The 55,275-nt window shown below is 38.7% G+C and overlaps 1 protein-coding gene and 1 non-coding gene across 5 annotated transcripts; one reads left to right on the forward strand and one right to left on the reverse strand.

Annotated features, from left to right (window-relative positions):
• Positions 1-3,629: 3,629 nt before the first annotated feature.
• Positions 3,630-52,326, forward strand: LOC114556018 (phospholipid-transporting ATPase ID). 4 transcript variants are annotated; one of them, XM_028578837.1, is made up of 28 exons: positions 3,630-3,755; positions 19,215-19,302; positions 22,262-22,320; positions 24,825-24,938; positions 28,133-28,231; positions 32,965-33,026; positions 36,325-36,397; positions 36,572-36,642; positions 36,883-36,965; positions 37,725-37,883; positions 38,727-38,815; positions 39,399-39,592; positions 39,711-39,919; positions 40,893-40,936; positions 42,294-42,459; positions 42,628-42,816; positions 43,029-43,144; positions 44,721-44,885; positions 44,987-45,098; positions 45,887-45,992; positions 46,123-46,258; positions 46,410-46,593; positions 47,290-47,513; positions 48,929-49,012; positions 49,144-49,389; positions 49,498-49,636; positions 50,342-50,472; positions 50,628-52,326. In XM_028578837.1, exons 2-28 carry the CDS (start codon positions 19,260-19,262, stop codon positions 50,955-50,957), a joined length of 3,627 nt encoding a protein of 1,208 aa, XP_028434638.1. In that variant the 5' UTR covers positions 3,630-3,755; positions 19,215-19,259; the 3' UTR covers positions 50,958-52,326. The 4 variants fall into 4 exon arrangements, with proteins under 4 accessions (XP_028434638.1, XP_028434639.1, XP_028434640.1 ...); XM_028578838.1 differs by lacking the exon at positions 3,630-3,755 and adding an exon at positions 5,886-5,998; XM_028578839.1 differs by lacking the exon at positions 3,630-3,755 and adding an exon at positions 6,097-6,193.
• On the reverse strand, positions 18,645-18,727 carry trnas-gcu (transfer RNA serine (anticodon GCU)). Its single transcript has one exon. It is a non-coding gene; the product is annotated as a tRNA-Ser (tRNA).
• Positions 52,327-55,275: the final 2,949 nt, after the last annotated feature.

Genomic DNA, 55,275 nt, shown 5'->3' on the forward strand with positions numbered 1-55,275 from the left:
CTACTCATCCTGCTCCATCATCTGCCTTCAGATGTCAGTCTGACTTTCCTCTCCCTGCTGGATTGTTCCTTACCACTGAGTATGCTTTTTCACCAGCCTTCGAGAGTTGGATCTAGTCTAGTTTCTTGTTGTTGTTGTACTTCCTGTCTGCTCCGCTCCCTGACGGCACTAACTGGAAGATCTCTGTTCTCAGAAATAACCTCAGAGTCCTCTGCTGCCGATAGCCACGCACTGGAACAGCAAGTCTGCAGCCGCACTGAGGAACACAACCCAGCACCCCCACTGCCAGTCCAGCCATCTTCAGACCCAGCACCCCCACTGCCAGTCCAGCCATCTTCGGACCCAGCACCCCCACTGCCAGTCCAGCCATCTTCGGACCCAGCACCCCCACTGCCAGTCCAGCCATATTCGGACCCAGCACCCCCACTGCCAGTCCAGACATCTTTAGACCCAGCACCCCCACTGCCAGTCCAGCCATCTTCAGACCCAGCACCCCACTGCCAGTCCAGCCATCTTCAGACCCAGCACCCCCACTGCCAGTCCAGCCATTTTCAGACCCAGCACCCCCACTGCCTGTCCAGCTATCTTCAGACCCAGCACCCCCACTGCCAGTCCAGCCATCTTCGGACCCAGCACCCCCACTGCCAGTCCAGCCATCTTCAGACCAGCACCCCCACTGCCAGTCCAGCCATCTTCAGACCCAGCACCCCCCACTGCCAGTCCAGCCATCTTCAGACCCTGCACCCACACTGCCAGTCCAGCCATCTTCAGATCCAGCACCCCAACTTCCAGCCCACACTCACAGCTTCAATAAAATAAGATTCTTTACCACCTACTCCAGTCTACACCTGAGTTCTGATCCTCCTTCCTGACAGCTCAATGTGTTTACAACAATACATCATATTTTATAAAATGATCATGTTCTGTATGAAAATTCTTAATCTGGGAGTAACTAATAACTAAAGCTGTAGTTGAGTAAAAAAAAAGACAATATGTCACTTTGAAATGCAATGTAATGGAGGAATAAAGTGTCATAAAATGAAAATGCTATGGTGCAACAACTCAAAATTGTACTTTAGTATTTGAGTATATTCAGTCTACCATGGTGAAGAGGAAGATGAAGGAGAAGAAGAAAACAAGGCTGGAGAAGAAGATAAAGAGGTAATTAGTCCTGACATCATCCTTAAAGACATCCAGGTTCTGTATCATCCACCCAGTTCGGCCCTGACTGATCTATAGAGACACACCAGTGTTTTACTCACAGAAAGGTGACAAAAAGTCTGTTTCTAAGGTAAAAGTTAACTGCAACTTTTTAGAAGTAACTATACCAACAACTGGGAATTGTATTCTGTGCTAGAACCATTTTTCGGGACACTAAATATAAATAAGGTCTCTTTGGGAGCTCAGTAGTGAATATGGGATGAAAGAAAGAAAATAAATCAACATTAAACAAATATTAAAGTGATAATCCAAAGACGTGTTATGCATTTTGCATCACCTTGTGGTCACATCATTATTTGGTTCAAGCTCAGTGTTTTTACAGATAAATATGATTCTTCTTCATGTGTATTTGTACTGAGTTGCATCCAGTTAACTCATATAAATAACAGTAACAATGAAGCTGAATCACCTCAGAATTCAAGATTAAAGCAGCATTGTAATGTTGTAGCTAGATGGAACAAATGCTAATGAGTTATTATTATTGGTAGTTTAATCATTAATGCATCATATTTCATAAAAATATATCAAACATTAACCAAAAATGTGTTTTTAGGCATATTGGCGCCACCTTGTGGTCACGTCATTATTTGACGAAACATGGTTCACGTTCATAGACTATATTAACAGTCTATGTTCATGCTCAGTGTTTTCACAAATGAAATCCAGTTAACTCATAGAAATAACAGTAACCATGTAGTTAGATCATCTCACAAACACTGAACATTGTGACTGTTGTTGCAGGGCCATTGTATTAGACTACATTAGCTTTAGCTTGGTGTAGCCTACCTAAGAAACAGAGTAGATTTGGGGGGTTTTAGCACAGTGGTTTCCTCCTCTGGGTCTCCAGGAAACTGAAACCTCAGTCAGGGGGTCAGAAGAGACACTACAGAGGCCTAGAGGAAACCGAACAGAAAGCTAAGAACAGGGGGGAATATCAGTGTAAAGAAACTTAAGTTTTACCTCATTAAAAGTAGCAATACAACAGTAAATACTCTTGCACAAGTCCTGCATTTAAATGGTTACTTTGCATTTAAGTATAAGCAGCATTGTAATGCAGCTGGTCTAGATGGATCACATGCTAATGACCTTTATACATTTGGTAGTTTTTGTATGTAAAACCTCAACTCTCCTGTGCACACACACACACACACACACACACACACACACACACACACACACACACACACACACACACACACACACACACACACACACACACACACACACACACACACACACACTAACTAGTGTTTTGACTTTGATTGACATCTACCTCATCGTTCTGTTGGAAACAGCCATTATTATTATTATTATTATTATTATTATTATTATTAGTTATCATTCTGCATAAAGTTTGGTGAAGTCATCACATTTTACAGAATAAGCTCCACTCAACTTTTGCACACAAAAAAGTGAGATTAGCTTCTAAAGTATATGCATTACCGAATATACAAGTAGAGATGAAACTAGTAGTCAATTCATCAATAAAACCGATTGACAGAAAATGAATTGGCACCTTTTTTGATTATTGTTTAGGTCCTTTTCTAAGCATATATACATGCCATGTCATGATTCCAAGTTTCCAGCTTTTAACAAGGCTATTTTAATGATCTTGATTCATCTTGAATGACTTTGAGGTTTGAACTGGTTGTTGGACACCATAAGGGTAATTGTGCTATTTTACAAACCAAACAATCAATTGATTAATGGAGAAAATAATCAGCAGGTTAGTCCATAATGACATTAATCATTAGTTGCAGTTTGATACAAAATAGTTATAAATGAGCTACTCCTAATCTACAACAGCAAGATTGTGCTTTTACATCAATGCATGAGTAATAATAACGTAACAATATATTATATAGTATAACAGTCACAGGGGACATTCACCTGCATTTTAGGTAGTCTATGTTTATACTTAAGTAACATTTTTCAATGCAGATCTTTTACTTGTGACAGACAAGTATTTCCACAGTAACTAATAGTATTGGTACTTTTTCTCAAGTAAAGGGTCTGAATACTTCCTCCACCGCTACTTCCAAACTGAACTGATCAGTGCAGGTGAAGCTGTGTAAGTTTGTGTGGTTGTTTCCTTTATAAGTTCACCAACTGGGTCATTTAGTTGATCCAAACTTCCTAATTACCCCTTTGCATCACTCATACTTGTGCTAAAAGTTTATTTATTTTTTTAAGTAGGTTCTATGGAAAGTGTTTTAATGCCAATAGTTGAATTTTAACTGAACAGATACAAAAGCAAACGCTGCGCCCAAGGGAGGGGAGTGAAGAGAAAAAGGAGGGTACGGGTGGAGAAAGTGGAGGAGTGGAGAGAGAAAGGAGGGAGGAGTGGAGAAAATAGAGGAGGGGAGAGCACGAGAGAGGGAGTGGATCGGAGAGGCGGGTGGTGGGAAGCCAGGAGGAAAAACATTAGCCCTCAATTCTCTTCACTTATAGGAGATTTCTTGTTTCTTTCCAGGACTGCAGCTGGCGACTCGCAGCCCGGCCGCAGGACGCACCGCACAGAGCTAGGACGCACGGTAAGAAGACGCGCTGCGCACTCGCCTTTTTTTTATTGAACTTGGAGGCGTTAAGGTGAAGTGGGTAGTTGACATGCTGAGACGGATTTTCGAGGGGGGGCAGAGAGATGGAGGAGGAAGAGAGAAAGGCATACAGGCGAACAAGAAGCTGTAGTATATGGGCCAGCGTTGTCTCCTCACTCTCTGCTTTATTGTCTCTCTTTCATTTCTAAGTTCACCAGCCTCTGCTGTCCATCCGGGGAGTCATGGACTTAAAAAGTAACGGAAATAATGAAAGTCTGAGTTAAAGGGGGGAGTAGCATACGTCCGGGTTAGGTAAAAGGAAAAGCCACTGCTACACTTTCTTTAGGCTACTTCTGAACAAAGTTTACACTCACCGTGGATATTTCCACAACAACTACACTTACCTTGGTTTTGTGTTGGGTTAACGGAGCTCTCTTTTGCACAAACTTCTCCGAAACGCCTTACAGGCAATTTTTTTTAACCTAAACTCTCTTTTTTTATATACATTAGTGTTTTGTTGTTTCTGTACAGCAATGTTCTGTTGCCAACACTTGCATTCCATGTTTTGAAAGGAAATGAAGGTTGCAGTCTGTCGTGTGTTACGTCAAGATGACTACACCTTTGTTTGTGGGAGTAGCGATGATGTGAAAACTACAGATACTTAAGTGTGTAGGCCTACCTAAGTAAATTGTGCGGTTTAGCAGTGAGAAATGATGAGTGATTTCTGTAGCATTGTACAGCGGAAGGCGGTGATGTAGACTACTTATTCATATCCTGTAGCCTATCTGTTAGTGATGCAGATCATTTTCTATTCAGGGCTAGACAGTAATGTGTTGATATTAAGTTGTTAACTTCTTATCTGATTGAAAGGAGACATTACAACACACAGTGGTGAAAGACATACTCAGATATTTTACTTAGCCTAAGTAAACATATAGCAATAGGCCTACTCCAGTGTAGAAATACTCTGTTACAAGTGAAAGTCCTGCATTCAAAATGTCACTGGAGTAAAAGTGCAAAAGAATTAGCATCATAAAACACTTAAAGCACAACAACTAAAAGTACTCATTATTTTGTCCATTTATTGGATTATAGCTTAATTATTGATGCACTATTGTGTTTACTGTATCACGTAATGTTGCAGCTAGTAAAGGTGGAGCTCATTTAACTATTGTATGTACTGTGGGGTAGCTAAATCTGTAAAATACATCATCATTTAATAGTTGATTCATATTTTGTATTTATTATCTTAATCCGCCGAGTAGCTAGTAAATAAAGCTATCAAAATAAAGTAGTAGTGGAGTAGAAGTTTAAAGTAACAGAAAATGGAAATACTCAAGTAAAGTACAAGTGCCTCGACAGTGTACTTAAGTACAGTAAATGAGTAAATTTACTTAGTTACTTTGCACAGCTGAAAACACAGGGGTCTAGCAAATAAATACAGGGGCCCCTTGAATGTCTTTAATACAATACATTTTAATTAACTTTGTTTGATGTGCCTTTATAAAATCATCACTATTTTTGTGTACTGCTATGACATGTTAACATTCTTTACACTGGGGTTAGGTACATCCAAGTGTCTTTGGAGACAGTTTATTTTTAAAGCCACCTGAAACATTAAAACATCTGCTTCTCTTCTTCTAGCTATTACTTTTCATACCTATAGTCATGCTGACATCTCTCAACTGGATATGCTGTAATGCTGTAATTTATGCAGAGAAAAGGAAACACATCTGTTTTTAAGCCTACATGCAGTTTAACAATCTGATTATATTCGGTTTAAGGCAATACCCCGGTTTCTTAAGCGCCATGTAAACACAATACCCCGGCTAAAATTGGAGTTCTCATATCCCGGTTAACAGACCTAGATAACTCCTTTAGTAACCGGGCTATTTGTGAATTATACAGTACTTAACCAGGGTAAACTCAGGTTGGGACGTGGGACTACGGATGGAAATTAGCCCTTGGCTACAATCCGGCATGTTTACATGCATGTATTTCATGTTTGTTTATTAACATGCACTGTCCCAATCAAATAAATAAAAATAAAAAAGGTTACGCATCAGCGCATGCTCCGTAGGTAATTACTGCCACTCCCCACTCCGCTGCAGTGGTTTTAACAGGATATTGAAGAGAGCCAAAAACTAAAACTTAATTTGTCACTTATTGGGAGCAGTAGGCTGGATGGAGCGGGTTACCTCCAGGATCTGTGAGTTACGACACGCATGGAGATGAGAAGGGTATGTATGGACTTATCTAACTCTGGGGGATACGGTGAATAAGCTAAAGTCCCAATAAGTCGCCGTGTTCCTTTAAACCCACTGAGGACTTTGACATGGATGAAGTTCTATCAGGAAGACCCATTACTGGACGGACGAGGAGAAAAAATATACAAAGGTCAACTGAAAGAAAAAGCGTCACCTAAAGTACCGTAGGTAGAGTTACTCCCGTCATTCATCCCATTCTTTACAAATCATGTAGGCTATACGGGGAAAACTGTCATAACGGGTTATTCACGCAACCGGGTAACGGTCATCGCGAGGTGACAAAATGGCAACTTGATAGATAAGTTTAGGCACCAAAATGAATTGTAGAAGACAAAAAAATGTCTGTTTCCTGGCTTAAAGTCTTGTGTGTTCCCCCTTAACTTTTTCTGGGACACAAACTCTGCTCCCCATGTTGAACACCCTGTGTTTTTGGGCCCGTCCATCCACTCCCTCAACCTCCTCCTTACTCGCATTGTCGCGTTCTTATACTAGGTGCTCCAGTCATTAGTACTACGGCCATTAGCCGTCGCTGCCTTACAGCGGCAGTAAATGCGGGTATCGCATTGCCAGACCTTCCTCCACAGCGCTGTGGAGGAGGGTCTGGCTACGTGCTCTGGTTTATTGGCATTTCTTTAAACCAATCACAATCGTCATTGGTGGAGCTAAGCGCTGGACGGAGCCCAGCGCTCCGTCTGAACTGGATTTACCCTGCAGAGATCTGAGGAGCAGTTAATCATAGTCCTCATAAATTGACCGGAGTTTAAAATTCCAACACAATGAAAGCGGAAGGTACCGGACATCTGGCCGAAAAGAAGAACATCCGGCGGACATTTCGGCGGCACTGGAGCAATCCCGGAAGTGGAACATTGTGGATATAGACTAATGCAGGACTTACAGTAATACATACTGTACCTGGAATACATACAAATTACAGTGAATTACTTTTCGTAGCTACTGTATATGTATGATTGGTTAATGAGAACAGCCAGCTGTACAGCTTACAGTATGACACCCTCTATCCTTAGACCCTTGATGGAAAGACTGGAAGAAACCAGAAAGAGCAACATGAATGTTTTTACATAATTGTTTGCCAATCCATTGAGTAGACTTTGAGATATTGATATTTCACAGGATTAGTGAACATTTAAACCTGGTGGTGGTGATAAAAGAAAAGTCAGGGGATCACCAACGTCAGTAGGATTCATCCTCTGGGGAACATGAATGTTTTTACTAAATGTCATGTGAATCCATCAAGTAATTGTTGAATTATTTTAGTCTGAACCAAAGCTGTGGACCAACACACAAAACAATAGAGAACAAAAAACTGTTGACATAACAAAAAAATAGATTAAAAGTTAAAAAGGAGAAGTATTTTACAAAAGCAACACACAACAAAATGAGGAATTTATGTGGTCATGAATTGGAGCGTGGGAACAAGTTGGAGGAGTAAGATAATGTAAAGGTTGTAGAGGCAGATTGTATGTGTTACGAGCAAAAATAAACTGCATCAGTTTGGTTAATTAGACAGAAAATGAGTGATAAAGTAGAAACTCAGCAACTTCATCTAAACTGAACATTCTGACAAGCTCGTGTAAAGTAAATCCTTGAATCGGATCTCAATCAATAACTTCCAGTGGTGCATAAAATTGAATCTAAATGAATCAAAGTGCAACTTTGAGCTTGAAAGTTGTTCTTTGTTAGACTGATATGCCGCTGTTTCTGAGTCTTTATTGCACATGGAGGAGATTATTAAGCTTAAAAGGTCAATCAAAATGTCAGGGTTTTATCGTGTAAGATGAGAGGAGAAGTGGCTCTGTGTTCCTGAGGGGTCAGGTGAATTATTCAGAGTTTGATTGTTTCAGGTCTTTTGGTGCGGCGCTCGGGGCACGACACCGTATTGTGTCAAAACTGACACAATACAGTGTGTCACACGGCATCTCACTTTTCCATTCTTGCTTTGTCAATGTTCATCATCAGTGGAGAAAGAGGTCTTAACAGGCGACATCTCTATTCATCCACGCATCAGAGTCACAAATCACTTCAGTTTTTAATGTTAACAAAGGCAGAATTCTCTCAACATGCAAGAACTTTTCTCCCAGTGGTAGTATTATTTTTGATTAGGACTTATTTTCTTTTTTTTTTTCCAGACATGAATCAGAGAAAAATGAGAGAGTTTGTGAGCTGTGACTAATCCTGTGATCACAAGTTCACATGATATACTTCCTAATTTACTCACAGTTAGATTTACTGAAAACACTGTCATTAATCAGTAACCCACAGGAACAAGGTCAGTGCATTAACTTCTGTTTGTTTATTCAACCTAGTCGTCGGTTAGATCAAAGCTGATTCTGTTGTCCAGGTCGGAGGCGGTGGAAGAAGCACTCAAAACCTTTTTGCTTAAGTCAAAGTACCAATACAACAATGTAAAAATACTCCATTACGAGTAAAAGTCATGCATTCAAAAGTCCAAAAAGTGAACATACGTGGCCCCTGCGATGGATACATTGTCAGATATTACATTATTATTTTATTGTTACTGATAAATGTAAAAGCAGCATTTTACTGTTGTAGCTACTCGAGGTGGAGCTAGTTTCAACTACTTTACATAAAGTTCAGTTTAGTTTAGTGGTTGCCAGCCTAGGGGTCGAGCCCCTCTCAAAGGTCACGAGATAAATCTGAGAGGTCAGAAGATGATTAATGGGAGAAAAGATAATGAGACAAATCACAAATGATACACAAATCTATTTTTTTTTTCCTTTTTTCTCTAATATTAGCTTTTTATGAAATATTGGATAATTGTACCTCCTTTGGGCCTCTAACAGTATTTACAGGAAATATATTTCTGGAACTGGAACTGCTATCATAGACATCTGAAACCTGTAACAAAAGAAGCCCAACGCACTGCGAGAGGTTTTGTAATTTATTTTATGAGCTTATCACATGTTTGAATGTAAAATATGAATGTGTAACTACAGTTGTCCTATAACTGCAGGATAGTAGGAGTATGAAGTAGCATAAGACAACTCAAGTAAAGTAAATGTTTCTCAAAATTGTAAAATGTATTTAGTTACTTTCCATTACTGCAATTGTTAAAACATTTAATGAAATTAGTATTTTACAGTGGTGGAATTAACAGGTAATTGCTTTGTTTTGTGTTACATTATACTAATTTCTAAGAAAATATGTATAAGCTGCAACTATAGAATCCTAATAACGACTACATGCCTTTTTGCCCTGTATACAGTGAATGTGTTTTTGTCTTTTGTGGTCAAGGTTCATAGCTGAGGCTATAAATTAGTAGAAAAACCACCAAGCCAAAGCAGATATGGTTTGTGTGGTTGAGTGCCACAGTAAACAGTGAAACAGAAGGGACCATTAACCCTCACACAGGAAGTCAAAACCCAAAGTTGTGCCTCGGCTTAGCATCTTCAGTTTTGAGATATTCACTTTTTAAAATTTGGAGAATAAAGAAACTCCAACTGAAAAGAATTAGAGAATTAGAGTGCTTCTTTGCATCTTCTGTACTGTACTTGATCACAATTGTTCCAATTTGTGATCAAGTACAGTCAAATAAGCAGGTATGAGCTAACTTTCTGGGTACAAGTTGCTGTTAACTGACTAAGGATGGGTACCATTTGAAGTTAATAAAAAGATACCTGCAGTTTGGTAATAATGCCAAAACAATCAACATATTTTTCTACAAAACCCCTTTTCCGTTTAACAAAAATTTTGCAAAATACCCATGTTAAATGTGTTTTAAATAGCAGCAGACAAGAACGTTGTCCAAATAAAATAGTGGAAAACTGGTGATTGAATGGCATTTAATGCCACCTTTTGGTACAGTTTTCCATACTAAGTGTAGCCTGAGACACATTTTGGTGAGAGCTTAAAAGTCCTACAACTGTCCGGTATTTGTTTTGGATTTACAGAAGCAAACATGCCTTATATTTTTGTGTAATGGAGCAGAACATAATCTGTCTGCATTCTCTGAATGTATAACAGTGTTGTGTTCACAGATCATACCAATGTGTTTGTATGTTTTAGCCATTTTACATTTGATTTAAAACAAATCTGTTTTTGTGGTGCAATCTTTAATTACATCCCAGATTTAAGAGTCTTCTGCCAAACTGCAATGTTTTCAATGCAAATAACTACCACAATGTTTAGCCTGGCTTGGCTTCCCAACAAAAGCTATGTTCAGAAACCAAAGCAGATTTGGAATCTTGCACCATTTGTAAGATTTTGACCACTGGACTGTTTGCGTGTATTTGCCCCAAACATCCAATGTACCAACTGTACGTTAGCTGTACGCTAATACTTGCTAGCAACATATATCGGACATGTCTGTTTGTGTTCAGCTCAGCTTGTGACTGAACTCAGAACCTTAAACTCTGGTTCTCTCTGTTATTTCCCTCCAGTCTCTCTCTCTATTTTTTTCCTCTCATCTCTGTATGTTTATGAAGCCCAAGAGATATGTGCATTTTCAGCTCGCATGAGCACACATTTGTGTCTATTTTTGCCTTGTTCAGTGGCTTGTATTTAACCGCTTTTAACTGCATTTTTCATTCATCCGTTTCAGACTCATCTGACGGAACAGACACATTTCTAGTATTTTAAGCAATCAAGCTGTCTACGTAGGCTCAGACTGTGTAACAACTAGCATTTCGCTTGCGCTATACATGGGCAAATGTGAACCTAAATGCAGTTTTAAGTCTATGTTCTTCTGTTTTACAAGTGCTACAATGATCTTGTGGCTTCTGTGGGTGACCTACACTCAATATTGTCCCTGAACGCATCCTATGTAGACAGAGATAGAGTACTGAAGCTGCTGCTCTGTTAAAGTGCTGCTAGTGCTAAAACACGGTGTAAGAGGGATGAAACAACAGGTTGACAGTTGGCCATTGGGCAATTTTGAGCCTTTTAAATGTCATCAAATCAGACAACTCAGTAGCAGGTAGCATGCACTCTGCAAAAAGTGGGTTTTCCATAACATCTCCAGCTCCACCACAGATCATAGACCCTGAGCTCAGGGTGCGAGGTTGTGAGTTCCAGTTGATAATGTGGTTGAATTGTGGGTAGGTGACATTCAGAGCATAGGTTTCACTCATTTCTGTACTTTATGTATGACCTAGATACACCGAGTAACAATACATTAATAAAATAAAAGACAACAGTCTAAAAATAGTTTGTTTGCTTTAAATCTCTGCAGCGTCCTGTTGTTTTAACTGTCCTTAATCACTGAGCATCCTTGAGGTGCCTTCAGATGTTGCATTGTTTTTTTTCTCTACAAAACACGCTTTTTGATTTGACAAAATAAGCCAGAACTAAAACAATTTTTTTAATTAACATTTAATCAACAACTATTTTGGTGGCCAATTTATCGTTTAAGTAATGTTTTTTAAGTAGAAACTCAGGAACCGTCTGAGTTGCCTCACAGCCCCGGTTTTAATGGCATACTGTAACGAGCCCTATTATTCACAGAAGTTGCTGTTTGGGTAAATTAACTTGCTATCGCTGCTACTTCCTGCAATTGTCACAGTAATATATTTCTAGGCTGAAATCTGAAGGCAGATATGGTAAAACAACATAGACGCCCAATTTGAAGTGTTTTGCAAAATCAACAGTAGTAGTGTGCAGTTCTCACACGGGAGGGAGGTTTGCTTCTAAAGAACAGTTGGTATTTCAGTGTTGATTCTGTGATATTGTGCAATATTCCCCCTGCTTTCCTTTTAAAAGGTTGCATTGGCCAATGATCTGAAGTATTCAGTAGCAACAGGATGTACTGTGTAAGACAGAGAGAAGCTGACGGGGAAATTCTGAGGACTCAATAAATGAAAGTCCAGGGCCGAAACTAACAACTATTTTCATCATTGATTTACCTGGAGATCATTCACTTGATTAATTCATTTCTTGGTTTGGTCTATAAAATACACTACTCACAAAAAGTTAGGGATAGCTGGCTTTCGGATGAAATTCATGGAAAATGTAAAAAGTTCAAGCTACAGTGGTATAATATCATGAAAGTAGGGCATTTAAGTAGAAGCATGCAATGGGGATTTCCTCATCTCAAAAGAAATATTAAAACAAAAGTGGTGGGTATACCACAACAAAAAATGTCAATGTCAACTTGTCATGTGCCCTTGAGCATCAATTACAGCTTGACAACGACGTCTCATGCTGTCCACAAGTTGAGTTATTGTCTGCTGAGGCATGGCACCCCACTCTTCTTGAAAGGCAGCCCTCGGGACATTGGGGTTCTAGGGTACAGTGTTACAGACCTCAACATGGCTGACTCAACTGATCCCATAGGTTTTCTAGAGGATTCAGGTCTGGAGAAAGTGCAGGCCACTCCCTTTGAGGTACCCCAGTCTCCAGCAGCTGTTCCCTAATGATGCGACCACGAGGAGCTGGAGCATTGTCGTCCATGAAGATGAAATTAGGCCTGTGTTGTTCATGCAGGGGCACAGTGACTGAATTCATGATTTTTTTTTCAGGTAGTATGGGCTTGTCAATGTACCATTAAGAAAGTGTAGGGCAGTTCTGTATTGACTAGACACACCTGCCCACACTGTAACACCACCACCACCACCACCACCAAAGGGCCGTCTGCTGACAAGAGCGGGATGATGCATAGCGCTCTCCTTGACGTCTCCAACATCATTTCTGCTCAACGTGAATCGACTTTCATCAGAGAACAGCACTGAGGCCCACTGGTCCCTCGTCCAGCAAGACGATGACGCCTGTGCCTGGTGGTGTGGTCAGGTACCCGTGCAGGTCGTCTAGCACGCAGACCACGCTGATGTAAACGGTTTGGAATGGTCTGACGTAACACTTGGGTGTCTCTCGCCTCCCTTAAATGCGCCTGGAGTTGAGCAACATTCATCATCCGGTTCTGCAGGGCACTGTTAACGATGAAGCGCTCATCAGTGTGGGATGTGGCCAATGGGCGTCCACTTCTCTACCTTTTTGTGACTCTTCCAGTCTCTCTGTTATTCTGTTGCAACCTGCTGATGACATTCTGTGACTAAGCTCAACGGCCACTTCCGTCTGACAACATCCTGTTTGAAGCCTCGCAATGGCGAGGTGTTGTTGATCAATTGTTAGGCGTCGTCTTGGTCTCATGATATCAAAATGTGAACATCATGATGAGGAGGACTGTTTAAATACCAATTCTAATTGAACCAGGAAATGTATTGGTCAATTCATCGATCAAACACCTGTTGTGAATTTTGCCGTTAAGCTCCTTGTTAGAGAACAGCAAGTTGGGCAGAAAGTACCGAAACATTGAACTGTTGGACATGCACATTCAAAAGTTTAGAGAAGGTCACATTAAGTTCACCTGTAAAGGTTGTAGTGGATTTTAGGTTCATCCTGAAATTTCACCCGAAACCCGAAAATCCCTGACGTTTTGTGAGTAGAGTATCAGAAAACAGTAAAAAAAAAAATTGACATGATCAAACGTCTTCTTTTAAAATAAAAATATATTAAATTTACGATGATGTAAAACATGCAAAATGATCCAGTTCTACCCTTTTGAGAATCATCACTTTAGGCATTATTGCTTCAAAAAAAGGCTTAAATGATCGATTTATTTTAATATCAAAATATTTGCAGATTAATGTTCTGCCGAGCAACTAGCGGTAACTGCAGCTCTGCTTCACTCTATAGGCTTTATTGCTGAGTTGCTCTGAAGAATACAGTGAGGACTGCCAGCTATTATTAGCTATGGCAGATTGATAAGACAAGTACCTGCTGATGGAGATGTACCAGAAAACGTAGGCCTGGTAGATTTTGGAATGCTGAGCGCTCTAAAAACTAAACCAGGTCTTTGTATTTTAGGATTTCATCTAAGATTTAAATAAAAACTTCTCTGCAAGGTTTCTGTAGGTTTCACGAAAGCACTGTTAGAGTTTTTGGATGCTTTATTAAGTAGCTCTTTCAGGCAACTTTCTGTGGTTCCTTTTAATCATGGATGGATTATTGAATGAGCCTACCGGGCTCAGGTTCCGGGGCCTAAAGGGCCAGGGGGCCATCTGAGCCAGAGCCTCTGTTTGAAACACTTGACACTTTTTTGTCGGAAAGTCACAAAGCTTAGTTTAAAGTAGGGCTGTCGTGATTGAGCACAAAGAGACGCAGAATTACCACAAAGAGATGCAAAACCACCACAAAGATGCAAAATGACCCCAAAGATACTCAAAGAGACAAAATATGGCTACAAAAGACACAAAATAACCATAAGGGCCTCAAAACGGCAACAGAAATTAGTACTGTGGTCATTTTTTCTTGCTCTTATGTCGGAGGGGTGGATGGCCTAGCAGTCAATTGTCTCTGAATTTATCCATGCCCTTAATGTTTGTGGTCTGAGAAGCCTTTAAAGTTTAAAACTCTTTGTTTAATCGGAGAACACAAGAAGGCATGAACAGCAACTTTTAGAAACGTTTGCCCCTCGACTCCTCTCTTCTTGTCTTGGAAACACAAAAGCTCCTCTACACACCTTTCTCTCCTCCTCCTCCTCCTCCTCCTCCTCCTTGAAAATAGACCTCATTTATCCAGAGCTCTGTTTGCTATTAGACAAAACACACAGGGACAGAGGAAACATGCTGAAAATGCAGCAGCTGTGCTCATTGGCTTATCTGTTACTGTAGGTTGTTGTGTGATTGGCTGATCTACGGAAACTTGTATGCAACTTTTATGCAACTCCGATCTTTCCCCTGTTGTTTTTAAGTATTTGCGGCCTCTTTCTGTGGGAGGTGTGCGTTAAAACAACGTTATTAATGATGGTGACTCTAATATGCTTGAGGACCAAATACAGCATGTTAGGCCCTTAACATGCATGCTTCCACCAAATAAGCTTAAAACATGTATTATTCCTCACTTTCTGAGTGATATTCGAACCCAAGACAATAATGTTTGTTAAGGCTGCACAATTCTGCCAATTCTCTGAACTTGAATTTGAAATACAATTTGGGGTTTTGAAAAAATAATGGCCATCAAAATGTCCTATAGCCGAAGGTGGTATCTTCAAATTCTTCAAATTCAAAAGTTTTCTTAGACAAACTGTCCAAAACCCCAAAACACAGAGACCATACACAACACAAAAGGGCTCTTTAGCCAGTTGGACACAGGCACCTGTCTACGCACACACTCAGAGGAAAAGGTTGCTTCTTTCAGCTGCAAACAAGAGGTCAGTTTTGATAATAGAGCACTGTTCAGCTTCAGTTTGAGAAACCAGAGATCATTAATCGGACAAGACACCCATTCATCTGCGCGACCTCTGACCTGTTGAGCCAGTTGCAGGTGGCTGTGACACGGGATACTGTTACCCACCTTTGTTTCTCTGGAATAGCATTAATCCCAGTGTTTGCAACCTTCACTTTAAAATGTAAACTGGTGTGTGTGTGTGTGTGTGTGTGTGTGTGTGTGTGTGTGTGTGTGTGTGTGTGTGTGTGTGTGTGAATAAAAACAGAGACAAAGAAGTAGGACATTTTCAAAACATCAGCGGCTTTAATAGATAAAGGTGGTTTAAATGTACCCGATGTACCCACCTATTGAACAGTTTTTAACCTTATGATCTATTTAAACACCACAAACAGCATATCTGGATGGAGTTCAGATATAGAGTTCAGAATACCATGTTTACAGTTTACTGAGATCTTACAGTAAAGGACTAGCTGTGTATTTTTATGTTTTAGCCCATAAACTAGGCTAAATATCACACGTACTTTGTTTTGATGGTTTTGATCCTTTGTTAAATGTTCAAATAACACCAGCATTATCCTTTAACTTACCCTGGTTGTGGTGTTTAAAAAAGTATTCTAACACAGGAGATATTACATGCAGGTAACAAGCAATAACTTTCACTTGAGAGCTGTGTTAGTCCTCCCACCATCCCCATAACGATTTCACCGGAAAACAGTTTTGGTCTCTGTATTGTGTCATCGCTGTAGTAAAGCCTGGAAAGTCTGAGTATCTGCCAAAACCAACAAGAATGTGAAACTCTGAAACAACTCCCCAAAACTCAACAGTGCACACCATTTTGACATTCAAATTTAAAGCCTAGTTAAATCTTCATGATGACTGCAGTGAGTTTTAAAAGTCACTTTCTTCCTTTAAACCAGGCTAGGCTTTCTGTGTCGGGTCACATTAATCTGTGTTTGTCTGTGGAATAAACTGGGTGGGTAATTTAGAGTGAATTAATAGGTGGACTGTTTGCTTAGGCGTCTTTATGGTGGGACTTTGTCAAAGAGTGGATGGTGGGCGGTAACAAGTGTGTGTCTGTGTGTGTGCGTGTGTGTGTGTGTGTGTGTGTGTCTTCAGTATTTATAGTTGTGTTAATAGGTTTGCACATGTAAACTAACACAAGACTCAAAAACACCAGAGGGAACATGTGAACACAGATAAATGCACACAAAAACAATTATGCAGACAAAACACACATGCTTGTCATGCTTGTGTGTGTGTGTGTGTGCGTGTGTGTGTTTGTGTGCGTGTGTGTGTTTTCCTGTTAAAAAACACACATTCTTCAACAAACACATGTAGTTGGTATTTATAGCTCCAGCACTGACGTCACCTTGGCAACAAACGCTCAATACCATCGCTTCCTGTCCGGGAATCCTCAGCATGGGCAGACAAACTTGACAACATTTGCACTTCATTAAGTTCTTTTCTCTGGTGAATTTTGTGAAACAGTTTGTGGTTTTTGTACAATTATCCCTGTTTTTGCACAGCTGCAAAAACACACAAAACACCGGGCGGGCAGAGAAATACGTTAATCCTGCTATGTCTAAAATTATGACAAAACTTTCTAAATTATGACATAACTTTGTCATTATCACGGCATACCAAAGTATTCAGTTTTAACAAAAAAAACTGTTCTCATTATAACAACATATAGCATTATGTTTGCACAGAATCAACATACTCTTGGTTACAGTCAGAGGAGGAAGAACTACTCGGATCCTTAAAAAAGTAAAAGTATTATTACCTTTTCTGAAAAAACTCATTGATTCCATAATTTTACTGAAGTAAAATTACAAAATTATTATCAACTAAAAATAGTACAAAATGTATCAAAAGTTAGAGTACTCAATATGCAGAAAGGTTCCTACTGTTTTTTGTCACTAACGAATACATGTCAGAGCATTTTTATGTTGCAGATCGTCAATGTGGAGCCTATTTGAGATACTTTGTATACTGAATAGTATAGTACTGCATCATATCATATGTGTTTTTGCAGGACTGTAACTGTATGTGTCAATAAAATCTAGTGGAGTAAAAAATACCATATTTGCCTCTGGAATGTAGTGGAGTACAAGTATAGATTAGCAGAAAATGAAAATGATCAGGTATATCAAGTATGTCAAAACTTTACTTAAGTACAGTAGCCTAATTTAGTAAATATACTTAGTTATGCACTAGGAGCAAGAAAGGAGTAAGAAAAGAAGTTACGAGAGCTCGTAAATATTTTGTCCTGGAAGTAAATGAAGAACCAGGGTGTTTTTTTAGTTTTGCTGCTTTGAATGGGATTTATTGTGATATTATATATTTTATATAATTCATTTTTATATTAAGGCTTTTATTTTAATTGGTTTACATACTGTTGTGTAGTTTAAATCCATGAAAGTGCATCATATATAATGAAATGGTAACAGGTTGTTTATGAAAAGCTGGCAGATAAAAGTTGTGCAGTGAAAAGTACAATTTTTGGGGATAGGAGCATAAAGGCCGCAGAAAATGGAAATGAAAGTTACAGTACTTGAGGAAATGCACTGGTTACACTTTAGTTTGCAACCCGGCACTCGCGGGGGTCATGACTCCCAGGTTGGGAACCACTGGCTTGGAACAGTTAATTAGATTCAGCATTTGGGTTTCGGGCCACTGGTAAAGAGTCGTGGTGCGTGGCACACTGCAACAACCTCAGGTGACTACTGATGATTATTGGCTTGGCGTGTCAGGGCTGTAAGAGAAAAAGCCACTAAAATAACAGTGGCATACCAACAGCAACGTTTCGGCTGAGACAGACCACAGGGAGACATGGCTCTTCATTTGAAACTCTTACTGTCAGATAGAGCTGATAGCTGAACAAGTGGATGTATAGCCTGAGAGCGGAGCCTCCCTCTGAGTCACTCTGCCCTACATGGGAAAAACATTTAAAGGTCTGAGGGCTGATGCAAACCTGAAGTAAGAATGTTTGGATTAAAAGGGGGAAGTAGAAGGTGGATAAATCGCTGTGTAGTGGCACAAACGTAAACAGACTCAAAGCTCAAAACTGTTTGAGCTGTTGTGGCTGTTAAACAATGTTGAGTCTTTCCCTACTTTTTTCTTTTTTACTTTTTATTAAATCTTTGTGGCTGTTTGTTCAGCATGTTCCCTGTATACACACACTCATGTCTTGCAGTTACCACACATTCCTCTCTATATGCTCATCCTACTGTCCAGTTCCGATGTTTTTGACGTTTAGCTCAATGAAGTGTAAATGCTCTGAAGTCATTGGTTTCATCTCAGCACATCAATGAGAAAGAGAACATTTCCAAAGAATAAATTTGAACTTATTGTTTCAAAGAGGGTTGTTATAATGGAGAATGTTTGCAAAGATAGCACAATGCTGTGAACAGAAATGCGACAAGGATGGGATTCAAACCCACGCATGCAGAGCACAATGGATTAGCAGTCCATCGCCTTAACCTACTCAGCCACCTCGTCTTGGTGGCTAGCTTTTAAAGGTAACAATTTAGTGAACGCTCACTGTACCTTTAATGAGAAACCAATTAGATACAGTATGTACACCTTCCCTACTTGGTCTGATAGACTTTTCCATTTAGAAATAAAAGTCTTTTTTAAAAACAGCTGTACTGGGAACCTAAAACCTGCTAACCTTAGTTTTAAAAAAAACCTTAGGACTGGGGAATGATTACCTCATAGAGCACATTACGGAAAATGTCCTAATGGCAGCTGGCAGGCATTAAGTCATTTACACTTTAACAGCAATGATGTTTAACCTCTATAGTTTCCAGGAGAAAGCCGATGTTTGACGTAAACAGTCTGGGGTGTGTGTGTGTGTGTGTGTGTGTGTGTGTGTGTGTGTGTGTGTGTGTGTGTGTGTTGATTTCCTGGCGATGAAAATATTAGGTGACTCAGATTTATCCCTTTGTTCAGCCATTATGTAACAGCTGTATCTTCTTCTTCACAGACTGATATGATGGATAGATAGCAGGAAGAAGAGCAGGAAGAGAAGATGACGTTCTTTGGCATGGACTGTTTTAGGAAGAAAGAGAGAGGTAAGACCACATGGATTTCATTCAGCCGAATTAGTTGCCCGGTTGTCATTACAACAAAAGTTATGATGTTATTAAAGTTTTGAATAAAGTGCTCAGAAAAGAATTGAACATTTCCATGACAACTTTATCTGCTGATGAAGCGATATTATTGAAAGCTCCAAACATGCGAAAAAAACTGTTAAAATAAATGTATTAAATAATACTAATTTGCAATGTATCTTGTGTTTCCTGCTACAAGAAGACACAGTAAACATGTTGCTTTTGCAAAGTTAACAGTTAAAAATGCATATAGAAAATTAAAGAACAGGGCTACCTGTATCTCCCAAATCCACACTGCATACTGGCCGGTAAAGTGTTTTCACACTGGAAAAATTACAAAACTAAGTATACTCAAACCAGACACTAGGCTATAATATACTTTAAAAACACCAAATAAGGTTGATGTTTGAGTATGCTGTTCTATTCTTGGAAAACAATATGTGTGTATGTATATATATATATATATATATATATATATATATGTGTGTGTGTGTGTGTGTGTGTGTGTGTGTGTGTGTGTGTGTGTGTGTGTAAAAATCTGCAGACATGAGGCAATGTTTTGATCTAGCATGCTAACATGCTCACAATTACAATGCTAACAATGCTGATGTTTAACAGGTAAAGTGTTTACTTTATTTACCAGCTTAGTTGATTTTCTTTTCATATTTCACAGTTTAATTTCAAAACGTAAAAGCTGGAAATGAGAGTCAGCAGGGTTACAGAAAAAACTACTGGCCCAATTTCAATGAAACTTGGTGGAAGGGTGTAGCATTGGCCATTTTAAAACAAATCCAAATCACGGGGCAGATACACAATTTATTTTTCCACTTTCGTAAAATAGTGAGATAGCGTGAATGTACTACATTAATGTGGTGTCTAAATAATCGAAAAAAATTCCCGCCTGGGAAAGTTCACAATGCATTACTATTTTAAAATAGGGCATGCCTTGGCCTTAAAGGTGCAACATCTAATACTGACAGCTAGTGTTTAAAATAGTTACTGCAGTCAAATTAAAAATACTGGAGAGAATTGTCTCCCCCGCGCCCTCCTCCCCAGACTTGAAGTTGACGTTGGTTGCCAGGCTGAGACCGCAGCATCCACAACAATGTTGTTAGACCATAGACAGTATATAATGGACCAACAGACCCCGTTGCTCTGGACGGAGACCAGTGAAGGCTATTAGAAGCACTTTTCCGGTGATCTCTTGCTTTACTGCGCAGCCTCCAACTGACAGAGACAACGTAAATGTGACGTGAGCAACGTGTCTGAAAGTTGTAAGTCTTCTGGTAGCTGTGACAAGAGAAATCTCAATCATTTCCAATCTTACGGATACGGAGACTGTAGGTGTATGTAAGGAGATAACATAAGCACAGGCTAATTATTGCTAACTAACATGCTAGTTAACATTAGTAATTAAACCTAAACAGCTCATGTAAGTCGAAACTGCCTGCGAGCTTCTCCTGTACTATACGGTAATTCCTCTACTGTGCGACAGTAAGTCACTTGGTTATGACACAATCGTTAGCTTATTTTTACAAAAACGTCTGCTACGGAGCTATAACGTGAGGTACAACGTAATGGAGCCTTTTATACATTATCGTGTTTCTTTAGAAATAAACAATGGACAAATAGAGTCTTTAAACGCTTCAGATGTAAAGTTATTCGCAGTCAAGTGACGTAAAAAAAAAAATGGCGGTCAGTGTAATGCTAACAAGAGGTGATCGCTTTGTAGCAACAAAATGGCGCCATCGGAGGTTCGCGTTCTGAAGCGAAGCTTACCCCCTTGTGTTAGACGCTTGTCTCACATAGCCAGACATTACTCCACAGCACAGCGGAGTAGCTAACGTTAGATGCTGGCTATATTGACAGTCATAAAAGCCTGTGCTCACTTGGAGCTCTGTACCCAACTGACAGACACATTTCTTTGGCTTAGAATTACAGTAGGGACCGCCAAAAAAAACCACTACCTTGTTGTCCTTTTTCCACCCGACCGAAATACTCACTTTATTAGCTTAGAATTACAGAAACAATCGCTAAACACACTGCAAACACAGGGTCTTCTCTTCCAGATTTACAGCCCCCCTCTCTTGGCTTAAAATAACTAACCGTTGTCGGCTACGGCCGCTGAACAGGCTACACGCTGTAAACAGCCGTGGGCCGCTTGCCTGGTCCTCTGGTAATGTTAGCAATTACCAGGGTTAGCATGGCGGCGTTAGCCAGGACCAGTCGGGATCACTTTACCTGTTGTGTCTCAATTGTTTTTGCGAGTAACCAACTCGAGTACTCTAGCTATAAATTCAATATTGTCACACAAATGTTGAGATTACATAAAATGCCCATCCCTAGTAGCTGTGATAAATTAGCCTGAAGCTAATGTTTAGCTACCTGTTCAGGAGGAAATTAGCCAACTTGGCGTCCTTTTGGGCTCTAAGCTGTCTCCATCTTTCAGATACATCTCCAATATTTACCTGGGGTTTGTTACATCTCTGATCACGCAACTGTTAGAAACATGGCATTTTTTTTAGGTCGGGTAGAATCTATCTCTGTTGATCCAGTTCGTTTGTTTGCTGCTTTCATGACTGTACTAACGTTACAGCTTTAGTGCGCTGTGTTTAAGTTTTTACAGGTAACGTTATATCTGGCAACCCGGCCTGGTTGTCAAACTGGGCCGTTGAAAACAACACACAGGCCAAAACACATTGGGGTCATTTTTTTTTTTATTACAGTAGATTTATTACATATTGGACCTTTAATTATTGTTAACATATGTGCCAACATATTGGCACATATGTTGGGGTTAGGGGGTTTGTTTTCTATTTTGCATCTGTACTGTGATGTGCTTTGGATCAAACTTATAGAAACCATGATATCAGTACATAAAAATTCAAGATGATAATTACTGTCTGTCTTTTCAAATCAGAGCTGGAGAGGAAACTCCGCGCCAACGACCGCGAGTACAACCTCTCCTTTAAATATGCGGTAAGTATTAATATGTGGTGTTGTTGGTGACTCTTGCACTCACACAGTTTATCAATGTGAGGTTCTATTGTCCTCTACAAAACATCTAAAATAGAAGGGGATGTACAGTGGATGCAGGGGTGGTGTCACACAACTTTTGTATTCATGAAACAGCAAAATTTCAAAGTGGCTTGTTTGGTGCATATTTTTCCATGTAAAAAAAATATTTCCTGGCTTACGATGGGAGCAGCAGGACGCATAAAACGAAAATGACTGTTGCATTATCTGGACATCTTACAGTGCCAAGGATGCAATAAAGGTTTCCTAAATGCCACATTTGATGTCATCTTACTAATTGATTGCAGGTTTTTTGTAGATTTGGATTAACGTTTATTCCACTTTGTTTAAATTTATTTCATGTGAATACTAGTTTACTAGAGGAGTAACTTAGTATTTGAAGTAATGCAGAAATGCAGGAAGTGTGCATTTAGTTTCCATGCTTATTGTGTTTCCACAACAACGTTAGTGAGTAAATCTACTGAAATGGCCACCACACCATAACAGAGGAGTGTGAGGCGTCAGATGAGAATGCAGAGGTTTAGTCACGTATGTCATGGCTGTATAAAAACCATAATAATCGGTATATATTTTCCAAGTGCAAACCAGTGCAGAATGTATTGATACATTATTGGGGGAGGGTCATGCCTTTTTTCCAAATTGTTTTGGAGGGTCATATCTATTTTGGCTAAAGGTCCCAAAACTCCTCTGCTGGCTCCTTAAATAAATAACGAACAGTCCCTAAACATTTCCCGAGCTTTTAGCCTCCTGATAAGATCCACCTGGCACACAGCCGATGCTTCCCACCAGATTACACTCTCATGAAATTCTCAAGGATTTTTCTTCGCATGACGACAACCTGCAATGCCCAATGAAGGCTTTCATTCTTATTTAATGTTATCTCTGCTGAGTCAAAACACATTTAGACATGCTTTACTCTTTTGTGTCTTTTGTTTGTGGAACTAACCTCTTTAAATTTGCTTGCGGCACCTGTTTACGTCAATGATACATTCATTCATAAAACCCTGGACTTCAATTCCTCAGATGTGTTTCAGCAAGATTTCTGCTCATGTTCAAAACTTTCTGCACATTCAGAACATATTCCACATTGTGTTTTCTATGTTCTATTTTTTCAGAAAATTTGCTTTAAAAAAGTGATGGGGACAAAAGTGACCATTTTCAAAAAGTGGTGTGGACATGTCCCCAGTGTAAATGACACCTATGACCTACTCTATATCCATGATATTCCACTTTCGGGAATGCTCTGTTGCCGCCGGAAATTCCTCCGTATGTCCTTTTCGGCCGGGCATCCGTTACCTTCCGCTTTCTTCTTGTTAGAATTTTAAACTCCGGTCAATTTATGAGGACTATGGTTAACTGCTCCTCAGATCTCTGCAGGGTAAATCCAGACAGCTAGCTAGACTATCTGTCCAATCTGAGTTTTCTGTTGCACAACTAAAACAACTTTTGAATGTACAAGTTCCACCAAAACAAGTTCCTTCCCGAGGCTATTCTGCAGCTACACCGGGGCTCCCATGACAATTGTGATTGGTTTAAAGACATGCCAATAAACCAGAGCACGTTTCTCTCCAATCCCAGAATGCTGTGTGGACTAGCCAGACCCTCCTTTGCAGTGCTGTGGAGGAAGGTCTGGCAATACGAGACTACATATGACCAAAACAGAACTAGAGAGAAGATTAGGGATCCTCAGAATATATCTTTGAAAAAATATCTGGATTATAGCTTTGTTAATCTGTAAAAGTTGATCTACAGGAGAATAAATATTTGAAAGCAATACAGAATGCTTCAAAGCCTTACTGCATTATATTAAATAAAGTTCTTGGGGGAGAAACCTTTGCAGTTGGAACACTTTCGATGTGAACAAGTCAAGTTTAAGAAATGCTTTGCAAATGTTTTATAAGGTGTACACCTTATAAAACATTTTATAAGCTGTTAATATTAACAGTCCATCTGTCTGTTAATATTAACACCCTGAAATGAAATTCTGGCCTTTTGAATATTCAAAGGAACACAAACATAGGCAAATATTTGTTCAAGCCATGAATTTGATTACCCACCGTGCTTCTGTCTTATCATGCCGGATGCATAGAGACCGATTTCCATTATGAAGGTTTTATGAATTCATATAAACACAGTGTGCACTGGCCTAACACAAAGAGTACCAGACTTTATTTTTCTACTGGTCATTGTCTGTTTGTAGCCAGTTTATGTCACCAGCAACCCGGCTGTTGTGTTTTATTTGTTTTTTTTGTTGCGCTATCGTACAATGTTTTGCCTAAGATTTGGCTGATCACTACTCACTTCTACGCACTCTTCTCACTAAAATGTAAAGCTTAAAATATCTTGAAAAGGCCCATATATTCATTTAAATGACGTTGTTTACACATATGGATTTAACAATAATCTTATATTTCTCTCACTTCCTCCATTCCTTTACACCCCTTCAGACAAACGCCATCAAGACCTCCAAGTACAACCCCTTCACCTTCCTACCTCTTAACCTGTTCGAGCAGTTCCAGAGGATTGCTAATGCCTACTTCCTGTTTCTGCTGGTGCTCCAGGTGAGGGAAACAAACACACATTTAAATTATGTGCAGGAAACATACAGGCAAGGCTGCCATACGACTGTCAAGTGAATTGTATGTAACTTGTGTGTGACAATGCTAATGTAGCTAACGTCAGATTGCTAGTGCAGTAGCTTAGTTCTGCTAATTAGCTTTATGCCCTGGAAGCTTATCTGGATGGTAGCTTTGTTCCAGTAACATTAATGTAAGCTGCTTGTGCTGTTCAACAGTGGTGCAAAAAGTATTCAGCTCTTTACTTGAGTAAAATTAGCAATACTACAGTGTAAAAATACTCTGCAATGTCTGCATTCAAAACTTTGCTTAATTGTGCAATATGTAATACTGACAGCTAGTGTTTAAAATAGTTACACAACAATGTTGCTAGACGCATCATTTTTTTTTAGGTCGGGTAGAATCTGTTTCCGTTGATCCTGTTCGTTGTTTGCTGCTTTCATGGCTGTACTAACGTTACAGCTGTAGCGCGCTGGGTTTAGGTTTTTACAGGTAACGTTATATCTGGCAACCCGGCCTAGCTGTCAAACTGGGCTGTTGATAACAACACACAGGCCAAAACATAAACAGAAAATTCCGTCACAGAACTTAAATTTCAAAAGGAGAAAATACTCCTTATTAGCATTGTTGTCAGAAAAGATAGTATTTCAATTTAGCATGTTTCCTTAATATCTGATGATGCACTGTGGTCCTTTTTGGATTTATTACAGTAAATATTTTACATATTGGACCTTTAAGTAAAAGTACAAAAGTGTTATCATCAAAATATACTTAAAGTACCAAAAGTAAAAGTGCTCATTATGCGGAAAGGCCCATTTCAAAATGTTATATATTATTGGATTATAATTTTTTATGCATTCATGTGGTTATCACTTTAATGTTGCAGCTGGTAATGGTGGAGCTAATTTTAATTACTTTACTACTGCTGTGTAGAAGAAACTTCATGTATACTATAGTGGAGAAAAAATGCAATATTTCCCTTTGAGATGTAGTAGAGTGGAAGTATACTGTATAGTATCATAAAATAGAAATACTCAAGTAAAGTACCTCAAAATTGTACTTAAGTACAATACTTGAGGAAATGTACTTTGTGAATTTCCACCATTGCTGTTAGCTGATAGCTTCTGTATAAGTCTTTTACCTTTACCTTTACTCCAGCAGCTCCTAGAGTGAAATAATAGCTACACAGGGACTCCCTAACATGCTGTTTGTATTGAACTCAATTATGTTAATGCAGAGTTGTGGAAATGCAACATAAAATTCATTAGTTGCTATATTCAGTAGGCCCTTAAAAACACCTGATGTATTGATAATTAAAAGTTGTGTAGAGCTCATATGTTTAAGCCTAATATTAATGGACAGAGCACGTGTGACGTCACCCATTGGTTTGTGGAGATCTGCTATGAGTCGTCGAGTTTGCCGTTACAGGCACAGCCATCCTGGTTGCGAATGTTATGATTTTAGACGAGAGGGAGGAGTGAGGGAGGATACACTCTACGTTATGTTACACACTTTTCACTGGCAATCACATGATAGCCACGTCCTAAAACAACCCCTGCTTTATCGCCGATTTTAAAATCAACGAGACCATCATTCTGTGCTGCAGAAGACTTAAAACTAGCGATTGAGACCATGAACTCATATGAAAATGTTTACTGAGGTATTAAATCAAGTAGAAGTGGGTCATTTCGCCATAGACGTCTACAGAAACCGACCTCCTTTTGCAACCGCACGTGTCGCCACCTGCTGGAATTCAGATACTGTAGAATGCAGGTTTAAGGCACTTCCGCATTTGCAGCACTTCGCAGAACAGGATGCTTTGTCCATTAATATTATACAGTCTATGGTTTAAGCCTTAGGGAGACACAACATGTTGTATTAGGAGACTAAATGTAAGAAAAACATTATTTTCCTTACAAAGAAAACCACACAGATCATCTGTGGATCAAAGTAAAATGTAAGACTGCTGTTCTGACTGCATTGTGAGAACAAGAGACAAGACACAATTCACACAGCAAGCGAGTTCTCTTTTTCACAGTGAAGCTATGTGTTAACCAAACAGGATATGATTGAATCAAGTGCAATGAGATTAAGGAAGCGTAATATCCAGTACAGGAAGTTGCCTCATCATGTGCTAACAGAAATGTTGCACCACAGAGATTGTCTGCTGGAACTGCTCTGCTGATGGACAAGGAGGAACTGCAGCACAACAGCAGTTTCAAATGAATGATAGTTTCATATATTTTCTGTATATGTTAATGTTCCTGTTGCCTACTGTATTTATGCATCAGAATCTATCAGGGTTTGAGACTTCATGATAATGGCTTATAGAATACTATCAGGTCTTCATTGAACAACAGAAAACTTTAAAACGTTCTTGGATTCACAGCGACAATTTAGTTAGTTCTTACTTGTTGTAGGAACATTGGCTTAATGTTCAACCACATTTCATTGAAATCTAGAAACAAGTTTTTGAGTAACAAAAAAAGAGACAAACCAGGATGGGACCGAACGAATCCTACTTGGGAGACATAATGAGCACATATGATTATCATTGTATCAATATTATTTTGCAGCACAAACTTGTCTTATAGACCCAGTTAAATGCATGTATTGTACATGAAAGTTGAACAATTGATACAAATGTTGGAAATGCAAAACATATTGCAACTTTTCTCGTAGACAAAGGAATGTTTTTGCAGTACAGTTTCGTCATCTTCCTAAAGCTCTTCATTTCGTTAGTGGCATCATTTTCTAAAAGTAGGAAAGCCATTTTTAAAAGTACTTCATTTTCAGATTATGTATGTCTTTCTTCAAGTTAAGTTTTACCTAATTAACATAATGCACACTCTTCCCTCCTTAGCACACACAAACATCTTTATTTTTGTAACCTCTCTTCACCACAAAAGAAGTTTAAAACAAATGCAATCTTGTATACTATTTTTTGTCTTTCTACTTGAGTCGTCATGTCATGTCATTTTCTGTTGTCGTGTGCATGTTTTCTTCATCTTTAATTGCATGTCCTCATTCTTGGTCTACTTTTATGTGTCTCACTCACACACAATTTGGATTCCCTGTCTACTTTTTGCAGTTTTCTCTAGCTATTATATGCAAAAAATAAACTCAAGTGAAAACTTAAGTGAACTAAAGGCAGTTTTCTGTGTGTGTGTGTTCTTCAGGTGATTCCTCAGATCTCCTCTCTGTCCTGGTTCACCACAGTCGTGCCTCTGGTTCTCGTGCTGACAGTCACCGCTGCCAAAGATGCCACCGACGATATCGTAAGCAAATGTGTTCTGTGTACCATTTCACTTTTAACAAATTTCACTACTCTGATTTTAGATGTACTACTACAATAAAACTAACAAAATAATAAAAATAAAAATAGAAAATGTTTGCAATTTTCAGATCTTCTCCTAAATCCAGGCAGACATTCACTTCACAGTTGATTTAATCTTTAAAGCGTGGAAGCAGATTTCCCTGCATACTTTACATCCTGGCAACCCTGAAATGGCTGACTATATACAGTTATTGGCTGAAAAATGACAGTGCTGGTAGTTTGGTTAGGTTAAAAACGATGGTTCCTTAAAATGTAACCGTACACCGTAAAGCAGGGTGAAATTGCAAGAGGTCCAGTAAGCCAACCCTCTGCCCCCACAGAGGTCTGAAGAATTAGATACCTACAAATATATACTATATACTAATAATACTAATAATAATACTATAGGAATCAGTTTAGTCAACATTTCTAAACTCAAAGAGGCAAAAATGTCTATTATGAACAAACATTTGATGAAATAAAATGTGCCATAAATCCATCAAATCTAAATTTGCTTTGTAAGTATTCCTTTCAGTCCATAAAAATAAATCCTACTCTAAAGGATAACTAAATAAAGTGTTCTTTTAGGCTGATCTGAGCTTAATAATCACTTAAAGATAGAAGTACAAGCTTCCTAGCTTAAAAAAGGCAACAATATAGTGCTTATATTGAACAAGCATATGATGAATGGAAAAACAATACACATATGCCTGCTGTTGCTCTGTGAGAGAATGAGACAGGATGCGTATAGATTGCTCTTATTGGGCTTTGGGCACATTGCTTTACAGTGTCCTGACCTCAGACTGCTGTGGCTACGTTTTCTTTAAGTGTCTGTGTCTAGTTTCATATTGACGTTTAGTAATTCCACTTTTTACAATCACAACAGACTCCGTGGACACCGGCCTCATAGACTTCATTGCAGGAAGAATAAACGCGTACTTTTCTGTCCACTCATCTCGGTCAGCTCTCGTCTGTCCCGCATTTTTTTGCAACCTAGCAATGGCAACAAACAGTCGCATGCGGTCGCAGGACCCATACAGCTCTACAGAGCTGGTCTCGTTCTGCCTGTTAAAAATTCCTTTGTTGACAAGATAAATATGCATATAATTTATATATATTTCCCAGTTGTGTCAAAAGGCTTTGCAGTCCGGATGGAAGCCTCCTACAGTCCTTGTTTGGACCAGAGTCCGCCAGTTGGGGACCCTTGCCGTAAAGGTTATATGCTTAGTATAGAAATTGAGCAGCATGCCTCCACCTTCTCGGTTTGGGAACCACTGGCTTATGTTTTCCCGACAAGGAACTTCCTCAGGTTGTGTGAACAAAGACTGTCCTCTTTCAGTGCCTAAGGTGGACAACATAGTGTGACATTGTTTATGTGTCCCAAAAAGTCTCAGGGGGGATGTGAGCGTGGATGGTTGTGCTTCCAAAGCTTGTGACCAAAGAGACCAAAGACTGTTTCAATTCTGTCACCAACAGTCAGCACTGGTTTATTTTAACCATGAACTGAAGGTGAACTTTACCCAGCTTTCACCAAGTATTTTTAGCTTCAAAGACTTAAACAGACCAAAATCATAAATGGAAACAATCGGAAAACGCTTAAACATAAGAAATGGCCACATGGGTGACATGTCATATACGTACATACAGTAGGTATGTGGACAATGTGGTTAAATAAAGCTGACACTCACAGTCACACTGAACAAACACACTGAAAACTAAATCAGAAAAGGTACTGTATGTTATTTCATGTTATCTCATGTAGCTGATAAACACCATTTACTCTATGACTGAGTGAAAAACAATTTCACTCACATCAGTCTGTGTATCCTACAAAACACTTCACACTCCTCTTACCTGTGTGTGTGTGTGTGTGTGTGTGTGTGTGTGTGTGTGTGTCAAATTATGGTTGCCCTGGCTACTGTTTCTCTGTTTTTTTTTTTAGATCTATTTTTTATGGCTTTTTTATATTTAAACATACAGAACAGAGAAACACAATTCAACAACAACTGCAATATCTGGCAACCCGGCCTGCCTGTCAAACTGGGCCGTTGATAACAACACACAGATCAAAACATAAACATAAATTCCGTCACGGAATGTAAATTTCAAAAAGAAAAAATACTGAAATTAGCATTGTTGTCAGAAAAGATAGAATTTCAGTTTAACATGTTTCCTTAATATCTGATGAGGCATTGGTGTCGTTTTTGGATTTATTACAGTACAAATATTACATATTGGACCTTTAACCTCAGTCGACCTCAGGCTAGCATTTTGTTTCCATTAATTCAACAAGTGTTTTGGCAAATAGAAACCTAAAATTTTAAATGCACGACATTCTTTGTCTTTTAGTCAAGGGATCCTTTTTCTTTTTTTTTCAATAAAATGTTTATTGGCTTTTGTTTTGAACATCAACAATTTTTTAAAAATATTTTTTATATATATATATATATATATATATATATATATATATATATATATATATATATATATATATATATATAACAATAATATAAACAAATAGGCAAAAAATAAAATAATAAAAAATAAATAAAAACATTACAGGACATCCAGAACAAAACTAAACCATAAAATAAGTAAATTATACATTTGGATATCACAGTTCACAGCCTACTACATTGTGTAGTTTAATTTACTATTTCAGTCATCCGATGTTGTCTGATCAATTTGGTTACAGTAGTGCAAAAAGGGAGTCCAAATTTTGTAAAGGTCTTTTAGCTTCCCTTTAACAACATAAGTCAGTTTTCCAAGGCAAGGTTGCTGGTCATTTCTTTAAACCACTGACTAGGAGTGGGTCCTTGGGTCTCTTTCCATTTTAAAGCAATAGCACGCTTGGCCTGAAGCAAACTAAAATCAATTAGTTTGCGCTTTCTTGCATTCACCTCAAGATTTACTGGGTATAAATGAAACAAACACAATTTAGGTACAAGAGGAAGGGATCCTTTTTCTGTAATATTATTGTTCAACACACTGTTTCATCAGCCAGATTTGTGAAAAGATGTTTTTCTCCTTTAGTGGCAAAAAAATGATGTCACATGGGAGTTGAGACTGGTTGAGAAATAACAAAAGTTCCCCTTCCCATATACCAGCTGACCTCTACTGATAGTTCATCAGGAAGTAGACTTTTTTTGTTAATGATTCACAAACTATTATCTGTTTTCTTTCATTGCTTCAACAGAACTAAATGTGCCTCTAAAACAATGAAAGGAAAATTACTTTTCATTTCAGCCGTCAAGGGCAACCAAAAAAGTGTATGTGTGTGCGTAAGAGGGTGTGTGTGTGCGTGGCACCCAACAACTTAATGGCAAACCACCAAGAGAAAAAAGTGTTGCCATGGGTTAAACATTAGCTGAAGGAGGAGTACACAAGCCTTTTTGTTAGGCAGAGGTGGTGATCCTGAACGGTCCTTGCCACCGGTGCCCATCTGTTCCTTAAGCGAAGTCACTGTGGATTCAGGCTTGATTTGATCTTTGTAGATACACAGCAACTCCAGACTGACCATGTATGGCAAGGTGGATGACCTTGCAAAACAAACGCTTAAATAACTGCTGCCAGTGTTGGGAAAGCTGCTGTGAAAGGACATTTTTTATAAGCTACCGCCTACTGCAGAAATGTGAATGGAAATAATTGGAATTTAGGAGATTATTCTGATCCCATAATTGTATGTTTATGGATAGAATTCCTGCATTTCATTTGGATAAAGCCTCACGTTCTAGTAGTTTCACAGTTAGAGAACAATGATCTAATTCAGTATCTCCTGAATTGGCTTTGGTAACCCTAAGACATCTTTGAGGGGCTACGAGATGATTAACATAAGAGGAAAGCAGAAAAAACATTAATACTACACAACGTTGTGCCAATTTTGTTAGACTGTGCTTTTTTCCTTGTAAATTATTTGATAATTTCTCTTTTTCAGAAATGATATATATAAAAATCTGTCTTTAGTGGGACTAGTCACAACTGGTAAACCTAATTGTCTGTGTCATAAATTAGTATGGCAACCAACATGTAATTGGGTGTTCCTTTACCTGAAGCCTTTCAGTCAACCAGATTTTATAGAAATCAGTTAAATAATGAAAAAGGTTAAACAGAAACTTCTTGACCTGCCAGAAAGTTGAACCCAGACAAAACCCTATCTGGGTTTGAAGAACAGGTTAATTTTCTGTTAAATTGTATTAATAATAATACATTTTATTTATGGGCGTCTTTCTATACACTTAAGGTCACCTTACAAGACAAAAAATAGTAATAATAATAGTAAAAACACACAGAACATTACTAAGTACAGATGAGTGATGGTCATGTTGGATATGCCAGTGTGAAAGAATGTGTTTTCAAGCAGATTTTGAATTTAAAATTTTCACTTTCTTCAGTAAAGCAGTAAACTTGTCCGTTAGGGTAGCATTAAAATTAAAAGAAAAAAGTGATAAAATACTGCCCACTATTAAAAGTTGTGCTGGTGATTACGAAAGGGTACTGCACTGACTGTCTCAGCCGCCTCTGTCTCACTCATTGAAATAAATATTTATCAGAAAACTTAAGAGGGAGACAGAATGAATTGTTGACTGATAAGTTTCATGGGAACTTTTGTCAGAAACTAATCAGTAATTCAGTGGTAAAAAATGTTTTTCTTGTGAACTCTTATGACTCATTGTGTCTTTGTGTGTTTCTTTCCAGAATCGCCACAGGAGCGACAATCAAGTCAACAACAGAAAAGTTCAAGTGCTGATTGACAGAAAGTAAGTTTGTTCATGGGAAGCATGGGGAATACACCAATGTGGACATATCCAAAGTTTCAGGTAGTTACATGCTGTTTTTTGTGTATTTAAAGAGGCACCATCAGAGTTCTTTAAGCTTTCTGGACAGGTAGGTGTTCCTCAGGGAACCTTCTTGGGTGCCCTTTAGCTTTATTATGAAGAAACCCCGAAAATGTCCTTAAAGTCATAGTATTTGCTTGTTTCAGCTTGAAGGGTGGTATAAAGCCCATCAGATACCATGTACAAATCAAGCATAACTCACATATTTGAAATAGCAGACCTCAGGTCAAACAGGATACAAAACAAGCACACCCCACCATCCTGCAGCTGCTTCCTGTGGCTGTACTAGAGAGAATTTAGGTTATAATGCACACAAGGAATACACAGAAGGGTCTAAATACAGAAATATGCAATACAAATACACAACAAAGGTCACAAATATCCATTGGGCTTGTCTATAAACAGAAGAATTGAAAGTCATACAAAGGTAAATGTGAGCTTAAAATATGGATTTATTTCTCTTTATTTTTTATAAGGTGTAAGTTTAAAGGTGTAATGGCTGTTTCAAAGCCTGTCTCCATTTTGCCAGATATATATATGCAATTCTGGTGGATAAAAGCCAAATTAAATACTATTTAAATGTATTTTAAATGTATTTTATGTTTTTATTGGTTAGTTGTTTTTTTTGTTACCTGAAACCAAATTTATTATATTGAAATAAAAAAAACATCTGAATCAGCCCCTAAAAACCAACCATGTGTAGCTTGTGTCGGTTTATCGAATGCAAACTCCTCAGATTTTTAAAATCCACAAATTTCCATAAACAATACCGAGCACATGACCTCAGTGTGCTAAATAATATCAACCAATTATTTGCTTCTGCACAAACATAGTACCACAAGGACAATACATATGATCAGGGCTTAATTTGAGCTGGAACATGTTCCAGCACCTCCGACATTGGATCCGTAACCTTTTTTATTGGATTAATCGGCAAAATGCAAAAAATAAATTACTGTTTGTGTACTGTAGTGTTCAATATTGTTATCTGTCTTGTTAGTCTTTATTCCCCATTGAAGTTCCACAAAAATCTTGTGTTTGCATTTTCGATGCGTTTTGAGGTGAATTTTCAGGGTAAGACAGAGGGGGCAGAGGGACGGAGGGAGGGGAGGCACTTCAAGTGACACATGCACTTGTGCTGGTTGAGATTTCTGTTAGCCTCGTTTCACTCAGGGGAAAAATGTCAAAAAGACAACAAAGTTTGCTTAACTTGTTCAAATACGTTGGCCAGTCGGATCCCAAACAAGCAAAAATCGTTTTGCCCTGATGTACACACAGCGTTGTTTAGGCTTTTTTAGTCAGAGAAGCTACATAGGCAGTGTAATGTTTTTTTGTTCCGTTACCTCCAACCCCCGCTTTGAGTCGCCGGATCCACCCCCACTTTGTGCTCCGGGACCTCCCACTTTACAAAGCACTGCATATGAGCAACATGTTATGATTATCATTATTGATGAGCTGAGACATTTATACAGTACAGTAAGATCTCAACATTACCAACGTTTCAACTTAATGCACTAACTGTATCATGTTTGGTGCACTGGATAAAAACATTTGCATGTATGTGGCGCTTGTCTTTCCTCCTGGGTTTGTTCTTGTTGGCTGCTGGGCAGCAGCTCTTTACCCAATGTTTGGGCTCTACGGGAAGCAGCTGCAGGATGGTAGAGTCTGCTTTCTTGCTCTTGACTTGATGTCTGGTTTTGTTAAATATGTACGGAGTGCTTGTGTGATTGTTTTCCACAGGTGTCGGTCACATATTCATTAGTAGTTACTTTTCTTTTCTTACTTTTCTTTTAGTTTAAAATGGTACATGTAACGTTGACTGAAGCAAATTTTATCTGAAGCAAATTTTATCTTCAACAAAGACTGTAAACGTGAGTAGGCTTATTATCAGAAATGGATCTTTGAATCAATATTGATCCAGGTTTGGTATCAGAGGCCTGATGGAGGGTAACATTTAATTGTACAAGAGTGAAAACTAGGGTGGGGCTAGTGCTCAAACTAGCAATTTTCTCATTTTTGATGAGTGTATTAAATATTTTTTTCAATAACTCTATTATTAATCAATTATTTTACAGTATTAAGAGGTGAAAACAAATTATATATGATCACCACAAGCCCTATAGGGACTTGAAGTTACTTTTCTGGTTAATTAGTCTATATCCACAATGTTCCACTTCCGGGATTGCTCCGTTGCCGACGTAAATTCCGCCGAATTTCACTCATTTAGGCTAGATATCCGTTACCTTATTGGGCTTCCTTTGTGTTGGCATTTTAAACTCCGGGTGATTTATGAGGACTATGGTTAACTGCTCCTCAGATCTCTGCAGGATAGATCCAGACAGCTAGCTAGACTATCTGTCCAATCTGAGTTTTCTGTTGCACAACTAAAAAAACTTTTGAACGTACACGTTCCACCAAAACAAGTTCCTTCCCGAGGCTCTTTTGCAGCGGCTCTGTGCTCTGTGGAGCTTAGCACCACCCATGACGATTGTGATTGGTTTAAAGAAATGCCAATTAACCACAGCACGTTTTTTCTCCCATCCCAGAATGCTGTGTGGACTAGCCAGACCCTCCTCCGCAGCGCTGTGGAGGAAGGTCTGGCACTGCAAAACTGCTGGCTCATTAACCGTCCAAAGACTCAAGCTTTTTCAATATAACGGAGGTGTAAAAAGTACACAAATATTTTACTCAAATGAAATAACTTGCTAATATAGCTAATTTGAAATGTACTAAGCAATGTCAAATTGATTGCACTTGCTATATAAATATGATGTAAATAAAATGATTTACATTTCATTTAAGTGTATGATGTTTTGGGGAAAAAAAGATTAATTGATATGTTTTATTACTTTTGGACATAGGAGATAAATTGTGAAAATGCCCATTGACAATAACTATTTACAAGAGTTAAAGTAAACAATGCCTACTGCTCAACTGTGTACCAGCAAGAGCTGAGGCATGAAATAGAAAACCCTGAAAAGCGTCAAATATTTGTGTTCCAGCCAAGTTTAAAAACTATTATTGGCTGACAGATAATACAGGAAACTGGCAGGAAACTGCCTTGGGGGAAAGGAAACTATATTAGGATGACCTCAGTGTTCAGTATTTATGGACAGTTTATTTCCTGACAATTCTCAAAGAAGGGAAAAGAAAACCTTTTTTCTAAATTCTACAGTACAGAGTCTAAACATCCTCTTACCAGCCTGTTTCCTATTCTCAGACTGCGGAGCGAGAAATGGATGGATGTCCAGGTGGGAGACATCATCAGGCTGGAAAACAACCAGTTTGTCACCGTGAGTAAATTGGTGAAATATATATAACAACAGATTTCACATTAACTTATTTTCTTTGCATTTTGTGGTGCTTTTGGACTCCATTTGTCATCATCTTGATTTATTGTATTTATTTCTGTTGACAGCTTTTTAAAAAGCTTTTTTGGTCAGTGATAAATCCTTCTCTAATTTCAGGCCGACCTCCTGTTGCTCTCCAGCAGTGAACCACTCAACTTGGTGTACATTGAGACAGCAGAACTGGATGGGTTAGTCTATTTTTTTATTTAATGTCATGATGTGAGTTTGTTTAACATACAAATAGTAATGCCTCAAGTTCAACAGGCATTCACACTATTATTCATTGTCTCTCATTTTTGTCATCATCTGTTTCTGCCTCTCTTCAACCTCCTCCTTCTCCTCTTTACCACGATCTCTTCCTTCTGGTCTCTACTGTGCCATTCTTCCCCTCTTTTTTTACTTTATCATCCTCCTCTCCTCTTCCTCAGAGAGACTAACCTGAAGGTGAGACAGGCCCTGACTGTGACAGGAGACCTGGGAGAAGATAGCGAAAAACTGGCAGACTTCAACGGTAAGACTAATAGAGGACTACCAACTGTTTGTTTCTGAAATTAGAAGCCTGCACAGTATATAAACACACACACACACACAGCATCCAGGTTTCTGGTCATCTGTGTGCATTTGTGTCTTGATTTCTCACCTTCTCATTCTCTATGTTCTCTATACCAACATAGAATGTTCAGACACATGTAAACTATTCCTATCTTCTTCAGTTCTCCAGGTAGCATAATAGGTTTCTGAAACCAGAATATGTTAACATGCACAACACATAAGCAGGATACTAGTCATATAAACACACTCACTGATACAAAGTACAGTAGGTGATTTTGACGAAAGCAATACACCTTCTCTATAACCTGGAATTATTACTATACTGGACAGTAAAATTCATAATAATAAACATATATACATTTTGTTTCACGTGCTTTTCGCTTACAGCTGTTTATAATTATCTTTTCTCAGAACCATGCATTTGGACATTGATTTGAGAATTCATTTAAAGACCTGATGTGTAAGAGGGTGAAATAGATTGTCTTTGTAAATTCCCAGTGGTACTATACCCACTATGTTGAATACGTTTCAACACAGAGACACATAGGCATCAATTTTCACTAATTGTTTCATTTTTCTACCAACAAAAATTGCAGCCACTAAATAAATACAAACATGAAATAGTCATATATAAATGATACGCATGCCTGCTTGAATAGTTCATTTCATTCTGAGCACAACCTCAAACCTGCTGTGTCACCTCTCTCTCATGTTTAAGGCGAGGTACGCTGTGAACCCCCCAACAACCGCCTCGACCGCTTCACAGGAACGCTAACCTACGTCGGTCAGAAATACCCGCTGGACAACGAGAAGATCCTGCTGCGAGGCTGCACCCTGAGGAACACCGAGTGGTGCTTTGGACTCGTGCTGTTTGCAGGTGGGATGGATTTTTCATGGACACGTGTCAGTACCACGTTATTGTAACAACAACTGTTACAGTGTTTTTTGCATTGTCCCTATTGATACCAGTACCGATACTGATACTGTGACTTCGATACCGGTTTTCCTGAACGCTACTTTTTTCGATACCAATTTTATAGAAATCATTTTTACAAGACAAACTACAACACTATGGTAGAACTTTTTTTTTTTTTTTTTACACTTATGTGACGCACACTGTAGTCAAGCCTCTCAAAATACACCAACACACACGTTGACCACGTCTCTGTGCGTAACGTAGAGTTTTTCCTGCATGTATCTACAACGTGTAACATTAGACAGCCAATCACAAGTATTATTAGATCTTGTTAGAAGCATTCTTATTGGCTCACTGACACTGATGAGATTTACTATTTTTTGGGGCATTTTAGGCCTTTATTTCTACAGGACAGCTGAAGACATGAAAGGGGAGAGGGGGGGATGACATGCAGCAAAGGGCCGCAGGTCGGTTGGAGTCGAACCTGGGCCCACCGTGTCGAGGAGTAAACCTCTATATATGGGCGCCCGCTCTACCAACTGAGCTATCCGGGCGCCCATGAGATTTACTTCTTGAAGTAAGGTATTGAAATTTGGTATTGAATGACGAGGCATTTTTCGATACTATGGAGGCAATTTGGTCGGTCCCTAAAAAGAATCAAAGTTCGGTACCCAGCCCTAATTGTCCCTGACAAATAAAATGATATATAGATCAAATAAAATACTAAGACGGTTTTAAATGGAGGAAGATGTGAGATCATTTTTATTTGAGGTCTTACTTGTTTCTGTTCCTCTTTTTTTGCAGGTCCAGAGACGAAGCTGATGCAGAACTCTGGGAAAACTACGTTTAAGAGGACCAGTATAGACCGACTGATGAATGTCCTAGTCCTTTGTGTGAGTCTGTTTATCTGATCTTAGCTGGCTTAATTATTCATCAAGTCATCAGTTGATTGGGTTTAAATGCAGTGCTTACGGCTAAATCAGGTTATTGCATAAAAAGGAACCCTTGAAAACAAGATTTCAGTTCTCCTGCCGCAATAAGTCAAATGATGTGTTTATCATTTATTAATAAATGAGCTACGCCGTGGTAGTTACCCAGAGCAGTGAAGATCAGGCAGACAAAGGACAGCATAAATGTGAAGTATATTCAAATACAGAGTTAAAATGTTTTACTTCTTCCGTAAAAATTCTATCTGGCTTTGTGTGTTTGTGTGTCGACTGATCATAGTTGAAAGTATTGACTAACCCTGTATTTTACACATTTCCAATATTTCAGATGTATCAGAAAACATTAATAACTTAGATTTATTTATTTTTAATGTTAACTAGCGGATTGAAAGACCTGTCGATCAGTTTGCGAATGGTAGCGGGTTCCATTCTTGATTTTTTTAACTTTCACCTTGGGCTCACTTGTCCAGTCATTCTTTGATAAACCAGCCTTTGACCTATTCATTCTCTTCCAAAACTCTCTATGCAGATTTTTGGTTTCCTGGCCTTCATGTGCACCATCCTTGCGATAGGAAACTGCATCTGGGAAATGAACGAAGGCTCACAGTTCATGGTCTTCCTGCCCAGACAAGACGGCAACAATGCTGCCTTCTCCGCCTTCCTCACGTTCTGGTCCTACGTCATCATCCTCAACACCGTGGTGCCCATCTCTCTCTATGTTAGGTAACAACGTGTGTGGAATTGTTGCTTATTTAATTCAATACAAACCTTTTAGAAAATGCATAAATAACAAAGATTGTATCTGTTTCTTCTCACTTCCTGACTCTACATCTTTCGGCAGTGTGGAGATCATTCGGCTTGGGAACAGCTTCTACATCGACTGGGACAGGAAAATGTACTTTGCACGGTATGACACCCCCGCCGAGGCCCGCACCACCACGCTAAACGAGGAGCTCGGCCAGATCAAGTACATCTTCAGTGACAAAACAGGGACACTCACCCAGAATATCATGACTTTCAACAAGTGCTCCATCAACGGCAAATCTTATGGTAAGATTCAAAAGTTCTACCTGCAGCTCAGAAACTGTTTTCTATAACTAAGTTGGTTTCTGGTTCTGTGAATATATCAGTGCATCTGAATACATCAGCAACTGTAGAGACTTTTTAAAGATCCAAATAGAGGCAATCTGCATCTTAGGGTTTCTTACCAAACAATAAGCAAAGAGGGAGCTATTACTGTAGATCTGAAAAATGGCCGACACTCATACAGGTTTTTTCAATTACTCTGGCTGATTGGACCTCTTTCCAGGCCTTTGTGGGTGTGTATAGACTGATTGATTGACATCTTTCTGAGTCCCCTGTTAGCTTTGTTGCACCTGTTAGTTCAGGACAAATGACACCTTTGCCATTCTTATTGGTGAAAAGATTTGTGACATAATAAATACCCATCAAAGCTCCGGCCCACTTCAACTTGAGCAGAGGTCTATCAGCCAGAATAACTGAAACCCCTGCGTGGGTGTTCAGAGGCTTTAAACTATAAACAATGGCTAACACACAATTATGTTAAACATACATACAGCATTTAATACATTTAAATGGAAAGAAAAAGTATTATCCTCACTTCTACTCACTTGATTGATGATATTTCAGTTCTCAGACCTTCATTAGGCAAAGTTCATATAGACACCATACACATAGATAAGCTGTAGGCTCTTCATTTGTGTAATTTAAACATTTGTGAAACATAGTAACTTTACCAATATTATAGAAAGTAGGTTTGCATCACCCAATAACAAAACAGTCTTATATTACACAGCCTTGAGTCTTCAAAAGTTAGTAAAAGACACGAAAGGCAAAAAATGGAGAAGGAAAGCCTCTTAATGACTAAAACCATTCATATCAAGGAAAAAAACAAAGGCATTTGCTTCTTCTGTATCCATCATGTAATTGGTTCATTTTTGTGTTGGAGTGTTCACACGTCACTTGTAAGTTTCATCTATTTTCTTTCTCTTTTTTTTTTCAGGGGATGTTTATGACTACACAGGTCAAAGACTAGAAATTACTGAGGTGAGTTAGGTTTTGGTGATGTAAATTCAGCTAAATGGCAAATTAGGTCATGTGTTAGTGTGTTTTTTTTTACGAGTGTTTACAACAGTATTATTTTATCATCTAAGAACCAATTAATTTAATCAACACTGCAGTTACTTGAAGTAGCTATATGTAACTTTCAGTTTGTGTTGATTCTAGTTGCCACTTTGGACAAAAGCAGTAGTGTTTTTACCACACCTACTGTCGCAAAGGTCTTTTCTTTAAGGTGCTGTATTGCCCACTGTAGATTACTGAGTTAGCGTTACCGGGAGGTCATATAGTCACGATGAATATATTCCTCAGACAGATAATAATTCATTTACAATAAGATAATAAGTTACAGATGCATCGTTGCATTTCAAGTGTTGCATACGGTAAATTATCCTACTTTGTATGTCTTGTGAGATAAACCGGGTAATGTTATCACTGTCACTGTGTTACGAGCCAAAGCAATAAGAGATTGTTGTAGCAACCAACGTAATAATTTATATAGAGCATTTCATGAAACCCAAGTCCTAGGGACAAAGAAAAAGAAAAAAGTAAGCCAACACAAACACGGAGTAAAAGGAATAAAACGTCCGTGCTAAATGGAAAGGGGATGTAATTTAATGTCAGCCACTGACGTACAACCACATCGCGCATTGTAGTTATTTTATGAATGAAATAGACATATTACATATCTGAGGGCCAATTTGGGGACGTTTTTGAATAATTTACAATCCTGTAATTGTCTCCATCTGTTGAAAGCCCGACCGAGTGTGACTCAGTTTTGTCCGTTCTCTTTCACTTTCCCTTTTAGCTTTTAGTTGTTTTTCATATAATTTCCTTTTTTTCTACAACTACAACAGATAACTTCTTAAATAATTATAAACATAATAATATAAAGAAATCTCCTGTCACCCTTTACCTGGCTGGATACTCTAACATAGGCTTTTCCGGTGATACACCAAAGTCTGGGACCCATCAGAATGTGTGACTGTAGCGCCGTCTACCTGCCGTAAATCATTTTGTGACTTTGCGGGAAAAATTACCTGGGCAGAGGCATTAATAAAAACTATATAAAAATAGCATTCTTTTCACTGTTATTCTCGTTTGCTGTTACAGGTCACTTATGATTATCAGATGGAACATTACACAGTTTCAGAAACATTTAAAAGTTACATACAGTCACTTTAACCAAAAAATGATAGGTGCTTGTCAATAAATGAACTGAAAAGTGGCTACCGATTGTTATCTTGTCACAAGGGATACATCACGTAGATTCGGCGAAATTGCTATTATATTTAGTGACACATCTTGCGTCTTCCTACCCTGTCCTCTGTCTCTTTCTCAACAGCAAACAGAGACGGTGGACTTCTCCTTCAACCCGCTGGCTGACCCCCGCTTCATGTTCCACGACCACGCCCTGGTGGAGGCGGTGAAGCTGGAGGACCCAGAGGTGCACGCCTTCTTCAGACTGTTGGCCCTCTGCCACACCGTCATGGCCGAGGAGAAGAAAGAAGGTGAGGAGTGGTTAAGTGTCTCTGTGTGAGCCTCTGTCTTTTATAGATTAATGCTAATATCATTAAGCAATAAAGATGAAAAGTGACCAAAAATGACTTACTTCACCTAAATCTGAAGGCAATTCCTCTTCCTCCACTGACAAAAAAAGTACCCTTTTGTTCCTTCAGGTGAGCTTTTCTATCAGGCCCAGTCTCCAGATGAGGGAGCACTGGTAACAGCGGCCCGAAACTTTGGATTTGTCTTCCGCTCGCGCACACCAGACAGCGTTTCCATCATGGAAATGGGGGAACAGCGCAGCTATGAACTCCTGGCCATCTTGGATTTCAACAATGTCCGCAAGAGAATGTCCGTCATAGGTATAAAATCCTCTGAAAAATAAAATAAAATAAAAGTTCTTATTTAGTGGGATTCCTCATACAGTATACACGTTGATTGCTGTCGCTGGAGATTTCTTCTTTTTTTTTTTAACTGATTCATATAACAGATTTTTCCTTCTATTCCTATTTGACAAAACTGTATTTTTGAGTCGTAATGGGGTCATGTAATGGCCGTGTGTTTGTGTACACAGTTCGGAGTCCAGAAGGGAAGCTCTTTCTCTACTGTAAAGGTGCAGACACAATCATCTATGAGAGGCTGCATCAGTCCTGCAGCAAGCTGATGGACGTCACTACAGAGCACCTTAATGTCAGTAATATTTCTCTGTGTTGAGATTTGATGATTTGATTCTCATACTTTATCTGAATTCTTCTTATGATTTTCCTGCATTGTTGCTGGATGTTTGTCTCTGCATGCCTGTGTGTTGGTTGTTTTCTCATCATGTGTCAAGTGTGCTTTTGTGTGTTTATACATATGTGCTCCATCCAACTGCAGGGTTCATACGTTTTGAAAAAACCTAGAAAAGTTATGGAATTTGAAAAATGCAAATTCCAGGCCTGGAAAGGTTTTGGAAACATAAAAAGACCCAGAAAGTTTTAGAAAAGTCATGGAATTGTTTTTAACACAGTATAATAATATGTGATTAATAAATGTATTTCACGTCGTCCTAACCTCAACGTTCTATTCGGGGCGTGATATTAATTGTCATTCATTTTATTGTTAAACCTCTGAGGGTAAACTTTAACACAGATTTTTATTCTTATTGTATAATGTCGACTGACATTTTCAGGAATACATAGTCATGGAAATTTGCCAAAAAGTCATGGAAAAGTCATCAAAAACTCATGGAAAAGTATTGGTTAAAATGCGTATGAACCCTGCAACTGTTAAAGTGCTCATATTGTACTTTTTGGCTTTTCCACTTTCCTTTATTGTGTTATATAGCTTTTTGTGCACATTATAGGTTTACTGCTGCCCTGGACGCATAAATAATTGAATTTGAATGCTTGGCTTTATCATAATAATGATGATAACTTTTGTATTGCTCCAAATGATAGAGGCGAAACAAATAAAATTGGTTTGATTTATAAAGTTCATTCAAATTTGGGGTTAAAAAAGAGACACAGAAATATAACTTAATTAAGAAATGCAAGTGTACTTTATACAAATCAGTTTGAAGTAGAGGCTATATATGAGTAGCAAGACACATGACAACAGGGAGGTTGTTTCAAATCTCCTTAGTTTAAAATGTTTAGACGTCGGGACTGGTAGCAGACTTTTGAGTTTTAAACTGAGTTTGATTTTGGGTACACAAGCTCATAAATAAATGATTGAGCCAGACCATGGAGTGCTTTAAAAGTAAAACCTCAGAATGAGAAAGAGGCTGAAATGTGGATTATGTATGTGATGAATAGGCTTGCAGTTCTATATTTTTCTTATGATCAATAAATACCATAAAGAGACAAACAAACCAAAATAGCATTAGTCCGTCTCACAGTATTTTACCACTTTCCAAAAGCCATGGCTTCCCACTGAAGAACTTTACAGGTCACACATTTGTTGTAATGAAGAACATATCACCCAGTGCAATAGTGTGACTAATCGACGATGGATGATTTACACAGCTGGGCACATTTCTGTTTATATATTCAAATACTGTGTGTGTGCGTGTGTGTGTCTTCAAGGCAAATTGAGCCTGCTGCTCTAAAACACCCATCTCAGCAGCTGCAGACACAGGAGCTGGGTGACTTTGTGTGTTTTTTTTAATTGTAGACTCAGCTGACACAAGTCAAAAACTGAATGCATGAGGCAGCCAGTACTTGGCTGAACCTCTGTTTGTGTGTGTAGCTTTCATCCATATAAGTATTTGCATGTCGATCTGCAGGAGTTTGCAGGGGAGGGCCTGCGGACTCTGGCGCTGGCCTATAAGAATCTGGATGAGGAGTATTTCAACCAGTGGAAACAGCGCCACCATGAGGCCAGCACCGAGCTTGACAACCAAGAGAGCAAACTGGACGAGCTGTACGAGGAGATAGAGAAGGATCTGCTGGTAGGAAATGAACTCATGTTTCGGTAAAGCTTGAACCATAAAAACTGGGTTTCATTTGTAAAATTTGCCTGTTGATTATGTATCTGAATGTGTGTATCCAGCTGCTTGGAGCAACAGCCATAGAAGACAAGTTACAAGACGGAGTACCTCAGACTATCGAGCAGTTGTCCAAAGCCAACATCAAAATCTGGGTTTTGACTGGTGACAAGCAAGGTACATAACTTCAAATATAATAAGAGAATTTAATTTGGAACATATTATATAATTGGATTGGGTGGATGGTTCATCTTTCTTTACACGGAAACAAGTCTGAAAATGTTTTGTCATGTTCAATAATTCCGTTTTATCATTAGAAATCAATAAGGTGTCACTTTTTCAATCTGTAGTCATCTTGTTTTGTATTTAAAATAATGATTATAACAATTTATCACAACTTGGGTCAGGATTTTGTAGTTTCTACTATATATCTTGCTCACCAAAGTAATTGCTGAGACCTGGAAACAACGCAGTCAGATGTGGCAAAAAGAAAAACGATCGTTTGGGTGATCAGTTGTAAACACGCAAAAAACCAAACTGATTATCTAAACCACTTTATTTAGAGGTAAACTAGAAAGTGATTAAACTCAGACTACAACACACCAACTGCTCCACTACTCGGCTACACTGTATAACCTTTTATTGGACAGCCAGCCTCAGCCTGATGCTACACCTAAAGCAGAAATTGACAAAATGACCAAAGGACTCATCATTTGGAACTTGCACATTGACCATGCACTAGCTGTGTTTGTATGTTCTTCATTCGCTTGTTGTAGTTTTTCAAACAGAAGATCAGAAGATACATTCCTATTTGAATCAAGTATTCCTGATTCGTGCCAAAACATCATGCAGGATCATTGTTAAATATAACTCTTCACTGTGTAATTAGATGACTTTTCATTCTGTTCTTCTCTTCATATCGGCTGCAACTGTCTACTTACTGATGTTGATTATTCGTGCCGCAGAAACTGCAGAAAACATTGGGTATTCGTGCAACTTACTGCGGGAGGAGATGAACGACGTCTTTATCGTCTCGGGCAACTCATCTGAGGATGTCAGACAGGAACTCAGGTCAGAGGCAGCTTTCAGAAGACTGTACCGTTTCAGTTTAGACAGCACCTGAGGAACTGAGCTGATTATGAAACGTTTCCATCCATCCATCCATCCATCAATTTTTTTTTTTTTTTTTTTTGTGGAGCAGAAATGCACGGACCTCCATGAAACCAGTCGAGGATTCAATGTTTCTGCCAGAAAGGACTCTGGGTAAAGGTGTGAAAGTGATCGCAGACGAGTTGGTAAATGGAGAGTATGGCCTGGTCATCAACGGACACAGCCTGGTACGTCATTAAGAAGTTTCCTGATTACAATGCATGCTGTAACTGTCCTCTGTGACTTGTATTATTATTAAAATATTATTTAAAGTGATGGGGAAACATTTGTGTAATTCCTGTCTCTAATCACTTCTCTATTGCAACCATGTTCCCTCAGGCGTACGCCCTGGAGGGCAATATGGAGCTGGAGTTCCTGAGGACAGCGTGTATGTGTAAAGCAGTGATCTGCTGCCGGGTCACTCCTCTGCAGAAGGCTCAGGTGGTCGAGCTGGTCAAGAAGTACAAGCAGGCGGTCACACTGGCCATAGGAGATGGAGCCAACGACGTCAGCATGATCAAAGGTATCAGCGGGGCCAAACAGCAGCTTTATGCGTGGAAGTTAAAGAGGTTTTTTGTCCAAAGTAGGAAATTTGCAAAAAAGAAAGTGGCTGCTAAAGATTGCAGCTATACTGCAAGTTCTCACCGAGTGCAAAATGCAGCTCTATTGGCTTTGGCTTCCATTAAGAATGCTTAGATAAACTATCCAGAGCTGTAATGATGAGTTGATTAATAGATGTGTCCATTGTTAGAAAGTTATGTGGTAGATATTTTGATAAGTGATTAATTGTTTCAGACATTTTTCAAACACAAGTGGCAAACATTCACTTTACAGCTTCTCAAATGTGAGGATTTGCTTCAATACTTCACCTTGGGCTCTGGGAAATTCTAATGGGCTTTTTTTCATTGATTTTGAACTCCAAATGAATGATAGTATGCCTCCGTGTCTGCTGCTACATGTTAATCATAACAATTTAATATGCTGATGATATGGTGGGTATCTCTCAGCTTGTTTTGGTGTATCTCTGCCCCCTAGTGGCCAAAGATGTGTTCATGCAGCTTTAAGTTGTAGTATATGATATGTGGTCGCCTGAAACCAGGAAAAAAAAAAGACTGAAATATTTTTCACAAATAACAAAAATATAAAATTCTTTGCTCACTGTTTTTGGATGCAGAGAAATTCAAACACCCTTTCCTTCTTCTTGTCTTTGTCCTCCCAGCGGCTCATATAGGCGTGGGCATCTCAGGCCAGGAGGGCATGCAGGCCGTTCTGTCCAGCGACTACTCCTTCGCCCAGTTCCGCTTCCTGCAGCGCCTCCTGCTGGTGCACGGCCGCTGGTCCTACCTGCGCATGTGCAAGTTCCTGCGCTACTTCTTCTACAAGAACTTCACCTTCACATTCGTCCACTTCTGGTACGGCTTCTTCTGCGGCTTCTCTGCACAGGTGAGAGAGTGAAGTAAGATGGACGGAGGGGAGGACGGTGGATAAGGAGGAGAAGAAAGGACTGTGATGTTTAGTTTTCAGTGGTGGAAGAAGTATTTAAATCCTTTACTTAAGTAAAAGTACCACACTGTGAAATTACTCTGTTACAAGTAAAAATCATGCATTTAAAATGTTACTTAAGTAAAAGTTTGTAACGATCACAACAGTTCTTTGTTTGATCGTCTAATCATTTCAGTATTTGTCGGCCTATATATTGTTTGGTAGTTTAATTTATAATAAAACATCGTATTTTATAAACTACATGTGTTTTGTGTACAAAAATCTTAATTTGTAAAGTAACTAAAGCTGTCAGATTAATGTAGTGAAGTAAAAAATACAATATTTCTCTCTGAAATGTAGAGGAGTAGAAGTAGAAAGTGGCTTGAAAAGAAAAGTAAGTGTACTTGGTTACTTTCCACCACTGGTAGTTTTGTAATACAACACAAACAAATTAAACCAGTGGTTCTCGACCTTTTTGGCTTGTGACACAAACGAGCTGTGTGTATTTAGACCCCTTTGCCTTCCAGATGTCTATGAGATAATTTACCCCCTCTAAACTTCTCAGATGGTGTAATTCAAATCCTATTTGAAGCCCAGAGCGGTTAAATTTTCCAACATTTCACAAACAAAAAATGTTTGTAGTGGAACCTTTTCTTTTCTTTCCCATTAATCATCTCCCCACGGAGCTAAACAACCTAAAAGTGTATAATTAAAAGTAGCTCCACCTGAAATGCTGTTTCGGCACTGATCAGTCTTCAGTATTAATGATCTAATAATGTCATATATAATAATAATAATAATAATAATAATAATAATATCAGTCACAGGGGACATTTTCCTGCAAAACGAGTACTTTTACTTTTGATACTTTAAGTACATTTAGTTAAGTTAGATTTAAAATGCCGAACTTTTAGTTACGTAGGGAAGTATTGTACTATAGTATGGTACTTTTGCTTAAAGGTGCTGTAGGTAGGATTGTGAAGATCCAGGACTTTTTGAACATCAACAACTTCTCAGTCCCTCCCCCTTTCAGGTAAAGCCCAAAACGGTCTCCTAGGCCCCTCCCCACAAGGGAGAATGAATAGACACCCCCGGCCCTGATTGGTGCATCTGAACAGGGAGATGTGGATTTTTGCAAATCGCAATACAGGCTATAGGTGGTAACAGAGGAGCCTGACCTTTTTTTTTTTTAAATGACCTGCTTCATGTAGTTCTACTGGAACGTAGGGTCAGTTTCAGCAAATATGACAGAAAGTTAGTTTAATAAGGCTTACCTACTGCACCTTTAAATAACGGATGTGAATCGTCTTCTACCACTGGTATTCAAGAATTAAGGTTGTAGAAGTCATTTGTAATTTCTGCTTTTGCTTTTTCAGACGGTGTATGATGAGTGGTTCATAACACTCTACAATCTGGTGTACACAGCACTACCTGTACTGGGAATGAGTCTGTTTGATCAGGTAACTATTTGATGTGCACGTATCTATAATAAACCTTTATTCAAAGAATAGAGCTGGAGGTGTTTAAGCTGATACAGAACAGTAAACCTAAATACACAGACTTGATACCTTTGTCTCTCCCTGCTGGTCAGGATGTGAACGACGTGTGGAGTTTCCAGCATCCTCAGCTCTACATTCCCGGTCAACTCAACCTGTACTTCAGCAAGAAGGCCTTCTTCAAGTGTGCTCTCCACAGCTGCTACAGCTCCATGGTGCTCTTCTTCATCCCTTACGCAGCCATGCACAACACCGTGAGGGACGACGGGAAGGACGTCGCCGACTACCAGTCCTTCGCTCTCCTCACCCAGACATGTCTGCTGTTTGCCGTCACCATCCAGGTATGAGGAACCTTTTTCTTTTGGATAATCTTGTCTTTAGCATTAGTCAGGCTTAGAATGAAACAAAAAACAATTACAGATATTTTTGTGTCCTCTCCATGTTTTTAGTTAGGGTTGGAGATGTCCTACTGGACAGCGGTGAACACTTTCTTCGTGTTGGGCAGCCTGGCCATGTACTTTGCTGTCACGTTCACCATGTACAGCAACGGCATGTTTCTCATGTTGCCGTCAGCCTTCCCTTTCATAGGTGAGTGGTCAATTCATAATCTCGCCAAACAACTGTTATCGTTGTGTACGTTTCCACATTTGTGTTGGTTAGTGAGCGTTAACATGCATGTCTGCTCCTGAGAAAAGCTTTGCTCATTCTTTCATACAAGGCACCTGTGTAGTACAGGTGGCAGCATAATTCAAATGAGTTGAATTATACTTCCAAATAGAGTGTCTGAATTTAGTTTGGTGTGTTTCCACATGCAAAATGTCCGGTTTACAACGTAGACAAATATCAAAGCTGGTTCAGATCCGAGCTGTGTGTGCACTAAATGTCACGTGGTTTAACTTTTAGTCTTGTTTACTTATTCTTTGAATAGATATATACTTATTTAAATAATATTTTTCTTGAATATAGACTGTATTTTATTTTCACTGTACTTTGTGTGATGACAAAGTTGAACACTTGTTCTTTTGAAAAGTTTTGTTTATTTTTGTAGAAATAATTGAAATAGAAAAAAAGGGGTTTTGTAGAAACACATTACATACAACCATGTCAGGTATGATAAAAATGGATTAATTCAGTTAATTCAATTAAAGTCAGCATTTATACCTATAGCGTCTTTTGATGTTACCCAAGTTATAACAGGGATGACAGTTAAGGTTAAAGTATTAAAGTCAATACAAGATCCTGACAAGCGTACAATTACGTGTATGTATGTGTATTATGTGTGTGTTTGTTCAGGAACAGCCCGGAACTCTCTGAATCAGCCCAACATTTGGCTGACGATCCTCCTCACCTCCATCCTGTGTGTCCTTCCTGTGGTTACCTACCGCTTCCTGTTAATTCAGCTCTGCCCCACCATCAATGACAAGGTACAGATGGAGCTACTGTACCAATTCACTCTGCATGCTTGCTAAGATACAACTGCACTTGACATACATGAATCCAAAATGAATCCCAGAAATAGGTCAGCATGTGTGTCTCTATCCAGCATTTTGACTTTGTTACTATCTACCCAAACTTTCAGGTGATGTTCAAGGTGAGACAGGCCAAAGCAACACCGGCCCCCCCGCCTCTACGCACCCGCATCCGCCGCACCAGCTCCCGTCGCTCAGGCTACGCCTTCTCGCACGCGCAGGGCTACGGGGACCTGGTGACTTCGGGACGGTTCTTGCGGCGTCCTGCTTTGTCGGCATCTTCAGGTTTCGCCAACATAGGTCGCACCACAACTGGGTTCAGTCCCATGGGACGATCGGCTGGATACAGCCCGACAGGACGCCCCCAGAACGTCAAGGTCCCAGATGTGGAGGTGATGTCGCTGCAGATGTACAGGACTATCAGAGATCCTGCCTTCTGACGGACAGCTGGTTATCTTCAAGATGGAAGATCTGGGAGAAGGAATAATGCAAGCTAAACAGCTGGGTGCCCCTTGTGCTTTTAAGCTCCCATTTGTTACCATGAAGAACTTGGGCTTTCCAGAGAGAGAGAGTCAAGGATCTTAAAGAAAATCTGTCTAATCACCTAAGACAAGGTTTGAAAAGTGCACGACTTTTGCTCCGAGCATTTCATTTTGTAAAAGTTTTATCAAAGGGAACTACAGCAAAATGTGTCGCCACTTCTGATGGGTACATGGATCACTTTCCTCAGATCATGAGTATTCATGTAAAACATGCCTCATGCAGAGCTAACAGATGTTTTCTGACACAAAAAACAGTAACAGGGTGATTTTCCTGTCACTTTCAGACTGGAACAACCACAGAGGGGAAACATTTTGGCTTCATGAGAAGGACAAAGTGTCATCATGTTTACAGACTACCACGGTTTCCTTAACCCTGGGAGTCTAGATGCACAGCAGGATACAACCAGCAAAGCCATTTTGCATAAGAATATTTAAATTTTGTACTTATTAAGCTTTTTTAAAGCATTTTATTTTGCTATCTCGAAAGCTGTTAGCCCTTTGGCAGCATCACATGGCAGCGGGGGATAACTTAATGTCTGGAAGATCATGAATGTTTCAAAAAGTGCTCCCAACTAATGTTCATCTTCTCAGAGGAAGAGAAGTTATGGCAAGCATTGTTGGTCAATCCAGCATTTGTTGGAAATGTTTCTTTTTACAGTATGTATTTTTCATCACTTTATGTGTACTGAAAGAATTTCATGCAACTTAAATGAATTTAGGAGAAGAAAACAGATCATTTTTGTGTAGCAGACACTATTTTTGATTTACAGCTAAACCACAGGGACATTTAAATTACAATCTAAAGGACCACTGTGTAATCGGACATACTTTATACTTAAAGGGTTTATGAGTAAGACATAATTTTATTATTGGTTAGAATAAATAAATACATAAAATATAATTGCTTTACAGATAAGTAAAAAGCTATTAATAAGAACAATGTTTGGACTGGACTGCCAGGTTGTAAAAATGTATATAACTTTCTCTGTCTTTTCCGATAACTCCTCAGTGCAGCTTGACAGGTTATTCTGAAGTGAGAAACCTAAAAAGTCTTTATTTATAACAGCAGCTTTGATGGCTAATTAGGAGTCATAAAGGTAATTTCTTTACAGATACAATTAATAGTAAGTAATAAATAAAACAGTTCTTATACTTCAGTAATCTGTCAAGTATGGCGTTTAATAATTTATTCTTAAGTACACTGCTATTAATAATATTAAATTATTTATTATAGTAGTTTAAATGAAATTTGTCGTCAAAAGAGAGATAATGGCCCAAAAAAAAAAAGATAATAATAAAATAAATAATTGTAATTGTAAAGTTCTTGATAAATGGATTTTGGTCTGTAAGATCTGCAGTTCTGCATGTGATTAAACTGATGGATTAGTCTTCCTGTATGATAAATAAATTAAAGCATGTGAAAAGATGGAGAAAGTTATGCTGCTGGAGGATATACAGTACACCATGCATCAGCCATACCAACTCATCCTGTGTAGGGTCGCTGGGGAGCATATCCCAGCATGCACTGGGCGGGTTCACCCTGGGCTGTTTCACACTCACACCTACTAATGAATTTAGAGTCACCAATCAACACGACTTTCTTTGGCTTTTATTTTTTTACAACCTGGCAAACTAAAAGTTGCTCCTGATTGATTCCTAATCTGAACAATTTATAAAGAATGCCTTATTACAGTGGTACCAACATTTTCTACAGTGCATCTTTATGCACTGTAGTGTAATGTACCTCAGTGTTATGGTCTTGGGTTTACATTTTGAGTTGTTTTCCAACTCTAGCAACTGAGAATCTAAGGCCCTGTTTAAGCCTACTGTGTAGCCCACGAGGATATAACCAGATCATGTCTAGATCCAGTTTAGAGGGATAGTAGTTCAAATATGTGTACCAGAATGTGTCTTAAATGCCCCTTGAGTGACCACTTGAGACAAAATTCAGTATCCCTAACGATAAATATGGAAAACTGCACATTTTCACTTCATCAAACAGCATGAGAAGTGGGCTACGCCGACCATACAGACGTTAAAGATTGTCTGAGTTGTTTGCTGTAGGAAAATCAGCCACATCTACCTGTGTTTGGGAGATTTATTGTACTGTACACACACTACACAGTTGACTGGGTGATCCTATAATCCATTCCTTTTAGTGCTGGGTGTGGGCAGAGCCTAAAAAACACTGCTTAGACAATTCCCATGAACTTTTAATCTTGCAGAACATAAGTCATAATGTTTTATACCCTATTTTAAAATCAGATACTGCATCACATCATGCATAGTCATTATTTCAAAATCATGTATTTGCTTTAGCAACAAGCTTGCTGCTTTATGTCTGACAATCAACTTGGTAGTAAGCCATATTTCTAATTTTAATAAGTAGTGTATCTTATGTGGCTTGTTTCCAACATCTTTCTCTCTTTAGTTCACTGAAAATATGAGCTAGCGTAGAACGACACACAGAAGCTGCCTTAATATTAAAGAAAACAAAAGTCCTATATTATGCAATGCAGAGACAACAGTGACAAGAATGTTTGATGGAAGATAAGGATGTTACAAAAAAAATGTAAGTTAAGCAAACATATTATTCTATACAGGTGTTATTTTTTTAAATGTTGTGTTTCTTGTTTCAACCTGAAGATGATAGCTGGTCCGTGGGATCAATCATTCATTTATTATTTGGTGTGTGACGGTTTAAAGAATGGGCCAAAATGTAATTCATTTTATAATTAAGCAATAATGATATTTTAATGTTTAATAGTTCCCTATATTTTTTTCTTTTCCGTGCCTTGTGGTATCCTTGGATGTGCAATTAGTGGTTTAATTCACTCATCAGTTTTTCATCTACAGTTCAATTTAAACCATTAACACGGCTGATGGATGCCTTGACATTATAAACTGTGGTGTTTTTATCTGAATATCTGTCACCACAATGAGATTCAGTGAGTTGTTGACCAGAATTGAATGTACTAGCCCACTAAGCCTGGTGGTGAACCAAAGATATTTTTTTCAAGGCTTTGCATGTCATAGTTCACTCTAAAGTGAAAATGTTGCTCATCAAACAGAATCTGATGCTGGAGGTCAGTGTGATGAAGCTGGTTTGCACCACTGACAAACTTATTACTTACTAAGTGTTTTTTATGGAATAATGTCAAAGTTTGAATATGCAGAAGAGCCATTTATTACTGTTGCTGTAATTGAATCTTTGCCCAATTGTGTGTAAATCAAGCTCAAAATCAAGTTTTGTTGTGTGTTTTCAGTGTTTTGAGGAAGGGTCTGGTAATCCAGTTGTTAGATCTTTGTTAGATGTCCGATGTTACCAATTTGATCGTAGCGGGGTCCGTTTCACAAAAGCAATCTGCAAGCGCTGCTTACTTACAGATCACAGATGGTGAATGAAAACTTTATATTTATCAGTATGTCATATATATTTTGCACTGAAGACAGAAACCGTAACATAAGGGATTTTTGATAACTGTTTCTCAAACGTGGCAAAAGTATTCAGTGATTTTTGCTCTACTCTTACTGATAAGCATTTTTTATCATTTTGTACTAAAAAAGAAATGTTCCTACTGCAATAAAATTACTACAATGTCTTATCTGTGCAGTTGTAGCTTTTTTTACATTAAGAAGAAGATGAACAATTTTCTAGGTCTTTGTACTTCTGGGTTTGTTCAGAGCTTTGGAAAATAATTAGCCTCTCTTCATCTCCAGCATGAATAAACTAAAATGAAGTTTAGGTGCACTTTACAGATATGGCTTACCTGCAATATGTTGCTAAAAAAGACGTAGAAAGACAAGTAGCTGCATGTCTTCTTCACTCTTTCAAGGAGCCGTGCCCAGGGCCCATTTTCTCATAATGCATCCATGTGTTCATTTCTCTCAAAGTTGCATAGAGAAACAAAATATCAAGCTAAAAGTGAAGTAATATTACTAGGCAAGATTAAGTATTAGAGAAATGAATCATATAAACATCTACTGTACAGTATGTCAGTATAAAGAAGACAATTTAACATGAATTTAGACAGTTGATAGCAGATTTTGCAAGACAAGATCAACTATATAGTGTACAAAAAAGAACAGAAGATGAAATACTGTGTAATATGTATTAACTATGCTAGTTATTTGTTTAACAAAACCACAACATCAGGCAGAGCAATGTGTCTCCTGTCAGATAAATGCTGTTTTATACGTGTGCAGCTCACCCCCA

Source organism: Perca flavescens, chromosome 5, assembly GCF_004354835.1.
Source record: "Perca flavescens isolate YP-PL-M2 chromosome 5, PFLA_1.0, whole genome shotgun sequence".
Taxonomy (NCBI): domain Eukaryota; kingdom Metazoa; phylum Chordata; class Actinopteri; order Perciformes; family Percidae; genus Perca; species Perca flavescens.

Excerpts from the sequence above, each read along its gene's own strand:
- LOC114556018 (XM_028578837.1), top strand. The coding sequence starts at position 19,260 with ATGACGTTCTTTGGCATGGACTGTTTTAGGAAGAAAGAGAGAG. Across the intron at positions 24,939-28,132 it reads TGTTTCTGCTGGTGCTCCAG|GTGATTCCTCAGATCTCCTC; the intron begins GTGAGGGAAACA and ends TGTGTTCTTCAG. Across the intron at positions 43,145-44,720 it reads TCACTACAGAGCACCTTAAT|GAGTTTGCAGGGGAGGGCCT; the intron begins GTCAGTAATATT and ends GTCGATCTGCAG.